This window comes from Prunus avium, chromosome 8 (assembly GCF_965620075.1).
Source record: "Prunus avium chromosome 8, drPruAviu1.hap1.1, whole genome shotgun sequence".
In the NCBI taxonomy this organism is placed as follows: Eukaryota; Viridiplantae; Streptophyta; class Magnoliopsida; order Rosales; family Rosaceae; genus Prunus; species Prunus avium.
The window spans coordinates 1901989-1973556 of record NC_142291.1 but is presented as its reverse complement, the minus strand read 5'-3'; the positions used below and the strand labels follow the sequence as shown (position 1 = coordinate 1973556).

Below are 71568 nucleotides of genomic sequence, written 5' to 3'. Positions count from 1 at the left end.
GCTTGGTCATGGTGACATGAAGATGAGCTAGGGCTGCTGGTGGGATCTATTGGTGAAGTGCATCAACCAATTCAAGATTTTCTAATACAAGTGCATCACCCAATTTAGATTTTCTAATACAAGTGCATCAACCATTTCAGATTTTATAAAACAAGTGTTGTATGCATTAGCCATATTGAATTCAGATTTTCACTTCCCCTAGGCCTATAAATAAGGAAGTTCTCTAAGCTTGTAAACACACCCCAAGAGGGGGAGCTCTCAAACACTTCTCTAGAGCTCCCTTCCCTTCTCTCCCTCAAATTCTCTTAGTTTCTCTTTCTAGTTTTCAATTGTTATAATGAGATCTTTGTGCTGAAATTCTCCTTAAGTTTTTCCAAGTTCTACTTTAATTTTCATTGTTATGTAAATTCGTTTCTTTAGTTTCAAGTTTGATTAGTTTCCAAGTTTCAATTATGATTTTTGTTCTTATTCATTATGCTTATAAGTTAATATGCTAGTTTGAATGATTGATCACCATTTAGGCTTGCATGTTAGCTATCTTGGTTTGAATTAAGAGTAGACACCATACTTTAATTCGAATTGAACTATGAATAGGAAGAGTATGTATGGACATTCGACAACAGGGATTAGATACATGCTTGGTTGTTTAAATTGTTCTTCTATGCTTAATGGGTTCCTAATGCTTAATTTTAGGTTAGACAACAAATGATCAAATTAGGGAATTAGGAACACAAGGTTATGACCACACACCATGGCTTAATCATACATTAGCTAGAATCAATCCGTTAATCTAATTGAACTTGGGAACTTATCTGCTTGAGTTAGTTATTTTCTTTCTTCCTTGTTTTATTTATTTCCCTTCTTTTTCATTTCTGTTTTGTGTAGGGAAAATGAATTGAATCATTCAATCACCAATCCTCGTGGGATCGACCTCGCACTTACATACGCTATACTACCGAACGGCTCGTGCACTTGCGAGTATCACAAGTTGAGGATGCAGCTGAATCCATTTTGGTGCAGCTGTATCTACGCAACAAGTTTTTGGCGCCGTTGCCGGGGATTCAGTTGCACCTCAACTTGTGATACTCGCAAGTGCACGAACCGTTGGTAGTTTAGCGTATGTAAGTGCGAGGTCGATTCCACAGGGATTGGTGATTGAATGATCCAATTTAGTTTCCCTACACAAAACAGAAATGAAAAAGAAAGGAAATAAATAAAACAAGGAAGAAAGAAATAACTAACTCAAGCAAATAAGTTCCCAAGTTCAATTAGATTAATGGATTGGTTCTAGCTAAAGTATGATTAAGCCATGGTGTGTGGTCATAACCTGTGTTAAGCTCATAATTTCATACATATACATGCCCAAATTTACTTACTTCTTTTGCTTAGTTTCCTAGATTTCTATGTTATTTGCCTCTCTTTGTGTGTTTTGTAGGCAAAAAGAGCAAGAGAGCATAATTCATGCAATTCAAGCATGTTAAGGCCTAATTTGGATGAATCGATGAAGAGCTTAAAGACAAACTCATTTTGGCTACAGCCCCCTGCCAGTCCAGTTTCGTAGGCCATATTGCAAGCTTTGTTTCAGCAACCTACATAGCTCGGATGAGGCAACATTCTTCATGAAAGTTGTTCCAATGGGTGTATACTATAACATATCCCAAATTCAGCCCCATTGGATAAATATGGAGTCTGTTACTTAGCAAACACAGAACCATGCTCAGGATGGATTTTGTCAGCGAGCAAAAACGAGTTAGCAATTTGTTTTGGCCTTAACTTCTTCATCCGAGCTTGGATTGGGCCAATACTTGTGTGGTTGGATCAGACACATTCTGAAATTCAATTTGGAGTGCTTAAAGTCGTCATTTGCTTAAGCGAAGCCCAATTTGTAAGCCCTTGAAGTTGCTGGTCATGCTGACCTCAGGATGAGCTATTGTTTCTGGTTGGAAGCTTAGTCATGGTGACATGAAGATGAGCTAGGGCTGCTGGTGGGATTTATTGGTGAAGTGCATCAACCAATTCTGATTTTCTAATACAAGTGCATCAACCAATTCAAATTTTCTAATACAAGTGCATCAACCAATTCAAGATTTTATAATACAAGTGTTGTATGCATTAGCCATATTGAATTCAGATTTTCACTTCCCCTAGGCCTATAAATAGGGATGTTCTCTAAGCTTGTAAACACACCCCAAGGGGGGGAGCTCTCAAACACTTCTCTAGAGCTCCCTTCCCTTCTCTCCCTCAAATTCTCTTAATTTTGCTTTCTAGTTCTCAATTCTAGCTTTCCTTTTTCTTCTTAGTTGTAATTTATTTTTCTTTGTAATGTAAATTCTTTCCTTAAGTTTTCAAGTTGAATTAGTTTCCAAGTTTCAATTATGGTTTTTGTTCTTATTCATTATGCTTATAAGTTAATATGCTAGTTTGAATGATTGATCACCATTTAGGCTTGCATGTTAGCTATCTTGGTTTGAATTAAGAGTATACACCATGCTTTAATTCGAATTGAACTATGAATAGGAAGAGTATGTATGGACATTCGACAACAGGGATTAGATACATACTTGGTTGTTTAAAATGTTCTTCTATGCTTAATGGGTTCCTAATGCTTAATTTTAGGTTAGACAACAAATGATCAAATTAGGGAATTAGGGACACAAGGTTATGACCAAACACCATGGCTTAATCATACATTAGCTAGAATCAATCCGTTAATCTAATTGAACTTGGAAACTTATCTGCTTGAGTTAGTTATTTCTTTCTTCCTTGTTTTATTTATTTCCTTTCTTTTTCATTTCTATTTTGTGTAGGGGAAACAAATTGGATCATTCAACCACCAATCCTCGTGGGATCGACCTCGCACTTACATACGCTATACTACTGAACGGCTCGTGCACTTGCGAGTATCACAAGTTGAGGATGCAACTGAATCCATTTTGGTGCAGCTGTATCTACGCAACAAGTTTTTGGCGCCGTTGCCGGGGATCGGTAACATTGTTTGATTCTATTTGGCTTTCCTACTTTATTATTATTTTTTTACAACAATTGACAACTTGAAAGGAAATTAAGAGAATGTGCGGGAGAGAAGGGAAGGGAGCTCTAGAGAAGTGTTTGAGAGCTCCCCCCCTTGGGGTTGTGTTTTGAAGCTTGAAGACTGTTGGCACCAAAACTGAACAGATAGAAATGAGTGCAACTTACAAGTGGTGAGGACGATCTAACAGATCGATTGAGTGATAGATGCAGATTCTTCTTGTCCTTGGATGCAGATCCTGAATAGAAGAGAGTTGAGGCTCATGAGGTCTATGGAACCGGTGTGGAACCAGCCTAAGACCCTCCGATTCTAAAGTAAGTTTGTTTTCTAAGAGCCTTCGCTGTTGACAATATATTAGTATAAAAGTCAAGCTGAAAAGTCTTATCACTGTATTGTAGTGAAGGGGCCTATTTATAGAGGGCATCTTGTATGCTCTTAGTACTTAATTTCGATGTGGGACTCGTGGGAGGGCCCTATGAGGTCGACACGAGTCTTTAGATATTTCGGGCGGGTGCTTCAAGGTTGATTCTGCAGAATCGGTAGGAGATACCGATTGTAGTCTATGTTGGGCCTGTAGCGACCTTTTGCCCACTTGAGACAATATCATCGGTAGCCGATGCTGATTGTTCGGAGCCTTGGGCATTTGGGTAAGCTTCTAAGATCCACGTGTTGCTGTATGAACGGAGGGTCAGATATGGTACAAACAAAGACTTCTCTATTTATAGGGCCAAGAGGGAGGAACATCATGATGAATTCCAATACCACCATTCCTCTTTTAATACAACCCATAACTCTCACTTCATCTTGTCTATGTTAGTGTGGTGGGAATCAATTCCATCCCGTACTTCTTTGCTGCTCTTGAAGCTTTCTTCACATGGGTTTTCAAAGGTGTTCAATTGTGGCTACCTTTTGCTGCCAACCCATGTGGTTTTCTTTTGGTTGCTGAAAAGAAATGAGTTTTCTGAACCAGGCTTGGTGTAGGAAGGCCAGAGGTTTCAAAACGTATCGAATGGGGCTAAAATTTGGATATGTTATAGTACACACCCATTGGAACAACTTTCATGAAGATCTTCACCTCATCCGAGCCCCAGTGCATGCTGATCCAAGGCCAAGAAGTTGACCTACAAAACTGGGCTGGCAAGGGTTTGTAGCCAAAATTAGTTTGTCTTTAAGCTCTTCTTCCATTCACCCAAATCAGGCCTTAACATGCATGGATTGCATCATTTCCTATCCAAAGTCATCATTGTTACCTAAAGCTCAATGAACTGAAAGATAAACACAAAAATGATTAAAAGCACAAGTTTAACTAAAAAACATAACCAAATCATAAGCTAGAAGGGTACAAAATGATATACAATTATGAACCGATCATTGACCATGTGTATCGAGCTGGTGACCTTGGTGCTTTCTCGAGCCTTTCCTTGGATAAGCAGGAAGAAGCTGCCATGTATCATCTTCAAAAGGGGATGACTTTTAGTGTTGGGGCCATGCGGAACTCACGTACTGTTGCCCCCTCTTATGTCCTGCTTGACGAGCTGGTGAAGAAGAATGCTGATCTGGTTGACAAGCTCTCGAACGAGCGGATTCGCCATGATGCGAGGATTTCCGAGATGAACGAGAGTATGTCCGCGCTTAAGAGTTCTGTTGGCCAGAACGATGGTGAGCTTGAGTCTCTTATGGCTACCCTGCTCGAACGCAAGGAAGCCTACTTTCATCTCGAACGTAAACATGCTGCTCTGGTCCAGGATCGCGACAAGCTGCTGGCCAAGTTTAACACCCATGTGGAAGCCACGGAGGCATCCAAGCATGAGATTGCTGCGAACGCGTACAAGTTGGGATATTTGGATTGCCAAAATGGTGCTTCTCCATGCTGTCCTCTTGAAGATGATGATGGTGAGCCACTCTGTTTTGACCTGCCCCCTGCTCAAGGTGAGCAGACTAATGCTGTGGACATAGAAGCGGTTGAAGAGCAGGTAGCAAATGAAGCCGGAATGGGGGAAGACAATGCCCACGGTGGTACATCTGACGAGTTTGGGGCAGATGTGAAGGAGCAAGCAGTTGAGGCTGCTGAGCAGATGGTGCCATTTGAGCAGAATGAGGCTCATTTCTTGTTGAACTTAGCTGGTTGGCCGCTTTGTAATGGAATTTTCAGTTGTCTTTCAAACTTCAATTCTCATCGTATCTTGTAAGTGTATGTCCGAAGACATAGTGCTTGAAAGAGACTCCATTGAGTTTGTACTCGAGAAGTAGCTTGCCTACAATGGAGGTAAGGCTCGTCGCCTGCGAGCGTATGTTGGGGACATAGCGCTAAAAAAAGACTCCATGAAGTTTGTACTCGAGAAGTAGCTTGCCTTCGGTGGAGGTAAGGCTTGTCGCCTGTGGGCGTATGTCGAGGGCATAGCACTTGAAAAAGGCTCCATTGAATTTGTGCTCGAGGAGCAGCTTGTCTGCAATGGAGGTGATGCTTGTCGCCTGCGGGTGTATGTCGGGGACATAACGCCCGAAAAATGCTCCATTGAGTTTGTGCTTGAGAAGCAGCCTGTCTGCAATGGAGGTGAGGCTTGTCGCTTGTGGGCGTATGTCGGGGACATAACGCTCGAAGAATGCTCCATTGAGTTTGTGCTTGAGAAGCAGTCTGTCTGCAATGGAGGTGAGGCTTGTCGCCTGTGGGCGTATGTCGGGGACATAACGCTCGAAAAATGGTCCATTGAGTTTGTGCTCGAGGAGCAGCTTGTCTGCAATGAAGGTGAGGCTTGTTGCTTGCGGGTGTATGTCGGGGACATAACACTCGAAAAATGCTCCATTGAGTTTGTACTCGAGGAGTAGCTTGTCTGCAATGGAGGTGAGGCTTGTCGCCTGCGGGCGTATGTTGGGGACATAACGCTCGAAGAATGCTCCATTGAAAAGCTTGCTCTTATATTGATGTTGGTGTGACTACATCGCTTTATTGAATAAAAGAAATGGTCAACATAGATAACATCGAAAGCAGTTCGTCTTCAATGGGAGTAGGGGAGGCTCATCGCCTGCTTGGAGTCAAGCTGGTAAGCTACAACTCAGACAATGGCCTTCTTGTTGTAGTAAGTTGTGAGCTACTGCTGGTAAGTTGCAACTCGAACAATGGCCTCCTTGTTGTGGTAAGATGTGAGCTGTTGCTCTGCCTCTTCTATGCTTGGCCGATCAAGATGCCAGGCATGTCAGATGGTGACCACGTGAACATGTCGTTGTTGTTATGGAGGAAGGTGGTCAGCTCCACCTTCTCATTTGGGCTTAGGCGCGAGCCGATCCGCGCTTTTCTATCTGGCTGGTCAGGATCGAGGGGTACTACCTCAACGTCTTCCTCAGGCTTCCAACTTTCTTCAAGGGAGCCTTTCGGGCGGATTCCCTCGTCTCGATCCTTCTCGTTTGGGTTCTGGCGCGAGCCGATCTGCGCTTCTTTGTCTGGCGGGCCAAGATCAAGGGGTACTAACTCAACGTCATCCTCAGGCTTCCAACCCTTTTCAGGGGAGTCTTCCGGGTGGATTCCCTCGCCTTGATTTTGGCTCCTTAATTGCTATTTTGAGGTAGCAACTCCCCTCCCGTTCGGGCTTGCTTGTCTGCTGGGAGTGTCTTGCCACGTCAGTAGCCTGCATTACTGGTGTGAAATGCAACTGTTTGCCCTTCTTGAGCCCTTGGGCTGTGCATCTCCTTGCCATGGCTTGGTCACTGTTGATCTGCCCGGTCCCGCCACCAGGGATGGGGTAGCGGATCTTCTGGTGTAGAGCAGATGTGACGGCTTCGATTTTTCTGATCCATGGTTGGCCTAAGATTCCGTTGTAGGGAGAAACCTCGTCGATGACCATGAAGGTTTGCGAGCAGGCCACCGGGGGTGAGTGGATGTCAAGGTCGATCGTTCCCACAGTGATCGATGTGGCCCCATTGAAGCCTGTGAGTGACCTAGCAAGTTTGTTGATCTTGGGCTCCAATCCCATCTGTTGGATAACAGATAGTTGCAGGATGTTGGCTGCGCTTCCCTCATCCACATGAACTCGCTCGATCACAGCTTGTTCAATTTGGATACAGATGACTAGGGCATCATTATGTGGTTGATCAAGCCCGATCAAGTCCTTCTTTTGAAAGCCGATGACGGGTGAATCTTCAATGACTGGATCGCTAGTTAGGACTTGGGAGATGTAAGTCGCCCGCACGATCTTTCTCTTGCGCTCCTTTGTGGTCAGCCCAGACTCCTGGGAATCAGCTAGAATGGTGTTGATCCGTATGACCTTTTGGGAAGGTTCCTTGGTAGCCGCATCACGATCCTTGATCTGCTGGATGGCCTTCTTTGTGACGAAATTTCGTGCAGTGGCCATCTCTGACCAGCTCCTCGAGGTGCCTTTTCCAAGCATTGCAGTTGTTGGTGTAATGACCATGCTCCTCATGGAATGCGCAGTATTTACTAGTGTCCCTCCTAGTGGGGTCTCCCCTCATGGGTGGCGGTCTTCTGACCCACGGCTTGTCCTTCACTTGTGCCAGGATCTGGTGGATCGAGATAGTGAACTCAGTGAAGGTTCCTGTTTCCGAGCCTCCCTCTTGGGGTTGCGATCTGCGCTTGTCTCAGGCTTTGTGCTCGAACTTGTTGCTTTTTTGGCTCGCCTGCCTTGTCGGGTGGTCAGCCTACTCGTTGGCTCTCTTCGCAGCGATACGGTCATCATCTCAGAGTGCGTACGGTTGGAAGACTTATGCCAAGGTTTGGCTCGGAGTTATGGCCAGCTCACGGTACAGCTCGTGTTCGGTTGGCAAGCCCTTCTTGAAAGCTGAGGATGCAACTTGGTCATTGCATCCTATGATGTTCGCCTTCTCAGCCTTAAACCGTCTGAGGTAGTCTCGAACAGACTCCTCTAGCTTCTTACGCAGGTTGAACAAGTCGTCTGCATGCTTTCGAACTGTCTTGTAGGAGGTGTACTCCTTTGCGAAGATGAGGGCGAACTCCTTGAAGTTGCCTATCGACGCGGACGGCAGAGTGTGGAACCAGTCTTGAGCTGCTCCTCGTAAAGTCATCGCAAACACTTTGGACATCAGGGCGTCGTCTGCCTTGTACAGGATCATGGCTCTCTTGAAGTGCCTCAAATGGCTCTCAAGGTCAGAGTCTCCCTTGAACTGAGTGATGGATGGCGTTGTGAACCGCTTTGGCGGCGGAGCTCGTTCCACTTCCTCGGTAAAGGGCGAGCAGTCGACTCGATCAATTTCCTTGCGCAGGGCCTCCTCCGTGCTTCCTTTAAGTTGGAGACCTTGGAGTTGGTCATTCACTAACTTCTCGACATCCTCTGCTCGCAGGGCTGGTGGCTCGGGTCGACGTCTTCGGTGCCTCGAGCGCCGCTAGTTAACTTCCTCCTGTGCCACCAAGGGTCGATCCCCTTGGTTGCTCTGCCCGTGGGGCAGATTAGGAGATTGAGCTTGTGAGGATTCCTCTGTGGCTTGTCGCCGTGTGTTGGTCCTCGAGTGGGCTGGTGAGCGTCGATCATTGCGCTCGTCACGCAGTTGTTCACAAACTCGAGCTCCTTGCGAACCTAGCCTAGATTGAATACTTCCTTGTGGGCCCAAGCGGGGGTGGACATTGGACCGTGGGCCTAGCCTCTCACGTACATTGGGCCTTGGATCTAACCTCGAACGGATCGTCGACCTGCTCAGGTTACGACTTGCAGATGTCCACGTCTCGTCAGCACGATCTCGATCTCTTCCCTACCAGCCTGGGATCTCTCGAACTGCTCGTTGGCATGCTCGTGCGTCTTCCTCTACTCTTTACAGGGTCCAAGGTTTGGGCCTTGGTTCAAGTTGATCTGCAGGTTGTTTTGATCGTCGACTCTTTGTGTGAGCTGATCAACCCATGAGTTAAGGTCCGCCTGACCGGAGGTGTGCATGGGGCCCAATGGCATATGGGCTAGGGCTCCATTAGACGCGTACACAGGTGCATACGTCAAGTGTGGTGGCAGAGGAGGGAAAGGATGGATCTGCTCCAAGATTGGGGAGGCGTCAAAGTAGTCACGGGGCTGTGTAGCAAATCCGGCAGCTGGGTGGTGTGGTAGGGCAACTCCGGCCGCTGGCACTTGCGGCTGCAAGGCTGTGGAGGTCACAGGACCATGCGGCGGCTGTTCTGCAATTCCAGCAGCTGTCTGCGGCGGTTGTTGTGCAATTCCGGCAGTTGTATCGACCATGGTTGATTGGAAAAAAGTGTGGAAAATGAATTTGGAGCACGCTTTGAGTATACTTTCGCGCTCTCAATGAAAGCACCAATTTGTGGGAGCAAATTTCCTCCCACGAGAATATTCGCCCAAGATTCCTTCGTCTTCTCCGCTTCTCTTTCTCCCTGCAAAATAAATCGGAGTAAAAGGACCACACTCGGGGGGTGTTGGCCATAGGCCCTCCGATGCCTAAGTTAGGTTGGGTGTTTCAAGGAAAACCGGGTGGCAGGAGCCGTGTGTGGTGGCCGGAGCCTTGTGTGAGAGAGAGAAAGAATAGGAAGGGAGAAGGGTTTATGAGAAATAATTTATGCAGAGTTTCAGTAGGAATTCAGACGTACTTCAATCCTCGTGTGTAGCCAATATTTATAGAGGGTCTCAAAGGCTTTAATTTGGCGAGGTTGGTGGGGTTGGTGTATTTAGGGGTTAGGGATTTAATCAAATCCCTAATTAAGACAAAAATCAAAGACATCTAATTTAAATCAAATAACCTCCTAATTAATTCAGATAACTCCCAATTAGATTTGGTAACCCCAAATTAGGTCAAATAATTCCCAAATTGATTGGCCTAATTATTTGACCTAGAATGAGATATTGTGCTTCCACAGGAGCATTGGAGTAGGGACTGTGGCACAAGCCTACATGTTCATCTTGGCAAGTAACTCTAAAGCATATTTAGCATGATTGACAAACAAGCCTGTGGAAGTATGTTGAATTTGTAATCCTAGAAAATAAGACTACTCTCCTAGATCCTTCATGTCAAATTCAGCACTGAGAGTAATAATCAATTTGTCAATTGCAGCTTGATTGTTTCCTATGAGAATAATATAATCTACCTAGAGCAATAAAATCATCAAGACGAAACCTTTATTGTAAATGAAGAGAGCTGGATCTAAAAAAGATCGAGTGAAACCAAGATGAATCAAATGAGTAGAAAATCTCTCATTCCATGCCCTAGGAGCCTGTTTGAGACCATATAATGACTTATGTAACCTGCAAACCATTCGAGGAGAACCTTGGTCAACAAATCCAGGTGGTTGATCCATATACACCTCCTCTGTGAGTATACCATGCAAAACTGCATTTTTGACATCTAATTGTTTCAGTTTCCACTTGAATTGAGTAGCTAATGCCAGAATTAATCTGATTGTGGTGTGCTTGACAACAGGACTAAAGGTCTCTGTGTAATCTATTCCTTCTTCTTGGTGGTATCCTTTTGCAACTAAACGAGCCTAAAACCTTGCAACTGTTCCGTCTGCATTCTTTTTTACTTTAAAAACCCAGTTGAATCATACCACTATTCTGTGAGAAGGCAAGCTTGTGCAAGGCATCAAACTCCTCTTTCATTGCAGCAAACCACTCAAGGCTTTGCAGAGCCTGTTTGTGAGTCTTAGGCTCTTGGATTGTATCATCCTTTGAGCTTGAGATCATAGAGAACACTTTCTTTGAGGCAGCAAAGGCTTTCTTCTTCTTGGACACCCTAACCTTAGACCTGGTAATCATAGGATGCACATTAGAAGTGGTTGCTTGAAAAGAATTACTACTTGTATCAGCATGTGGAATGGTCAATGGAAGTTCCACAGGGATGGAAATACCATTGTCAACAACATTGTGACCATTGTCATTACTTCCTTCGTTTGTATTCCCTTCATCAACACCAGTGCCACCAATGCCAACACCATGTTCATCATTACCATTATTTGAACTGTCACTTGCCCCATCAATACCATTAACTGCACTAGCACTTACACCACCATTTCCATTAATACCAATTTATGCATTATCACTTGTACCACCACTGTCACTAATATTTTCACCATGATCATGAAGAGAAGCAGTAATTGTTGGAGACAGGTTAGCTCCTATTGGATAAGTATATAAAGGAGTGATGGAAGGAGAAAATGGCATAGTGAGAGGATTAACAGTGTTAGCCTTGATTGTAGCAAAAGGAAAGACATTCTCATTCAAGATTACATGCTTGGAAATGTACAATCTAGAGGTGGAAATGTGAAAACACAAATAACCCTTGTTGTCCAAGGTGTAACCAACAAATACACATTGAGATGATCTGAAGTGTAGCTTATAAGGTTGATAGGGTCTGAGATAAGGAAACCAGGCACAACCAAATACTTTTAAAGCTTGCAACTGAGGAGAAACACCAAATAACTTGCTATACGGAGAATCCCAGTTCAACACTTTGGTACACATCCTATTTATAAGAAAATTAGCCGTGGAGACAGCATGAAACCAGAATCTCAGTGGCATAGAGGCTGTGGACATCATAGTCAAGGCAGTGTCTACAAGATGCCTATGCTTCCGCTCAGCTAATCCATCCTGCTGAGGGGTGTGAGGACATGATTTATAATGAAGAATCCCATGTTCAGCCAAAAAATCTCCCATAGTTGTGTTCACAAATTCACCGCCACCATCACTTTGAAAGATTTTGATATGCTTATTAAAGAAGGTTGAAATATAAGCATGAAACTTTACAAAGATACCAAACACATCAGATTTATTGATTAAAGGATAAATCCATGTACATCTTGTACAATCATCAATAAAGATGACATAATATCTATATCTAGAGATAGAAGTACATGGACTTGGACCCCATACATCTGAATGTATTTTATGAAAAGCTTCTGAACTCCTAGTTTTTGAGAAAACAAATGGCAACCTACTTATCTTTCCTTCTAAACAAGACTGACAAACAGAAGGCTCATGATCTACTTGACAAGATTCATGGATTTTAGTTATCATATGAACAAGCACGTCATTGGCTGGATGACCAAGCCTCTTATGCCATAATGAAGAGCACACTTTTTTTCTAAGATAAACAACTACCCTTCCTTGTGAAGTAAACAACTTTGACTTTAGTGGCACTGTATGGAGTCCATCACTGCTAAGACCCTTGTATAAGATCCTCGCTAATTTGTCCTGAATTAGGAAGTAAAATGCATCAAAAAGCATTTGACACTTGTTTTCAAGACAAAATTGATAGACAGAAAGTAAATTTTGTGCTATTTTGGGAACATGCAGAATATTGGCTAACTTATAGGATGTGCCACAATAATTAAGAAAGGCAGTACCAACATTATCAACATATAAGCTAGCTCCATTACCCACAGTAATACCTTCTTTGGAAGTACAAGGCTTGGTTGAGTTCAAATTTGCAAGGTCATTGGTAATATGGTGAGTAGCTCCACTGTCTGCCAACCTAACATTGGGATCAGCAAATTGAAAAGAGGATGTTGCAGTGTAGGCTTGTGCTTGATTCTTCACATGTTGGAATTGGGGACAAGAGGCTGCTGCGTGTGTAGGATCATTGCACAATTGACATACCTGTAGAGGTGAGGTGACAGATGTGATTGGAGAGCCAAGAATGCCTTGACTAGGATTTGGGGGAACAATGTATTGTGGAGATGGTGGTGCTGAAAGAGGGAATCCAGATGGATTAAAGGACTGAGCAGGACTGTTGTAGCCTCCATTATAGCTGCCTGGGTGATATCCTCCACCACCATTTGAGGGACCAAGACTGTGAAAACCAGAACCATTGTATCCTCCTTGAAAGCCACCATTGTTATATCCTCCTTGAGCATTGTATCCTGTTGGAAAACCACCACTATTATATCTTCCTTGATGATAAAATCCAGCACCATTGTAGTTGGAATTGTGGTCTGGATAAGGATTGTAACCACCATTAAAGTGCCAAATATAGTGTAATTGAGAGAGTTGAGAATGTATAATAAGAAGAACAAGATAGGTTTTGCAGAGAATTCAAATCTGCCAATTGAGTTTCTTACTTAGTGAAGGGTTAGATATACAAGTATACAAGGTGATTATTAGTTACAAACAATGCACAAGACATGGAGGGAAACATGGAGAGTTTCCATCCCTAAAACAAGGAATATGAAAACAAGGAAAAGTAACAAGGTGGTAGACAAGCCATTTAGGGATGTCTATGTTTTGTCTTTGACTTTACTAACACTCCCCCTCAAGTTGGTGCAAAGATATCACGCATGCCCAACTTGTCCAGTGAGTCATGGAAAACTTTACTTGATACGGCCTTCGTCAAGATGTCAGCAAGTTGGTTTTCCGAGTTTACAAATGGAAACTTGATTATACCCCTTTCTAGTTTCTCTTTGATGAAGTGTCGGTCGACTTCCACATGTTTGGTACGGTCGTGTTGTACTGGGTTATGTGCTATCTCGATAGCTGATTTATTGTCGCAGTACAAGTTTGTAGCTTTCAATGGTTTAATTCCCAGATCCTTCAGTAATTTCCGTAACCAGAGCAATTCACAAACTCCTTGAGCCATTCCCCTAAATTCTGCTTCAGCACTTGATCTAGCCACAACTTTTTGCTTCTTACTTCTCCAAGTGACTAAGTTGCCCCCCACAAATGTAAAGTATCCAGAAGTAGAACGTCTATCTGTGATGAATCCTGCCCAATCCGCATCTGTGTATCCTTCTGGGTTCATATGTGTATGTTTGGAGAATATCAACCCTTTGGCAGGGGCAGCCTTCAAGTACCTCATGATCCGAGTTACTGCATTCATGTGTGCCTCACTTGGTTGATGCATAAACTGACTCACCATACTCACAGCATAAGCTATGTCGGGGCGTGTGTGTGATAGATAAATCAGTCGCCCAACCAATCTTTGATACCTTTCTTTGTCAGTGGGTGCTTGGTCTGGATACATCCCTAACTTGTGGTTCTGCTCAATAGGTGTGTCAGCTGGCTTACAATCAAGCATTCCAGTTTCTGTTAACAAGTCTAACACATATTTTCGTTGGGATAGAAATATGCCATGTGTTGATCTAGCAACTTCTATGCCAAGAAAATATTGTAACTCACCTAATTCCTTCATCTCAAATTTACTAGCAGGGAGCTTCTGCAGATTCTTCATTTCTTCATTGTCATTACCGGTAACCACCATATCATCAACATAGATGATAAGGGCCGTAAGTTTGTCACCACGACGCTTTAAGAATAAAGTGTGATCCGAGTGGCTCTGAGTGTACCCAAAGCGCTTCATAGAATCTGTGAATTTTCCAAACCAGGCTCGTGGTGACTGCTTTAGCCCGTATAATGATTTTCTCAGCTTGCACACGGTGTTGGGACCAAGTGCCATGGAGATCCCTGGTGGTGGTTCCATATACACTTCTTCTTGCAATTCCCCGTGAAGAAATGCATTCTTTACATCATACTGCAATAGTGGCCAATCAAGGTTTGCAGCCAATGACATGAGAACACGTACGGTATTGATCTTGGCAACAGGTGCAAATGTCTCTTGGTAGTCAATTCCATATGTTTGTGTATACCCTTTGGCCACTAATCGAGCTTTGTATCGATCTATGGATCCATCAGCTTTGTATTTAATGGTGTATATCCACCGACATCCAACTGGTTTCTTCCCTTGTGGCAACTGGACCATTTCCCATGTAGAATTCTTTTCCAGAGCTTCCATTTCAATCGCCATTGCTTCAGCCCATCTGGAATCTGTTATAGCATCCTGCCACTTATTTGGAACACATACAGTAGATAATTGATTGACAAATGATGCATATGACTTTGACAATCTATGAGTTGAAACATGGTTATTAATGGGATATTTAGATTTGGCAGTAAGGTCAGGACAATATTGAGGCTTGGGTTTTCCTCTAGTGGTCCTAGGTGGGAGAGTGTATGGTATAGCATTAGGTGCTTCGGGAATTACCTCAAGTGTTTCCTCATCACGAGACGACTGGTCCGATGGTTGAGAAGAAGGGGTTGTATTTTGTTGTTGATCGCAGCAACCATTTGAATTGTCTCCTCCGGGATCTTCACCAAATAAGAACGACAATTTTCCAATACCTTCATCGCTGTCCAAATTTTGAAGTTCACTGGTGCTTGGCGACCGGTCGCTGGATTCTGTGCGACCGGTCGTTTTGTCACGACGACCGGTCGCTTCTGGATTACGACCGGTCGTTTTGTCACAGAGTCGATCTTCATCATCGCTGGAGCAAGGCGACCGGTCGCGGTCAGTGCGACCGGTCGTTTCAGGAAAGCGACCGGTCGCTTCTGGGTTGCGACCGGTCGTTTTGTCACAGAGTCGATCTTCATCATCGCTGGAGCAATGCGACCGGTCGCTGTGGTCAGTGCGACCGGTCGTTTCAGGAAAGCGACCGGTCGCTTCTGTGTTGCGACCGGTCGTTTTGTCACAGACTTGTTTATTCTCTTCCTTTTCTTCCTTCTCTTCATTCCTTCTCTCCCCCTGAAGAGAAGGGGGCATAGCAGCTTTAAATTAGGATAAATCTTCATGAAATGTGGCATCCATAGTGACAAAGAGCTTACGAGTAGGAGGATGGTAACACTTGTATCCCTTTTGAGTTGATCCATACCCAACGAACACACATCGAATGGCACAAGGGTCCAGCTTACTTCTTTGATGAGATGGAACATGAGCATATACAACACAACCAAATATGCGAGGAGGCAGCTTGAGGACTGTAGGAAGAGAGACATGACGAGCCAAGGTGTTCAGTGGAGTTTCAAACTTCAAAACACTACTCGGCACTCGATTAATTACATATACTGCAGAAAGAAGGGCATGTCCCCATAAGTAGTGAGGGACCGATTTATCCAGCATGTAAGCACGAGTAACCTCAAGTAATTGTCGATTCTTTCGCTCTGCGACACCATTTTGTTGCGGAGTGAAAGATGTGGAGGTTTGATGAATGATGCCTTGGTCTCGAAAGAAATGTGCCAAGACATTGTTCACATATTCCCCACCATTATCAAACCGGAATACTTTGATGGAAGCTTGGAACTGTGTGGTAATCATAGCATGAAATTCACGGATTGCAGCGGAAACGTCACTTTTATGAGCTAGTAAATATACCCAAGTCATGCGAGTACAATCATCAATAAATGTAATAAACCATCTTTTGCCATTGGAAGAAACTTTAGCAGGACCCCAAACATCAGAGTGAACCAAATCAAAAGGGAATTCCGTTTTATTATCACTTAAGGGGAAAACAGTTCGATGGCTTTTGGCCAATACACAGGTTTCACACTGAAACTGAGAATGATCTAGGCCACGAAACAAAGACGGAAACAAACGTTGAAGATAGCCAAAGGATAGATGTCCTAGACGACGTGCCAAAGCCAAATCTGATGTTGATTGCGAGCTTGTGAGCTGGAACCTTGAGTATGAGCTGCCCTTGGTGGTGAAGAGACCGTCAAGGAATACAACCCCCCTCTTCGTTTACCATGCCCAATCGTCGCGTGAGTCGTGAGGTCCTGAAAAAGACAATGGGAAGGATAGAATGTGGCATAACAGTTATGTGAGTCAAGTAATTTTCCAACAGACAGCAAATTGCAATTGATGGAGGGAACAAGTAGTGTATGAGATAAAGATAAGGAAGGGGAAAGTGATATAGTTCCTTCACCAGCAACATTAGAGGGGACTCCATTGGCACTAGTGATGTAAGGATGACGAGACTTAGAAGATATTGTGGAAAACATAGTAGAGTCAAAAGTCATATGATCAGTGGCACCTGTGTCAATTATCCATGTAGTGGGTTGTGTACCTGATTCGGAGTCGGAGAGTAGGGTGGAAGATGGAGAGGCATCGGTAGTTATAACACATGCTGCCTTGGGTGTTTTGTTGCGGGATTTGAAAGCATCCCACCACTCAGGATAACCATGAAGCTTGAAGCACTTCTCAACAAGATGATCACCACCACAATGAGTGCACTTCTCAGTTCCCTTTGCATTGTCAGTTTTGGGACCCCGGGGGGGAAGTCCGGAGGACGTACGGTGTGGTGGCCGATATGGCTTGACCGCCATTGCACTCCCACCGCCAAGCATGGAAGATTGGCGATTATCTTCTTCTACCACTAGTGCATAAGCTTCAATGACTGCTGGAAGCGGATTCATGGCAAGAATCCGACTACGAACGGAATCAAAGTTGGGATCGAGTCCTCCCAAAAAATCGTACACACGTTCCACCTCAAGTGCTTGTTGGTGAAGAGCCACATCATCGGGATTGGTATGTTTGCAGGGACGGAGGCTGTCAATTTCCTGCCATATTATGTGTAATTTTTCGTAGAATACATTCACAGGTTCACCACTTTGAGAGGTGGTGACTGACTGACGACGGAGTTGGTACAACTTGGAGCTATTCTGTGTGACAGTATATGTCTTCCGAGCTGCGTCCCACACCGCATAAGCCGTTGAGCAGTGATCAAATAAGGCACGTACATTTTTGGTCATGGAGTTGAGGAGCCATGACTGCACCAAACAGTTGTCTTCATCCCAAGCTTCATAGCTAGGATCATCAATGGCAGGGGCAATCTTTTTACCATTAATGAAACCAGCCATACGACGAGCAGTGATGGCCAAGCGAACACTACGAGACCATGCAGGATAGTTGGACCCATCCAACTTATCAGGAGTAATTGGAGAGTAGTCATGAGAGGACCGGGGTGGTGGTGGTGTTGTGGAGTCGATCTTGGTGGAGTCGATTTTAGAGGAGTCGTCCGTGGAGTCGTTGATGGAGTCGTTGGTGTCACCCATGAGGTAAGTATATAAAAGGATGTAGAGGAAGAAATAGCTTAAAACTTCAGCAAACAAGAGCACAAAAAGGGCTTGTGATCAAGACCAATTTTGAGGCAAGGCAAAGTATGAGGTAGGAATAATATAACAGCAAATTATGGGCAAGGATAGGTAGAGATTTAGGCAAGAACAAGGTTATGCAGAGGCAACCAAAATCGATTGCTCTGATACCATGCCAAATATAGTGTAATTGAGAGAGTTGAGAATGTATAATAAGAAGAACAAGATAGGTTTTGCAGAGAATTCAAATCTGCCAATTGAGTTTCTTACTTAGTGAAGGGTTAGATATACAAGTATACAAGGTGATTATTAGTTACAAACAATGCACAAGACATGGAGGGAAACATGGAGAGTTTCCATCCCTAAAACAAGGAATATGAAAACAAGGAAAAGTAACAAGGTGGTAGACAAGCCATTTAGGGATGTCTATGTTTTGTCTTTGACTTTACTAACATAAAGTTGCCTAGATTCTTAAACTGTCCTCCATGGAATCTATTATTATACCTTCCACCATTGTAGTTTCTGTTCTGACCACCTCTATAGTTTCTATTGCCACCATTGTAATGCCCCGTATTATTCCAATTGGAAGAACCATTATTCCAGTTGGAAGAGCCATTATAGCCGCCTGGATTGTTATGCTAGTGTCCTCCATCAGGAGAAGAGTTGAGAAACTATTGGTTCGACTGATGCATAGGAACTTCAGTGGATTTAGCCATCATAGTAGTAAGTAAAGGATGATGAGAGCTGTGATGTCTTGTTCTTCAGCCAACAATAGAGTCCTCAACTCAGCAAGAGTAACAGAAACAGGTCTAGCTCGAATGTGGGACTTAAAATGATTATACTCAACAGGTAAACCATTCAAAGTAATGAGTAATATTTCCTTGTCAGAAACTTGTATTTTAGCACTGCTGAGTCTTTGTCTTGCAGTTTTGATCTTAGAAAGATAGGTCTCAATATCATCCACACCCTTCTAAATTGTTTGAAGGTTTGTCTTTAGTTGCATTACATTTGCCTTTGAGATAGAATCATATTGGTCGTGTAAGATGTCCCAAGCATCCTTAGAATTAGTACAAGTCATTATCTCAATGTATGCATCCTCTGAGATTGTAGCAATAAGCATATTCAAAATGGCCATATCAATGTCAACCCAAGTCTGATATGAAGCTTCTGTTCGAGTAAGGCAAGGCATAGAACCATCAATATACCCTAGTAAATGATTTCCTTTCAACAAATGTTAGATTTTCGAGCTCCAAATGACATAATTGGTTTCATCCAATTTGAGCGACATGAAATCACAAAATCTACGAAGCAATTCCATCACATTAATTTCTGGAGCCATAGGTAAGGTTTCACCAACAATCACACTAGTCTTGACACAATGTCGATACAGAGAGAGAACAATCTCAAAGTAATGCAAAAATTAGGATTTCAAAGTGTGCCCCAGAAACTTCAAGAATCAAGCTGTCACATAAATTAATGAACCGAGCGATCGTAGAAAATAAGAGTCTCAAAGAAAAGAACTTAGCTGGCGAAGCGAAGAGAGAATCGGAGATAATGAATCAAAGATTCTTAATTCGGCCCATTTGACGAAGCAGCGGAGGAGGGAGCGAACGAGAGCTGAAAGAAGAAGAACATGTCAACCTCATGGCTCTAATGCCATGTTAGAATCCATGAGAGAGCATTGCAGAGCTAAGAAAGCTAGAATTTGAGAGTGAGAGAAATGAGAGAAGAAAGTGTTAATGTATGCATTTTGAGTATTTCTTTTGGCTTCCCTTGACAATTTTGCAATAGGACAATCATTGTATTTTCTCAAGCTCTAGTCTACATTAAGAATTACATCTCTAGGTGTGCTTAATTGGCTACATTATGATGGACAACAATGGGTTTGCCAAAAGGTAATTTTTGCATTTGCATTACATTGCATTTTCTAACTTCTAGAAATTATGACTAGTCATCCTTCCTTCGTATGACTAGTCAACCTCTGCCTTAGGAGGATTTCCAGCTCACTATTCCAGCTGGATCCTACCCATAGGTTTTTGTCCTATTCTGCAAAATTCTCAGCTGCCATTGTACGATTCTAACCTAGGAATTTTGGTGTAAAAGGAAACCAATTCTTCATTTGGCAGCTGTCACTTTTGTATGCAAGTTTTGGAAAGTTTCCTTGGAAACTATCGCTTCTTCCTCAAGAGCCACCTTCATATTTTTCATCTTTGAGTTTTCCAAATTGTTTCTTTTTGAAAACTGCATTTGAAAAATGAAAATCTGCATCTAGCTAATTAAAACACTCTCTCATTTATATCTAGGTCAGATTCAAGATTGATTTCTTCAAGAGTATGGTTTCTTGAAGAAATTGGTCATTCTCCTTTGAGTCCAAATTTTGGTTTCAGTCCGAGTTAGAGCTTGCAAGCTAGTGTCATGGGATGAAAGAGCTGGAGAAGGAGCTGTCATTGCCATGAAGAACTTAGCTTGAAGCTTTGCTAAGTTGGAGAAGAAGATTGCACAAAGGAGGTATAGCTCATCCTCCTAAATAGATCTAGGTTTTTCTTGAGCTTGCTTGTGTTCCTTTGTAAGAATCTTTTTCTACTTAGTGGATTGCCTGGTCGGTTGATGACCCCCAGTTTTTCCCAATGGTGGGTTTCTGGGTGAACAAATTTCTGGTTTGCATATCTGAATGTTCTAGGTTTGTGTTCTTGACAGTTGACTAGTCATCACATGTATTTCTGGGTTCGTGTTCTTGCAGTTGACTAGTCATCTTTTTCTGCTGTTTGATGCTTACTTGATTATGATGCTTTCACATACTTTCACCATAGTTGTTGCTAGCACAGGGGATGCCTAGATTGACGGGTCCTTCTGAGTGCCTAGGTTGTCACTAGTAATTCTCTAGGCTTGCAGGTACATATTGATATGCTCTGTGTATGTTCTTGGTTGTGATTATTCATGTCTGACAGTTGACTAGTCATAAGAGTATTGGTCAAGGTCTAAAGTGTGAAGTTTGTTGTGTTTTTGTTTGAGTGTCATTTAATTTACCCCTCGTCACCTAAGTGCCAATTTCAGAAAGATCAGAGAGAGATGAAGTAGAATTAGATTCTATTCGTAATGAATGTGATTACAAGAGGGAGTGCTATTTATAGCAACTCAATGACAGCTAACTAACAATAAAACAATAATTAACCCCAAACTATTGTTGACGAGGCAGGTCAGCTATTAAGAGAAAGTTATAAGGGAAAGCAGGTGTGGACTTTCATTTTCTGATTATGCAGAAATCAAATTGAGGAGACGCTAGGTGTTTAATGAAACTTTCCTAATTCTAATAATACCCTCATCTAATTTCACGCTCTTGACTTCTGCTAGCTCACGCTTCAGTTTTGCTCTTCAAGTATTCACGCCCTCTGCTCCCTTCCCATCGCTCTTCTCTTCCATTCATTCTTCTCTTCTTTTTTTTTTTGGATCAATCGAAGCAAAGCCACAAGATACTCAAGTAAGAGACACATTAGATTTATTTATTCTCAATTTCACTATTCTCATTCGCTTTAATTTATAAGGTTTTAATTGTTGCTTTGTGATGAATTTTGTGGTGAAGTTTTGTTTGTATTGTTAAGCCAAAAGAGAAATTCATCTTTGTTTTGTTATTCAACTTATATTTGGATTCTCTATTATTATTTCCCCATTTTCATTGGTTATCAAGAACAACAGTTTCTGCAACTCCAAGAAAAGGGTAGGTGTTTACTCGCATGGTTAACTCGCATGGTATGTGTTTGATAAATGCATTTGGTTTTGTTCTACGAATTCAAATGACATGGTGGCGTTTTTTGTTCTTCACTCTTTTGCAGAGAATACTTTGAAGAGAAAACAGAGAGATGTTGCAACAAGTCTCATATTTGTTTCTTTGGTCGTTCATTTTATGAAATGATGGGTTTTGTTATTCTTTCATCGCGAATTTTTAAAGTGTTATGTATTTTTTTATTACGTTATTTCTTTATTGAGTTTGTTGTTTGGTTCTCAGGTTATTTCTTTACTGAGTTTGTTGTCGGAAGTTAGTTGTTTTTATTTTTTTTCCAATTTGTTTATGTTTGCTGCAATGCATTTTTGTAAGAATAAAAAATAGTTTCATCCAAATACATTACTGCATTCAAGGAAATGCCCAGACATTTTGTACATGTGTATTGTTGGCTCTTCATATATAATTGAGATTTAAACTTGCCATAACTTATAGATTGTCTTAAACTGATGACAAAGACTACTATTGCTATATTTCTACTATTATTATAAACATATATGTATATGCTATATATTGTGGATATTGCAACCCCTGCTGACTTGGTTATGTGGAGCAGTTGGTAGGTGAGAACATCTCTTTTGGCCATGACTGTGTGAAAATACCTATAGGATGACTAAAAAATGCCTAGAGGGGGGTGAATAGGCCAATTTAATATTATAATCAATAAACAGAAAATAAACTTTGGTAGCATGATTGATATGGCTTATCACTCATGAAACGTGCTGAACATAAAATAGAGAAACACGTAGAGAATTATTTTACGTGGTAAAACCCCAACTCTGGGGAAAATCCACGGGACTCCTCAGTCCAACACAAATCCACTATAGAACGATGATTACAAGAAGTACTCACACACTTATCCTAAACACATTCTAGATAATGTTTACCGACTTCTTCGTAACTCAACTTCTGTCACGGGATGATCTTCGACACTCCTTATGTTGAACGCAATACTAGTCACGATTGCTTCAAGCTCACCGGAGGATAAACGCCACAACGATTTTGGTGCACTCAACCATATGAGTCACCGACATGCATATGTATGCAATTATGAATGATGAAAGGATTGAATAAGTCACCAAGCACAAAGGAGCACTTGATGATTTATTGGAGAAAATAAACACAGCAGCTGCTTCACAAACAGATTCAATATGCTCTAAAAATTAAAACATGAAAAGCCACTGATGAAAGAAAACAACAAAGGTTTTATACCATGCAGGTTTCTCTCACTGGAGAGAAACCCACGTGACCACACTCCCTTTGCAACAAAGATACCCAAAGCCAATTCAACTAGGACACTTAAACATCATGCAAAAAGGTCTCTTCTTTCAGACGTCTATTTAAACAACAACCAACTATTTATTCGATTATCAATATGAATTCTAATTCCATTTACATGCTATGTGATAACACCAACTAATGCAAGATGTGAGGAAACCTAATGACTTTCCACTACGGCCAATCTTCTAAAACAATATCTACCTAAATAATTTAATTAGACAAATCAAGTAGAAAATAATATCAAGAGATAAAAACTAATCCTATTAAAAATAGGATTAACATAAAAATGCTTGTGTGAAAATAATTCCAACTAGGAGTCCTATAATGAATGCATGATTATGTCATGATTTACCTATTGTCAAGTTTCTCATATGGTCAAGTCATACCTCGGAAGTATGTGGTTGAAAGAGTTGAGCCAAAACGTCCAGTAACAATTCTTCACAAACTAATTTTCAACCTATGCTAGAGTCTAGGAAATGACAATACACTTTTCATACTAACACTGTGATATGAAACCCAAGCCAGGAAGGTGAACGGGGTGAAAGGGTTCTAAGATAAGGCCTCTTTGGAGGAATTGAATTAAGGATGAATTAAATTGAGGAGAATTAGATTCCGGATTCCTATTCAAGTTGTTTACTAAACCATATGGAATTGGGGTAAGAGTGGTGCTAATTACTAAAATATCCTCATTGTTGGGTCAAAGTAAATGGCAATTTTGAAAATTTTAAAATTGTGTCAGGATATAATGGGCAAAAAAGATGAATACCTAATAGGTTAGTTCTCCAGGAATTAGAATACCACCTCCCATCCAATAATTGAATTCCTCCAAAATCATGAATTCAATTCCTAATTTTGCGTGGGCCCCACATACTTTTTAATTCCTTGATGTGAAGTAAACACATGAATCCTCCATAGGTGGAATTCAATTCCTTATGAGAATTCTAATTCCTGATTAGTAAACACACCATAAGAGAAGACGATGGTGACTTTGAACCTCTACTTTTCTCCAGTTTTACTTTTCTCCAGTTTTCATTGTTTTTATTTGGTTTTTTTGATGCTGATGAATTTAGGCCTCAGAGGAACGAAGGAAAATGGAGAAAGATGGAGAACAAGCACGATGGCTCCTTGCCAGTGAGGAGGTCCGCACGTATTCTAATTACGCTTCGATTTTTTTCCTTCCACAGCAAAGAGAGTTTTTGCTTCAACATGCTTTGGTTATGCCATATTGGTGTTGGTAAGCAATTTCAAATACTATTCTTCATATTGGTATTGGTTTAGTACAATTCGCCTTGGAATGGAGGCACCATTTATTTTATGTAATTGTATTGTTCTTGAGAATTAGAGGACGCTTATGCTCTATAGGTGGAGGATGCATTTATTAGATTTATATGTCAATTTAGTTTTGCTAGTTTAGATGGGATAAGTTTTCTTCATGAGTAATCCATCTTCTACAATTTAAATCTGAAGTGCCCAAGCACCCCAAGGCTCAAGGCCCATTCTTTTGATAATTAAATATTATATATATAACATATAATGCCCAAATCGAATTTGAAGCCCAATTGGCTTCTACTACGCCCAACTTCCAATTATCAAGTGTGGGATTACCACACTAATAAAGACTTCAATTTTTCTTCATTCTACCAATGTGGGACAAAAGTCCGTGAACTTCATTCAAACTTCCAATAGTTCCTTAAACATATGCTTTAAATATAAGGAGTTATCTAGTCCAATCCAATACTAGTCATCAAACGAGACCTAACTGCTTAGTTTAAGCCTCAACTAATTAAATATATAGTTCGGTTGGACATTTTTTTTTTCCACCATTCAAATTTTCTTGTCAACTTCTTGAATCAAATTGAAAGATTATTACGTTTTATAAATTATTCTTAGTATTACTTAATGAGTAAAGCCACAACAATCCTTTAAACTAGTCTATTATTTTTATGAAACAATCTTATTTTCCTTCATATAGAACCAACTTCATCTCAAGAAAGGCCAAATGATGCACGAATCAGATTATCTTTGAAGTAAGGAAAAAAACATGTAAAAAAAAACATATAGCCGCGCGGCTGTACTGTTTTTAACTTTTATTTTTAAGTAAAGCCGGCCGGCTAGAGTCCGGTTTACCTGTTACCAAAGTTCTTGTGCCCCCCTGTTTCCCTGCTAGTTCCGTGACATGTGGCAAGCCACTTAACACCACTTAACTATGTTAACTCTTTTTGCTTCTTTTTATTGTTTTGTTTTTTGCTTTTTCTCCCTGTTCTGCCCCTTTCTCTCTGGTTTCCCTCTCCCCCTCTCTCCTTCGTCTCCCCTCCTCTCCTTCCTTTTTTGTTCTCTTTTACAAGGTAAATTATGCATCTGGTGGCGTAGGTAGGAATTCTCAATGACACTGGACTCTATTTTGTAAGGACATTTCTTTCAAAATATTAATTTTCTTTTGTTTATCAGATTATGACCCTGGAGTTTTGCAAAATATTGAGTTTTTTTTTTTGGTTCTACCACTGATTCAGAGATTGTCCTTTGATGATCAAATACAAAATTTCAACAAGACAAAGGAAGCCATCAAGGCTAAGATTGGGGGAGAGGCTGCAGCCAAGGTTTGCAGTGAAGCCGTCTACTTGATTGGAATTGGTACTCTGTTAATGCACAAATGACCCAAATGAAATATCTTTTGCATGAAAACAACTCATTTTCTTCAGGGGATATTGTAACATTTCCTCAATTTCTTTACTGTTTTCTATTCATTTTTCAGGCAGCAATGATTATGTCAACAATTACTTGCAACCCTTTTTAGCTGATGGTCAGCAGTACACTTACGATGAATTTGTGGAACTATTAATCACCACATTAGAGGGGCAATTTACGGTTAGTAATATTTCTCTTCTTTCTGAGTTTCTGGTTTATGTTTACAACATTCCACATTTTGGAGAACCATAAAACTTATGTTTATTATCCTAATTGTTTGTGTTAAGAGGCTCTACCAACTCAATGCTCGAAAGATGGTCTTCCATGGCCTGGAAAAGAGATACAAAAAAGGAAGGAGAGGAGGGGAGACGAAGGAGAGAGGGGGAGAGGGAAACCAGAGAGAAAGGGGCAGAACAGGGAGAAAAAGCAACAACAAAAAATAGTAAAAAGAAGCAAAAAGAGTTAACATAGAGTTAACAGAGTTAAGTGGTGTTAAGTGGCTTGCCACATGTCACAAAACTAGCAGGTAAACAAGGGGGCACAGGAACTTTGGTAACAGGTAAACCGGACTCGGCCGGCTATGCGTTTCAAATATATTCGAATATTTAAATAGTGTAGCCGAGCGGCTATACTAATTTTTAATTTTTATTTTTACATACGGCCGCGCGGCTATACGATTGTTTTATTTTTATTTTAAAGTATAGTATAGCCGATCGGCGATACTATTTTCATTTTTATTTTTAAGTGTAGCGCCCTATGCGTTTTCAATATATTCGACATTTAATAGTATAGCCCGGCGACTATACTAATTTACTAATTTTATTTATTTATTTTTAATTTTAAGTATAGCCGGGCGGCTATACTATTGTTTTATTTTTAAAAATAGTATAGCCGCGAGACTAGAATATTTTTATTTTTTAGTTTTAAGAGTAGCGGCACGGCTATGCGTTTTAAATATATTCGAACATTTAAATAGTATAGCCGCGCGGCGATACAATTTTTTTATTTTTAAGTATAGTATAGTTGCGCGACATACTATATATATATATATATACACACACATATTCACATCACCATCACAAGATATCTTAACTCATATAAATCTTTTGCCCAATTACTTCATCATAGAGTGAATAACAATTCCTCAACACATATAATCCATATTCAAATTAATTATAAGCCTCATTAACTGTAATACCCATTTCCAAACCTAAGTAAACCATTTTGATTTTATTAATATTCAAAACACTACTAAAAAACTTAGGAATAAACACTCTCTGAAAATCCCCTAAGACAAGATAATAAAATCCAAAACACCGTATCTTACACAAGTCACATAATCCTTTATAAATAATATTAATGGCACTAATAATAATAGTAATAATAATAATAATAATAATAATGATAATAATATTAATAATAACAAAATATAAACGAGAAGTCTCGTGTCACAGGAAACAGGCCGAGACCGAACCAATAGCCCGTTTTTATAACCTCCTATATATATATATTATCAAGATAATATTCCCTTCCTTAATCCAATTTTTCCAAATATTTATTCCTAGTATAGAAAATAAACTCTCAAGTCTATATTCCATAAACCCCCAAAATAATTCAAATAGTAATCAAAACTTGTTTACACTTATCTTCCATAAAATACTATATTCCATAATTAAAACAATAGACTTTCGTAAATAACCCAATATCACCCAAACCGTATACTTTAATAATAATCATAATAATATTAATTAATGATAAATAATAACCTTTAGAGATCCCATATCCTCATTCACCATATTAAATAAATTTTCAATCCCAAAACTCATTATGCAAGAAATTCCATATTAGAAAAATGAAGTACACTTAAAAACATACATCCATTTATTTACTAATAGTCATAGCCGAGACCCAAGACTCGTTTTCATAACCCATCGATCAAATATCTCATACTCAACCATTCCACAACTTCAATTATCAAACTAATAATCCAAGAATTCATACGATATTATAAACCATCTCAAAATCCCAACATAGTCAACATAACTCAAATAACGGTCAAGATGCGTTGATAAGGTCGTTCTAGTACTCCTCGTGAAACTACCTCGGAAGACTCACGGTCAACCGAGAGGTCAAGTTGCCCAAACTTGGTCAACTAGGCCCGTTGGGTCCATGACCTCCGATTTCCGATTAGAAAGTTCCTACGGGTTCAATAAGGTCTACTATTCTAGTCCTGTAAGTTTGGTTCGAATCGAACGGTTGGATTGCTCGAGATCGGACGGTTAACATTTAACGCAACTTTAAGTCATTGAATCGGAGTATCCGGGACTCCAATTCACGATTCGTGAATTCCTACACGATCCTAGAGATGCCTAGATCAACATATTTTAAATTGGAGTCGATCCAACAATCTGAACATATCAAACCCCGATAACGCCTAATGTGCAATATCCGATCGACGATCAAACGATAACCAAATTCAAATATGAGCATATCGGGACAATATGGGGATCATTTTAGGACCCATAGGTCAGCCACTAAATGGCCCACGTGCCGGCAGGGCGTGGGTGTCCAAAGCGATTCCGGCAATTGGAAAATGACCGGAGGTGGCCGGAAATGCGAGCTGAAACTGGCCAAATCTTTAATCGCTAAAATTTGTTTCAAAACACATAAATTAATACTAAACAACCCAACCAACAACTAGAACACTTTGAGAGGATGAGAAAGCATACATAGATCGAAGAAATTGGTGGTCGGAATCACAGGAACGAACGTTGTAAACTTTACGTAAAAATCGGACCGTTTTCTGCTTTTTCCAACGACTAGAGACAGCGGTGGCGGCAGCAGAGGGGTGAGGCAGGAAGAGGAAGTCGAACTTGACGTTTTGGTACTGGTACCGGTCCCGCCGAATTTGGTGGCAGGACATGACCATGGTGGCCCAAAAACCAGGCGGGTGAATAGTAACAAAGGGGCTATTTCTTGCGAAGGGAGTGGGAGGAAGAAGGAGATAAAGAAAACAAAATTTAAAAATTTGAAAATTTCCTTTGCGTCCTTTTCGTTTTCAGACCTTTCCTCCTTCGTTACAACTCGGAATTGGGCGTGCCACATGTCTACAAACTCGTATCAACGAGCTCTATGCAATGGTGCCACTCATTTCCCCAAAATCATTCCGAATCCAAAAAGTGACCAAAGTGACCCTACATCCCGAGAGAAAAATTGTAATTTCACAATTACATAATTTGAACAAAACAATTAAATTAGGCCAGGGGTGTTACAAGGGACCCAATTGCAACTCGAGGTAAAGTTCAAGGACGTCTACAGTTAAAAACCCTTTATTTTTAGATAAATTTTAGTTTAGTATCATAAACCTTTACTCATATTTTCAATATTAAAAACTAAGTATTCAATTCTTTTGAAATTTTAGTAATGTGGTTCTTCTGGTAGACGGTTGAAAAATCCGTTAAATAATAATATGGCACAACACACTTGTATCCTTAATTACAATAAAATATTTATAAAGATTTTATAAAATAATAATAATAATAAATTAAGAAATATGAAAAATAAAAACCTCTACAATTTTAGGATACCTTGGCATAAAATATTGAGGTGTGCAATGCAATGCAATAGTTCTAGATCATGGCATTTTTTTCAGATGTTTTCTTTTTGGGTCCAAATTTTCTGATTTTGCTTGGGTACAACTATCACATGCAATAAGATTAAGCCCATTCTTAGGCTTAGTTTGGTATTGCTTAACTTAAAAAATAAGCAGCTTTAAAAAAAAGTTTTGGAGATTTGGGTGTTTGGTAAAACAAAAATAAGCTGCTTATTTAATAAGTTGCTGTCATTCAAAGCTGAAAAACAGAAGCAGGTGGGGAGCTGCTTCTGAAAACTGCTGCGAGGAGAAGCATGCGGAGGTTTAAATGAAAATTTCAAATTGCCCATATTGCCCTTATTTGTTTCACACAATTACATGTTATATCCTCATCATCCCGAGTTCGAACCTCCCAAGTGTCGTTCCTTTTTTATTTTCTGGATTGCTCGCCTCATCCTCTCCTCTCTCTGCAACTTGCTCCCCTTCCTCAATCCGTCAAAGCTACCATCTCAACCCAAAACCTCACCAACCCACCTCCCTATTTTACAGACCCAGAATATCATCCTCTCTCTGCAACTTTTTCCCTTCCTCAATCCCTCAAAGCTACCAACTCAACCCAATACCCCACCAACCCAGCTTCCTATTTTACAGACCCAGAATATCATCCTCTCTCTGCAACTTTTTCCCTTCCTCAATCCCTCAAAGCTACCAACTCAACCCAAAACCCCACCAACCCAGCTTCCTATTTTACAAACCTAGAAGATCTCCTTCAGCACCCAGATTACCAACCAATTATCTTTACGGCAACAAAAAATTCAACACCCAGATTACCAACCAATTATCTCAATCAGCAAAAGAAAATCAAATCCCCAAGAGGTGGGCATGTAGAAGAAAAGACGAAGAAATTTATAAAATTAAAAAAAAAGAGGGCGGGGGTTGCTGGGAAGGTAGAAGTAAAGAGGAAGAAATAAAAAAAAAACATGGGAAGGGAAGAAGTCTTGGAAGGAAGAAGAAAAGAGAAAGGAGGAGAAGAGGAAAGGTAAAAAGGTTGAGAGATGGGGGGCCTGGGAAGGAAGAGGAAAAGAGGAAGAAAAGAAAAAAACTGGGACGGGTGTCTTTATAACAAGAATTTGTATGAAATCACAACAAAAACAAGTTTTGTCTTGAAGATTTTGGATGAGGAAGATGACGAAAGAAAAAAACAGAGGAAGAAGAAAGGAGGAAGGAGAGAAGAGGGAGAGGAAAAAAAAAATTGGGGCCCCTGAAGGAAGAAGAAAAGAGAAAGCAGACGAGGGAGAAAGAAAAAAAAAGGGAATGGGGCCTGGAAAGGAAGAAGAAAGGAGGAAACAAAAGGGAGAAAAAAGTATACATTTTTTATTTCTTATGATAATTTTAGGTTTTTAAAAAAAATTCATCATGGTGCCCTTTATTGTCATTATACACTCTCACAGCACTTCTATAAAAAAGTTTACCAAACATTATAAGACTGCTTTTTATACTCACAGCACTTTTACAAATATAGATTACCAAACACTTTGCTGCTTCACTTCACAGCTGTTTATTTTCACAGCACAGCAGAAGCAGTTTTTTTAAAAAGCACAGCAATACCAAACTAAGCCTTAAACTCATACTTAGAAGCCCAAATTTAGTGTATTTTGTATCATGTCACATTGACATGCATGAAGTTACTTATGCTGCTAGTGTTTTTTTTTTCTTCTTAAATGTCTCAAATGTAAGGGTAAACTGTTTTTAACTACTTGAGCTACTACAGCTGTGGTTCAAAACCCCCAAGTGCATCCAATGAATATTTGTATAAACCCCTTCTCCCCCAAATCTTTTGTACTGAAAAACTTACTTCAGCTACAACTTCATTGTGCTTTTTCTTTTCCTTTTCTTTTGAATTACATTTGGTGATCAATTAGCTTAATTTTGGAGTTGGTCCCCATTGAGAGGTTAAGAATCACTGCAGTGCTGGTGCAGAGCTACAAGACAGGAGAAGTTTCCTTCAATGAATGGGTGGAGTGCAAGGAAGGTGTACTGTGTCTGTTTTCCCTGCTTCAGCGGAAAGAAGCAGCTCCATCTCCACACAACACAACAAGGTCATGGCGACTTCCGTGGTTTCCCTGAAACAGTGTCCAACAATATCAACGAAAAGCTAGCGTAGAAGTGTTTGAAAAATTCTGAAATACGATATATTACTGCAATGATTTGGTGCAACGATTCTGAAGAATGTTTTTAAAATCGTGTGTTGGCTGAAAATTATATATATGTAGATGCTGGTAAAATGACTCTGCTACATATATATATTATTCGTATCTTCTTCTTATCCGCATGGGGACTTGTTTTTGATACCTTTGTCTTTGTGTTTTGTGTTCGTGATGGGAAAGTTGATATATACAATAGGGGCCAATAGCCATAGACAATTCCAATCCAATACCTCAATGGGATAGGAGAGTACTCTTGAGTGTCTGTGCTTTTGCTTTTTCGTAGTGGTGTCGTTGAGTTGAGAAGCACTAGTGAGTCCATTATCATTGTGGTGGACCAATTAACACTCGACAATGTCGTAGAAAGTTAAAGTTAAAGTGACCAATTTTGTTTCCCGAAATTATTTATTTTAAATCATGGTGATCAAAAATTATTTTTGACCTAGTGACCAAAGTTTCTGGAAATAAAATGCCAAAGTTTCGAGGAATACTACGGTAAATAAGCCTTAAGTCAATTAATGTCCACGTAAGTCAAGCTTAAATTTTCTTTTTGGAAAACTAAATTTTTAGCTACATAAAGGATGAAAGTATTAGGGAGTTACAATAGTATTTTAGTTACAGTAGTTAATCCTACTAATGATAGAAAATGGTCAGTGGTCAGTGGTCAGTTGTTCTCTACATACTTATATATACATTGTATAATGATCATTTGAATGACTAAGGGAAAATTAGTTTCTACATTGTATCAGAGTAAGGCTTCACGTGTTGGGCCCTACAGCCACCACTGCTTTCACGTCACTCAATATGTGTTCTCCACATGTTAGGCTTCAAAGTTCGCCAAACATGCAGATGCGGGGGCATATTGATAGAATTTGTCTCATATTAAAAAGTTAAGAGACATAGCCTGGGTTTATAAGGAGTTGGGCTACTCCCCCATAGTCCATTGGTTTTGAGGTGAACCTCAACAACCTTTATGGTATCTATGCTCTTGTTATGATCTTTTCTTTATTACTTCTCTGTCCCATTGTCGTTTTCTTCCCCATATCTTATTTTATTGTTTCTATATATGGTGCTTTAAAATTCAAATTTGCCCGTGCTTTCTTTTTCTTTTCTCTGTGTCCCAAGTTGGATTCACCTCATATCCCTTTATGTCAAACTTCGTATCCCTTTATGTCAAACTTGCCGCACCCTCTCTTAATCCCTTTATTCCCTTCAAATACTCCTTCTACTCTCTTTGCACACATCCCTTTCTGCTTTTCATGTGATGAATTTTCTTTTGTTTCCATTCCTCATCTTTATTATATTTGTAAAATTTAAAAAAATGCACTTGTCTGAATTATTTTTCTTTCTCATTCCTCTTTACCACATTGCTATTTCTCTTTATCCTACCTAGAGGGTGATTCCTAGGTAGAGTTATGTTTCTCAATACCAAGAGTTGTGTTTCCTAGGTACATTTGACTTGTATGTCAACTCGTCATTTTATTCCTTCATTCCATGAGCCCATGCGCTCCTTCACCTGTTGACATTCGATGGGCGTTATGTTTACTTTGTTTCTCTCATGCCGCTGTTGCAACTCTGGAGATTGGAGTTCTTCTTTTGCGGTTATCCCTTACTAGACTACTACAACCGACAGCTGTCGCCATCTCCATCACCATGTAGTTTCTTTATTCAAATCTTGTTATGATGTGCGCGTTGGCATGGGAGTATTAGGGAGTTACAATAGTATTTCAGTTACAATAGTTAATCCTACTAATGATAGCAAATGTTCAGTTATCAGTTACGTTGTTATTAGGCCATAACTCCATATTTATGTTTATGATAATGGCTTGCTGTAACTGTAGATTGTTCTCTACAGACTTGTATATATATTCTATAATGATCATATGAATGACTAAGGGAAAATAAGTTTCTACTAAAAGTACTTTAACAAATAGTCAAATATCCCAAAAACATTTTAAATAAATGGTTGTTTTTTCTATACCAAGATCTGCTTAACTTTTATTCTCCACAAGCCAGCTCATTTAAATTTCATCCAAAGATTTGAGAGTTGACACATCACATTGAAAAAAATGAACAAAAATAATTGTCTCACACTTAATAATTAACAATAATTACTAACCCTAAAGAGTTCACCGTCAAGCCTGCAACTTCCCCTCTTCTTTTCAGGGCTCCACAAGAATCATCTCCCATTTCAGCAAAATATGGTTTTGTTTGTTTGTTAATAAGTGAAACTTCATTGAAAGACAAAGATAATACAACCACCGACAAGAACAAAGGCAGCAAGCAAGCCATAAGACGAGAGAAGAATAAACAGAGGGAACCAACCAAGTCTCTTAGTAACAAGAAGAAGAAAAATCCAATCTTACAACCAGAGGGAATCGTCTCCATGTAAACACCACCTCACAGTCTATTTTCATCCCATATCATAATAAATTCTTGCCAATAATCCTCAAAATCCAATCTTACAACTACTTTAGGGAATTAGTTTAATATAAAAAAAAAAGAAATATATATAATCGAAGGGGTATAATAAGTTATTGGGCAGAAAGAAGACATTGAAAAGCAAAAAATGAAAAGAAAAAAACATGAAGAAGAAAAAAGAAGAGAGAGGCTGCAAAAGATAGGTAACGTTACCCGGTTTAGGGTTTTAGTTTATTTATTTACTTTTTCATTTTAAGTTTTATGCATAATTTTTTTTTCTTCTAATAAAAAATTAGTGATGTGTCAACTCTCAAGCTCCTTGGATGAAATTTAAATGAGGTGGCACGTGAAGAGCAAAAATCAAGCAGATCATGGCAAAGAAAATCCAAGCAAGATCCGAATCCAAAGTTAACAGCCTCTAACACTTTTGAAGAAGTGCTTTTCAGACAGCCACTAAAACGTGTTATGGTCAAGGAAGATGATGGTGAGTGCATGGAAGAGCATGATCAAAAGCTTACTAAATTTAGAATGAAATACATAATTACAGATTCTGATTTCTTAACGTAAATTCTTAATATGTTTTCATCTATTTGTCTTTTAATCTTAATCGTGGATCACACATTCAAAACTGTGTGAACAAAAAAGTGAGTAGTTCATTTTTGAAAGAGCATGAGATCAAATGTTAGATTTGTAATACACGACTAGGATCGAAGCAAACATGTGAAATGCTTTTTCGCTTTATGCTGTGCCAAATGCAATCAATCTTTAGTATTTGAGTAAAGTCAGGAGCTTCAAATATGGAATCCAACATTAAAGAAGTGGTATAGTTAAGGTAAAGAAGATATGATGTGAGTGCATATGGAAGACTTTGATCACAAAATTTTGGATTCGGATTCGGATTCGGATCCTCTACCGGTTCTTAATGCGCGCTTGTCCTTTTGCTTTCCTTTTAATCTTAACTGTACAAGACAAATTCAAAAGGCGTGAACAAAAGTAGTGCACTTTTGGATAAGGGTGAGATCAAATGTACAGATTCATTAGATTTGTAATGCACTGCTAGGATCGAAGCAAACATGTGAAACACATGGCTACTTCCTAGTATAAATACATGATGTTCTTGAATGAGCTTGCCCCAGCATTTCCAAGTAGTACGTTTTCTAGGTTTTCTAGTGAGACCCCCGCAATGGATTTAGCTCCATGGTCGCGAAAAGAGTTTTTCCTTGTAGTGTGGTTTCTCGTTCTCAGCCTCACATGTACTCTTCTAGTAGATACCAGAAAGGCATGCAATTCTCCTCTATATATATACACACCATTTTAGTTTAAAACTGGCATCTATATACTTTTGGTCCATTTGATAACCATTTCAATTTTAGTTTTTATTTTTTATTTTTTATTTTTTATTTTTTGTGCCAAAGTATAGAGGAAAAAGAGGGAGAATGGAAGTGAGAATGAGAGTGGAGATGAGATTGAGAGGGAAGCTGAGATGAGAGGATGGGAGGGAAGAGTAATAAAAGTGAAGAAAAAAAAACCTATAAACTGAAATCTATTTCAAATTGTTTTCACTTTTGTTACTCCTCCCTCTCATCCTCCCCTCTCATCCTCTCTCTCAATCTCATCCTCACTCCCATTCTCAATCTCATTTTCCTCTATAATCTAGCACAAAAAATAAAAACTAAAAGCTAAAGTTGAAATAGTTATCAAACAGGCCCTTAATAACGTTAATTATGATTATATTAACTGCAGGTTTATATTGTGTACATGGGGGACAAGCCAAAGCTCGACTTTCCCACCACTACCACATTGCCTCTTCATGTAAACATGATTCAAAACGTAGTTGGCAGCAGGTTAATTATCACATATATAATATAAGTTTACTGCCTTTTTTTGTTAGGATTAACGAGTTTTCTAGATGAGTAATTGGTGACAATTATATAACTAATTAACATTACATGGATATGATTTGCAATTTAGTAAACTATGGCTAGTCCCTATATAATTCCTAACTTGAGTTAACGTTTATGTTTATGTTCAGCAATATTGAACAAGAACCTCTCCTACTGCACAGCTACAAGAGAAGCTTCAATGGCTTTGCTGCAAAGCTAACAGTGGAAGAAGCTCAGAAAATGGCTGGTTGTGGATCTAGCTTTCTTTCCAATTTGCATAAAAAGTACCGACCATTATAAGTTTATATCTTACTGGAAGCTTGTGTGTGTGTATATATATATATATAGGAATGGCTGGTGTGGTGTCTGTTTTCCCTAGTGGGAAGCAGAAGCTCCACACAACAAGGTCATGGAACTTCATCGGGTTTCATGAAAACGTGAAGAGAAGCACTGTTGAAAGCGATATCATCGTTGGGGTGATCGACACTGGAGTTTGGCCGGAATCTGCCAGCTTCAGTGATGCCGGGTTCGGTCCACCACCCAAAAAATGGAAAGGCACATGCCAAGGATCATCCAATTTTACTTGCAACAAGTAAGGCTAATATACTAGACCTATCATGTTGGTAGATAATAAACGTAAAAATTATCCGTTTTATGTGATAATTGATTGACGTATTGTTGCTATGGTTGAAACAGTAAAATCATTGGAGCACGATATTACCGCAATAGTGAACCCTTCCTTGAAGGTCACATCAAGTCTCCACGAGACTCGGATGGCCACGGAACCCACACTGCATCAACGGCGGCAGGAAACTTAGTTAGCAAAGCAAGCCTATTTGGTTTGGGGTCGGGGAAAGCAAGAGGAGGGGTCCCATCAGCACGTATTGCGGTGTACAAAGCATGTTGGTCGGATGGTTGTAGTGAAGATGATGTTCTAGCGGCATTTGATGATGCGATCGCGGATGGTGTCGACATACTATCTGTCTCCGTCGGACCGACGTCTCGGTACGATTATTTCAGGACAGCAGTTACCATTGGAGCCTTTCACGCTTTAAGAAAAGGAATTCTGACTTCCATTTCTGCTGGGAACGACGGTCCAGACCTCAAGACCATCACAGTCTTTGCGCCATGGTGTCTTTCTGTGGCTGCAACCACCATAGATCGGGAGTTTGTTACCAAGGTTCAATTGGGTAACCGAAAAATCTATGAGGTACAATTAATAGAACCTGCCCTCACTTAAGCAATTGAATTAATATATTAATTTGCTTCATTGGCGTATGTAGGGAATTGTACCAAACACATTTGACCTTAAGGGCAAGTTCTATCCTCTAATATTTGCGGGAGACGCACCCAATAGGACAGCAGGCTACGACGAGTCTACATCTATGTAAATACAATTATACACCTTGTGTAATATTTATGGGATATAGTTTCAGTCCGATAATAATATGTTGCAATAATTAATATGGTGGTACCGTACAGGAAATGCAAACCAGGCTCGTTAGACCACAATTTGGTGAAGGGCAAGATTGTTCTTTGCGGTGGGAAGTATGGGGATGGGGCCTATTCTGCAGGTGCAGTTGGAGTTATTTTGCAAGGCCGATCTGTTGCAGATGTGCTTGACCCTCTTCCCAGACCTGCCTCTTGCGTTGGTTTGGATGGTGGTAGCAGCATTTACTATTACATCAACTCAACAAGGTACACACAAATATTATTTGTAACTTTTAAGCTAGATCAGAATGAGGTTAATAAATTTTGAATATTGTAATGATTAATTTGTAGGAACCCAACTGCAACCATTTTTAAAAGTACTGAGGGTATTGACACACTGTCCCCATATGTGCCATCCTTCTCCTCAAGGGGTCCTAATCCAGTCACTCCTAACATTCTCAAGGTACGTACGGACGTAATTACTTGGAACTTGATGAACACTCAAGACTGTTTTATTTTATATATAATTTGCTAGCTAGGCTGCAGCACTTCATCTCTCCTTAATTTTTCTCCTCGTTATGTTGCAGCCAGATATAGCTGCTCCGGGAGCTTCTATTTTGGCAGCATGGCCTCCAATTGCCCCTCCTTCAGATGATCCCATAGATGACAGAGTAGCATCATACAATGTAATCTCAGGGACATCAATGGCTTGCCCACATGCCACGGGGGTAGCTGCATACGTCAAATCATTTCACCCCAATTGGTCTCCTACTGCTATCCAATCCGCTCTTATCACCACCGGTAGGGCTGTGTATAAACGTTATGAGTTATTTTAATTATGTACAATTTTAGTACGGCCTAACCACGTATATCTTGGATTATTTGTAACGATTTTGCAGCTAAACCCCTGAGTCCCGATCTTAATCCTGAAGCTGAATTTGCATACGGAGCTGGCCAAATAGACCCTATTAGGGCTCCATATCCTGGTTTGGTTTATGATGCTACTGAACTGGACTACATAGAATTTTTGTGTGCACAAGGCTATAGTACCAAATTATTGCAAACTATTACCGGGCACAAGAGTAGCTGCTCATCAAAAACTAATTACGGAGCACTCAGTGATAATTTGAATTATCCATCTTTTGCACTTTCCTCCTCGAATCCAAACTCCATCAGTGGGGTTTTCAATAGGACAGCCACAAATGTTGGATCACCAAGGTCCACATATAAAGCTAAAGTGATCGGTGCAACAAAAGGACTCGAAATCAAAGTTAATCCAAGCATTCTATCGTTCTCATCTCTCGGGCATAAGCTATCATTTCTAGTCACGATAAAAGGGTCAATTCGTCACAAATCCAGTGTCTCTGCTTCTCTAGTGTGGGATGATGGCATTTTCCAAGTCAGGAGCCCCATTGTTGTCTATGCTATATATTAAGTGGTGCATGGATCATGTGATCCTGTATTGATGTAAGAATAAGAAAAAGCAAATTGCACTACTAAGGATCGAATGCCACATTCTCTAATATTTAATATATATATATATATATATATATATATATATATATATATATCGATTATGAGTGATGAGATGTATCTTGAAATGTATCTTTTATTTTACTGTACTTGTTTGGAGTGATCCCATGCAAATTCCATCCCTTGTTGTTGTTGTTTTTGTTCTTTTAGGACATTTCCTATTGAGAGGGGTGATAACATATTAAACTCACACATACTACACGGATGCTGGGACTTGAACTTAGGACCTTTCTTAAAAGGAAGTATTTGCTCCAAACCACTACTAGTGGGTCATTTGTTGTTCTTGTTTACACTTAAATATTAGGGAGATTCACTATTATACCCAATATAGGAGCCCAAATTATATATAAAAAAAACTCTATATGAAATGGACTTTAGAAACACACCAAAAGCACATTTACAACATAACAAAAATGTTTTTAACTTCTTTTAAATTACAAAACTGCCATTGATTTCTTAAAACATACCTAACCCCAAAACCTCATAAATAAATAAAAACCCAAAACACTCAATAGGGCATCAAAGTAATTTAATAATCAAAATAAAATTCAACAGGGTTAGCTATCATTTTTTGGGTTTTTTTTTTGTTTGTTTATAGAAATTAAATGGTGTAAGGTTTATCTATATTATTAGTGCTAAAAATGGGTATCGGACTAAATATCTCTAAATATTAATCTATTTCAAAATTGAGATATTGAATAATAAATGAGTTAATTCAATAGTTTTTCTTTTTAAAAAGAATAGTCTAATTCAAAATTGATGAGATTCAAGATGGCAAAAGCAAACGAGTGTCGCTCTCCCCCAGCGGAAGAAGCATGAAAGATGGCTGGTGAACACAACAAGGTCATGGGACTTCATTGTTTATGTTTTCCCCAGCGGAAAGAAGCAGCTCCACACAACAAGGTCATGGGACTTCATTGGGGTTGTATGACAAATGATTCCAACAATTTTTTTTCCTTCAGCTAAACACATGAGTACCAAACTTAATTCTGAGGCCAAATTTGCATACGGAGCTATCCAGTTAAACCCTATGAAGGCTCCATATCCTGGTTTGGTATATGATGCCGCGGAAACAGATTACATCAATTTTTTGTGTGCACATGGCTACACCAAAAAATTTGTTCCCATTTGCTTATTTTAAAGGGAAGGAGAAGAAAAAAGGTGCTGATTAGAGAGCATTTTCCTTTACATACGTGTCATGCCTCGGACCCGGGGGTCAGTGAAAATCTCGTGCCTGATGAGTGAGTAAAATAAAAAATAAAACAAAATAAAAAGAAAGCCGAAACATAAAATAAACTTTTCTTATAAAAAAATAGATCCCAAAATCTTACAACTTTACAATTAATAAATAAAGCTCTATCACTCTCATCTAATTCAGCCTCAACTGGTTTAGTCCTTGTCTTGCCCACTAATTCATCTGAAAAAAATTAAACAGGATGAGGGATGAGCAACCACCGCTCAGTGAGTAGATTATGTAATATGCTAGTCAAGCAATGCCGTTTTACACACTCTAGAAAATATCATGAAAAGATACACCAATCCAGATCATATCACATCATCCCTTCATATCTCGATTACCCTTCATAGCATGTAACCAACCACGTGATCCCTATTGGCCTCACTGCCCTATGTCCCCGTGTGGTACATCTATCCCTCGAATACTCCAACATTGAAGTTCTCATGTTCCATGAATAATATATACTTCATATTCCAATCAATATATATATAGTGTGAAAGATTGCACTAAATTAGACATGCTTGACTTGAAATAGAGAGATATTTGCACTACTACAAAAATGGAAAATCACGGCGCCTCTTTAATGACAGTAAAATTAAAAAACGTCGTGTTTTTAAAAATCACGAAAAATCAGGACGGTTCCATTTAAAGCCGTCATGATTTAAAAGGAGCTAGCAAAAGTTACGATAGTTCCTTCTAAAAACTGTCGTGTTTTAAAACACGCTGAACAATAATTTCAGTTTAGTTTTCAATTTTCACGCGCAGCTCTCTCTCTCAAATGGTCTCTCTCATGACCTTTTCAGAAACCCTCTCTTTCTCAACTCCTTTTCTCGTCCCTGAAACACCATCTCCATCGTGCCGTCTTGGTCACCAAGCTCGCCATCCATGTCACAGATCTCGCCATCAAGTTCACTGAGGTCATCATATCCCTTGCGTCCAGGTAACTGAGGTCGCCATCTTCACGAGGGCACATCACGATCTTCGCGATCTCCTTCATGGGGCCTCTTTCGAGCCCACTGGTCTCTTCTCTTCCAAGCTTCCCCTTCTCTTCGTCGACCTGTTCTCTGTTAAATTTGAGGTTTCGTTTTGGTCTTTATCTGACTTTTGCTTGTGCGATTTCAGAGATCTACAGGCGACGCTTATCGGTGGTGGTTACAGGTTGGATCGTCGTGGCGTGATAACGATTCTGTTAGCCGTCGTGATTGGGTCCAAGTCTGGCGACATCCGGTTGTGAGTGTATATGTGCTTCTATTTTCGATTTATTTCTGTTTATTTTGCCTTTTTTTTATAATTCTTTTCTATTTCCTGCCATTTTTGTTTCATAGAGCACATATCTGCTTAGGTTTTACACAAAATCTGTTGATCTTTTCCTTTCCCCCTTTCTGCTGGTGTTGATTGAGATTTTTGTTTTGTTTTGTTTTGTTTTGATATCTGAAGCTGTAGCAATGTGACTTTCTTTGAGGCTGGCTGACACTAATTCATAATTGGGTTTGTCGAAGTCATGTCCTGAGTTGAATGGATTTCGTTCTTTCTTTTTTCTTAACTTTTTTGTTTGCTCGGAATAAGACTGTGCTGTAAAATTTTGAATTCATCTTACTCTATTATTATACATGATATTATATTTAGTCACAATACAAGCTTTCGCATTGCTGTATGTATGAGTTGGGGCAACATGTTTTCCATTCTTCATTAAGTTATGTTTCTGTAAATACCTTTCTGTCAGTGTCAGGTATTTTGATTTATGGGTAGAAGGAGAACATAATAAATCAATATTCAATCTAGGATCCTGCATGTGACTGAGATTATTTCGACAGTAAATCATGATGGTTGCACCAAGTTGTGAACCTTGTTAATCAGTTATGACCTTAAATTTGAAGATCATTCTGATTGGAGATTATAATGCTTAGATGGTTTCCTAATATCTGGTCATAATTGTGTGCGCTGTACAAAAGGCAAATCTCTACATGTTTTGTGCATACTGTTGTAAAATTGGCTCACATTTAGTATGCAAGTGAAGGAGGAAGCCAACGGTTGCGAGGGAAAAGCGACCGGTCGTTACGAAGCATATTCGAGGTCTGAAGAAGAAGTTGGAGATCGCGGTAGGTGACCGGTCGCCAGCAGTGCTGTGTCATTTTTCCATGCGTTTTTCAAGGTGCCTTTCACATGTGCTTGTTCCCTACCTAACTCCAAGTGCCTCCAAAGAGTTTTATGGGTTCTAGGAAGTTTGGCAACGTGCCTTAGAAGCTGGAACACCATTGAATGTTGCTTTGTTGACTTGTACCAAAGGGTTTTCTAGGTGGGAGACAAGGGGACAAAGGGTGCATGTTTTATGGCTTGTTTTCTGGCTTGTCTAACTTTGATGTAGATGGGTAGCTGAAAGCAAGAACATGAAGGAGTAATTGTAGCCCTCTACTAAGTCCAAAGGTCTGCTTACAAAAGAAAGTGAAGATGCAAGACAACATGTGGGTGGTTAATCTCAAGGAGTGGTCAAGTAGTTGGGAGCTATTGTGTCCAAGAGCTTGAACTTACCAAGGGAGGAAGAGAGAGAGGGCAATCAGTTCAAGAGGAGCTGAGTTGGGTCTTGAGAGTCTAGACACCAAAGGGGGGAAACACCAAGTGTGAGAGAGTGTTCACAAGTGCATCAAAGTGTTGAGCAAGGGGTGAGAGAGAAAAGAGAGCTTGGGAGAGAATAGAGTTGTAAGGGGGTTTCTTTGTAAACCAAAGTTGTAACTTATTCTTTCGTTAGTGAATTTCTCAAGGGGATCACCAAGAGGATGTAGGCAATTGTTGAACCTCTATAAATTCTTGTGTCACTTTGTGCTTGGTTGGTTTTTCAAGTGTGTGTGTGTGTGATTCATCCATCCTTGTGTGTGTCACAAAGTCCATCAACAACAAGATCATTAGGGGAGTGAGTGAAAGTGTTTGTCCATTTTCACAACACATACAATGACTTAGAACAGTTTTTTGTAGCTTGGTTTCAAATCATCTTTAGTGTGTGTGTGTGTGATCGAAGGTATTGGGTTTAGAGAGTTCTTAGGTAGTTCCCTAATTTCCTTACTGACTTGATAGGCTCACGAATTTGTCACTTCCTCACATGTTGTAGTGACTAAATTTGCACCTTTGGTTTCTGCAGTCATGTCATTTTCTGTTGTGAGATCAATGGCTTGTTACTTAAGTATCCTTCTTATGGCCTAATCTAAAATTTTACTCCTTATTTCTTTTGGACTAATTCTGAACTTTCTAAGCTTATACTATGTCATCAACCAGTTGCTTGAAAAGCTGCGTGAGAAGTGGAGCAAGGTTGAAAAACAACCATACCCAGCCATGTATTCCAGCACTTATGGTGGAATTACTCTTGATCCAGCCTTGATGGTAATTCCAATAGATGATCACATGGTTCATCGAGGCCATGGTGTGTTTGACACAGTGATTATCTTAAATGGGTAGGCATTATACTTTCCTCTTTCCTTCTTTGAAATTTACATTGGAACATCTCAAGCTTTATGGCTTCTTCTTTGCAATGTTTTTGTTTCATGCAATTATAGGATTCTAAGTTTTGTACACGTTTGTTTGCATATCCAATAAAGGAGCAGAATTGCAGTTATTGACTTGAATTGCTGATTTACTGATTGCTTATACCTTGTGTATTTGTTTTATACCACGAGTCCTTGTGTGTTTGAATTATTCTTCAGATTTTTTGAACGTCATTATGGTATTTTACTTGAGAGCAAAACTTGCTGGTCTTGACAACTTTCAAACATATGTATTGCTCTTCTTCTCTGATGACACGTGAAGGTAATAGCTTATCCAAGTATATTATTGTTGTGCTTCTTTTGAGAGATCATGCTCTAACTCTTCTTTTTGTATTTGCAGATTTATAACTTTTTCTTTTGCAGGTTTTCTATGGTTTTTTCTATGTGAGTCGTACGATTTTTTTTTGTTGAAAATTTGTTACCTTCTCTTTTCAGCATCATTTTATTTATATATTTTTCCTTTTGCAGGTTCTCGATGGTCTTTTTTATGCTCATTTTACAGGTTTTCTATGGCAATATGGTCCAATGGTAAAATTTCTCTTCCACTTAATTTTATTTGTTTATAATCTTAGCTTTTTTCTTATCTTTCTGCCATTTTGATTTATTTACAGGGATGATTGAAGAGACTTCAGTTGTGCATCATTTGGATGTTTGGATGAGGAAGGCTTGGATTAGGAGTACGTAGGTCTTGTTAGGAAAAGATTGTACTACTTAATTACCATATGTATCAATTGAATATTTATATTTAATTGGTAGGAAGTATGTTTGTTGTAGAATAAAGATTGGTTAACTATGTAATAACTATTGAATCTTCAAGTTTTATGAAAGAAACTATTTTTTAGTGTATATATTCATTAATAAAGCATTATGGTTGGTTTTCTAGTTAAAATCGTTTTATAGCATCATAGGAAATCAAAAAGAACTAAAATGTAGTAGTTTGGAAACTTATTAGACGACGGTTTTTATAATAAATAATGGTATTTACAAATAATTAACGACGGTTTTTATAAAACAACTGTCGCCTTTACAGACAATTAACGACGGTTTTTTATAAAAACCGTCATCTTTACGAACAATCCACGACAGTTTTTTAATAAAACCGTCGTCTTTCCTCCTATAATTAACGATCTTTACCTCTAAACAACGACAGTTTTGATAAAAACCGGCGTCTTTATTAAAAACAACGACGGTGAAATGCCGTCGTAATTTGACACCCAAAAAGATGACGGTCGATTTAACGACGGTTTTCAAAGTATTACAACGACGGTGGATCCCCGTCGTCTATTTCGTTTTTTGTAGTAGTGTTGTAAATAGAACAAATCCACGATAATTAATGGTTTTCATATTTTATCACAAAATAAGAACTTTTAGAGCACATAACATAAACCACTCACCTCGATAATGAGAGCCCTTAAAGAAATTGGCAAGACAACCATATCTATCTTCATGTACTACTACGCATGCCATGAAAATAATAATAGGATAGGGTTCCTATTTATACTACTACATAGGCGGCAACTACTTTCCTTCAATTGGTCCAATGAATGGCAATTGATAAGGTTTGGCTCCAAGTTTAGATAGCTGTTACTGGAGTGCCAACACCTCATGCTCAAATAGAGCTTACTCATCTAGGTACAATGATACTTGGAGTCTAAAGTATGTTTTGGATAACAACTAGGCTATTGAACTTGGTTAGCAAGAAACAAGAGATAAAGCTGTCAACAATACATATAAATATTACTATTTTTAATAACTAATAAGATAAATTTCTGAAAATATAACACGTACCAAGATAATTATATATATATATATATATAAGTTATAAACTAAATATTTAATATTTAATTTCCTGAAATATAATATATATATATATATATATATATATATATATATATATATATATTTTAAATACGAGGTTTCACAATACGTTTCCTTCCCAATATGATTTTCCTGAGAAACAAACGGTGAGTGAGTAACAAGAGAAGAGACTAACAAAAAAAAACAATGGCATGCAGAATGGCGAGAAAGAATGAATCTTTTTTAAATGGGATTTGAATATTGGTAGGTTTTCTTGGGGATGTTTTCGCATTGAAGTTTGTGGAAACAGAGACGAGAGAAAAGGAAGAAGAAGAGAAGAAAAGGAAAACGGATGAAAAAGCCGTTAAATAATAATATGGCACAACTCACTTGTGTCCTTAATTACAATAAAATATTTATAAAGTTTTTATCAAACAATAATAATAATAAATTAAGAAATATGGAAAATAAAAACCTCTACAATTTTAGGATACCTTGGCATAAAAATATTGAGGCATGCAATGCAATGCAATAGTTATAGATCATGGCATTTTTTCAGATGTTTTCTTTTTAGGTCCAAATTTTTTGATATTGCTTGGGTACTGATAAGTCATTTATAAATCACATAAATTTACTTTTTTCATCTAGATATTATATGCAAAAGTTGATTGTTCTATAGAGATCTTCACATATCCCAGCTTTTGTGTTTTCAGGAACTCTAAAATTCCAAAAATGGAGAAATTACTTTTTACTGGGAGATTTTGGTTGAGACCACTTGGAGATGAAAGCTAAGAGGTCAAGAGACGTTATGTCAAAGTTTGAGAGCTATTGGACCAGCCAACTGTTCAGAACGAATTATTAATTTCAGGGCATGTGCCATACGGGCAGATTGGAGCTGTTGGGCTTGAGGACGATGTTAGTCAAGTTTATGGGATTTTTCTTGAAAACTATTTGTCATACAAATTGTAGCTGACGTCAATACCTTTCCAATGAGATCTTACACGTTCAATTTGGTGAAGATTAAGCCCACCAAAAGCCCAGAATCGGAATAGCTGCTGTAAGCTGCAAAGAATTAGGAAAGCTGACTTGTACTTTCTTTTTTTTATATTTCCTATTGGTTACAATTTGTTTGGCTGTTCATGCCTTGCAAGTTAAGTTATTTGAAGCTTACTAGGACTAGGAAAAGGTAGAGAGATCATATAAAAAGAAAAGCCTAGGTCAGAAAAGAGGACTTCTGACGACCCATTCATCAAGAGGAGAATACGGCTCTAGGAGTTTGCGTGCGACGTTGTATTTCAGGGTTTCTTCTGTCACTCTTATGATTTTTATTTTTCTGTGTTTTTAATTATGTTCATGTATAACTAAACCTTAATCTAGGGCGGGGTTAAGCCCTAGCATGATGATATAGTACTGTATGTTTATTTATCCATTAATGTGATTTTGTGTTTGAACTTTTAATTGCCGAGTGTTATACTGGTTATGTGCTTTGATGCTTGATCACCAATATGGTATATGACTATGTTATATGATGCAAAATTTAGTGAATGCCACACTGATTTTGAGTATGCTTCTTGCAATTAAAAGGTGTGATTACTTACGGTAAATGCCATGCCATAAGAATTACATGATTGATTTGGTTACTCGTGCTCATCGTACTCTTCATGTTTATATCTAGCCTAAATGCCATAGGGAGATTGCATGTTGTAGGAATTATTCTAGCCTAAATGCCATAGGGAGAATAAACGTAAGGTAACCAATCTTCAACCTGGAATTACCTCTTAATGGATGAATGAACGTAAGTACTATATTGGATTGCTTGTGGTGGACACCTAGCCTTAGTGTCTTATCTTCCTGATTTTCTCAACCAATTAATAATCCTTCAAAACTTTCTTCCCAATTTGTGTTTTATTTTATTCGCATTGAATCCAAAAATAATAATTCATTGATTTACAAGTAAGTATTTAGTACATCTTTTTAATTGACTTCAGTCTTCGTGGGAATGACCTCGCATTTACCTTTGCTATACTAATAATAGCCTTGTTCTATTGCGAGTATATATAGCGTTTTAACCTCTGTTTTGCAGGTGGCTAAAATCCTATCAGGTACAACTATCACATGCAGTAATATTAAGCCCATTCTTAAACTCATACTGAGAAGCCCAAATTTAGTGTATTTTGTATCATGTCACATTGACATGCATGAAGTTACTTATGCTGTCAGCCTTTTTGACGACCCGACTCCTCTAGCAAGATATTGTCCGCTTTGGACCTCCCCCCTCACGGTTTTGTTCTTGGGCTCAAGCTAATGCTATCTTGCCCAAAAGGCCTCTTGCTAGGAAGAGAAGTTCCCACACATATAAAGCACTTCACCTTTCCCTCCACGGGTCTTACAATCCACCCCCTTTAGGGCCCAGCATCCTCGCTGGCACACTTCTTGTCGGGGTCCAGCTCTGATACCATTTGTCACGACTCGACTCCCCTAGCAAAATATTGTCCGCTTTAGGCCTCCCCCCTCACGGTTTTGTTTTTGGGTTCAAGGTAATGCTATCTTTCCCAAAAGGCCTCTTGCTAGGAAGAGAAGTGCCCACACATATAAAGCACTTCACATTTCCCTCCCTGAGTGATGTGAGATTGCTCACCGTTCTTGTTTTCCCAAGACACGGGTCTTACATTTTTTTCTTCTTAAATATCTCAAATGTAAAGGTAAACTGTTTTTAACTACTTAAGTTTCAACTGCTATGGTTCAAAACCCCCAAGTGGCATCCAATGAATATTTGTGTAAACCCCTTCTCCCCCAGTCGTTTGTACTGAAAAACTTACTTGAGCTACAACTTCATTGTTGTGCTTTTTCTTTTCCTTTTCTTTTGAATTACATTCGGTGATAATCAATTAGCCTCATTTTGGAGTTGGTCCCCATTGAGAGGTTAAGAATCACTGCAGTGCTGGTGCAGAGCTACAAGACAAGAGAAGTTTCCTTCAATGAATGGGTGTAGTGCAAGCAAGGCTGACGGCGGAAGAAGAAGCACAAAAGATGGCTGGTGTGGAAGGAAGGTGTACTGTGTCTGTTTTCCCTGCTTCAGCGGAAAGAAGCAGCTCCATCTCCACACAACACAACAAGGTCATGGAGACTTCCATGGTTTCCCTGAAACAGTGTCCAACAATATCAACGAAAAGCGATATCATCGTAGCGTTGAAGTGTTTGAAAAATTCTGAAATGCGAATATATTCCCGCAATGATTTGGTGCAACGATTCTGAAGAATGTTTTTAAAATCGTGTATTGGCTGAAAATTATATAATATATATATAGATGCTGGTAAAATGACTCTGCTACATATTATTCATATCTTCTTCTTATCCTCATGGGATTTGTTTTTGATACCTTTGTCTTTGTGTTTTGTGTTGTGTTTTGTGTTTGCGATGGGAAAGTTGATACATACAATAGGGGCCAATGGCCATAGACAGAAAATTCCAATCCAATATCTAGTGAGTCCATTATCATTGTGAAAGTGCTTTTGCTTTTTGGTAGTGTTGTGGTTGAGCTGAGAAGCACTAGTGAGTCCATTATCATTGTGAACGGAGTCAACGGTAGGGAAACACAAAATTATGATCAAGGGGTTACTTTAAATTTGAGAGTTAAGACTAAACCAAAATTTCGGGAGATACTACAATAAATAAACCTTAAATCAATCAATGCCGACCTAAGTCAAGCTGAGTTTTTTCTTTTTTGAAAACTAATTTTTAGCTACATGAAGGATTAAAGTACTTTAACAAATAGTCAAATACCCCAAAAATTAACAGCCTCTAACATTTTTAGATAGCCTCTCAAAAGTGTTATGGTCATGGAAGATGATGGTGTGAGTGCATAGAAGAGCATGATCAAAAGCCTACTTAATTTAGAATGAAATAAATAACTACGGATTCAGATTTTTTACCATAAATTCTTAATATGGTTCGTATTTACTTGTCTTTTAATCTTAATCGTGTATCACGTACAAATTCAAAACTGTGTGAATAAAAAAGCGAGTAGTGCATTTTTAGAAGAGTGTAAGATCAAATGTTAGATTTGTAATACACGGCTAGGATTGAAGCAAACATGTGAAATGTTCTTGGAATATCTGTAGGGAGTTTGAAAAGGGTTTAGGTTAGTTTTGGAAAGCTTAAACCCATCAATTTCTGGATAAGTCAAAACTAGCTTCTTTCTGTCTCTAGTTTTTCTCTTTTGAAAACTCAATATTTTGAGCTAAATAGTCAAATATACCAAAACACGTTCTATTAGAAAGTGCATGTTTTTTTGCTTTATGCTGAGCCAAATGCAATCAATCTTCAATATTCGAGTAAAGTCAGGTGCTTCAAATATGGAATCCAACATTAAAGAAGTGGTATAGCTAAGGTAAGGAAGATATGGTGTGAGTGCATATGGAAGACTTTGATCACAAAATTTCGGATTCGGATTCGGATCCTCTACCGGTTCTTAATGCACGCTGGTCCCTTTGCTTGCCTTTTAATCTTAACTGTACACCACAAATTCAAAAGGTGTGTGAACAAAAGAGTAGTGCACTTTTGGATATGGGTGGATTCATTAGATTTGTAATGCACGGCTAGGATCGAGGCAAACATGTGAAACACATGGCTACTTCTTAGTATAAATACATGACGTTCTTGGATGAGCTTGCCCCATCTTTTCCAAGTAGTACGTTTTCTAGGTTTTGTAGTGAGACCCCCCATAATGGATTTAGTTCCATGGTCGCGAAAAGGGTTTTTCCATGTACTGTGGTTTCTCCTTCTCAGCCTCACATGTACTCTTCTAGTAGATGTCACTCATTCTGCTGCTCATACGGATACCAGAAAGGCATGCAATTTTCCTCTCTCTCTCTATATATATTTACCATTTTAGTTTAAAACTGGCTTCTAAATACTTACGGTCTGTTTGATAACAATTTCAATTTTAGTTTTTATTAGTTTTTATTCTTTGTGCCTAAGTATATAGGAAAAAGAGGGAAAATGGAAGTGACAATGAGAGAGGAGAGGATGGGAGGGAGGAGTAAAGTGAAAATAAAAACTAAAAACTGAAATCTATTTCAAATTGTTTTCACTTTTGTTACTCCTCCCTCTCATCCTCCCCTTTCATCCTCTCTCTCAATCTCATCATCACTCCTATCCTCACTTTCATTTTCCTCTATACTCTAGCACAAAAAATGAAAACTAAAAACTAAAATTGAAATGGTTGTCAAACGGACCCTTAATAACATTAATTATGATTATATTAATCGCAGGTTTATATTGTGTACATGGGGGACAAGCCAAAGCTCGACATTCCCACCACTACCACATTGCCTCTTCATGTAAATATGCTTCAAAACGTAGTTGGCAGCAGGTTCGCATATATAATATAAGTTTACTGCCTTTTTTTGTTAGGATTAACAAGTTTTCTAGATGAGTAATTGGTGACAATTATATAACTAATTAACATTACAAGGATATGATTTGCAATTTAGTAAACTATAGCTAGACCCTATATAATTCCTAACTTGAGTTAGTTTATGTTCAGCAATATTGCACAAGAACCTCTCCTACTGCACAGCTACAAGAGAAGCTTCAATGGCTTTGCTGCAAAGCTAACAGTGGAAGAAGCTCAGAAAATGGCTGGTTGTGGATCTAGCTTTCTTTCCAATTTCCATAAAAGTACTGACCATTATAAGTTTATATCTAACTGGAAGCTTGTTTGTGTGTGTGTGCATATATACATATATAGGAATGGATGGTGTGGTGTCTGTTTTCCCTAGTGGGAAGCAGAAGCTCCACACAACAAGGTCATGGAACTTCATCGGGTTTCATGAAAACGTGAAGAGAAGCACTGTTGAAATCGATATCATTGTTGGGGTGATCGACACTGGAGTTTGGCCGGAATCTGCCAGCTTCAGTGATGCTGGGTTCGGTCCACCTCCCAAAAAATGGAAAGGCACATGCCAAGGATCATCCAATTTTACTTGCAACAAGTAAGGCTAATATACTAGACCAGTCATGTCATGATGCTAGATAATAAATGTAAAAATTATCCGTTTTATGTGATAATTGATTGACGTATTGTTACGATGGTTGAAACAGTAAACTCATTGGAGCACGGTATTACCGCAATAGTGAACCCTTCCTCGAAGGTCACATCAAGTCTCCACGAGACTCGGATGGCCATGGAACCCACACTGCATCAACGGCGGCAGGAAACTTAGTTAGCAAAGCAAGCCTATTTGGTTTGGGGTCGGGGACAGCAAGAGGAGGGGTCCCATCAGCACGTATTGCGGTGTACAAAGCATGTTGGTCGGATGGTTGTAGTGACGACGATGTTCTAGCGGCATTTGATGATGCGATCGCGGATGGTGTCGACATACTATCTGTCTCCCTCGGACCGACATCTCGGTACGATTATTTCAGGACATCAGTTACCATTGGAGCCTTTCACGCTTTAAGAAAAGGAATTCTGACTTCCGTTGCTGCTGGGAACGACGGTCCAGACCTCAAGACCATCACAGTCTTTGCGCCATGGTGTCTTTCTGTGGCTGCAACCACCATAGATCGGGAGTTTGTTACCAAGGTTCAATTGGGTGACCAAAAAATCTATGAGGTACAATTAATAGAACCTGCCCTCACTTAAGCAATTGAATTAATATATTAATTTGCTTCATTGGCGTATGTAGGGAATTGTAACAAACACATTTGACCTCAAGGGCAAGTTCTATCCTCTAATATTTGCCGGAGACGCACCCAATAGGACAGCAGGCTACGACGAGTCTACATCTATGTAAATACAATTATACACCTTGTGTAATATTTATGGGATATAGTTTCAGTCTGATAATAATATGTTGCACTAATTAATATGGTGGTACAGGACATGCGAACAAGGCTCGTTAGACCACAATTTGGTGAAGGGCAAGATTGTTCTTTGCGATGGGAAGAATGGGGATGGGGCCTATTCTGCAGGTGCAGTTGGAGTTATTTTGCAAGGCCGATCTGTTGCAGATGTGCTTGACCCTCTTCCCAGACCTGCCTCTTGCGTTGGTTTGGATGGTGGTAGCAGCATTTACTATTACATTAACTCAACAAGGTACAAACAAATATTATTTGTAACTTTTAAGCTAAACCAGATCAGAATGATGCTAAGCTAATTTATATATGATTTTGAATATTGTAATGATTAATTTGTAGGAACCCAACTGCAACCATTTTTAAAAGTACTGAGGGTATTGACACACTGTCCCCATATGTGCCATCCTTCTCCTCAAGGGGTCCTAATCCAGTCACTCCTAACATTCTCAAGGTACGTACGGACGTAATTACTTGGAACTTGATGAACACTCAAGACTGTTTTATTTTATATATAATTAGCTAGCTAGGCTGCAGCACTTCATCTCTCCTTAATTTTTCTCCTCATTATGTTGCAGCCAGATATAGCTGCTCCGGGAGCTTCTATTTTGGCAGCATGGCCTCCAATTGCCCCTCCTTCGGATGATCCCATAGATGACAGAGTAGCATCATACAATGTAATCTCAGGGACATCAATGGCTTGCCCACATGCCACGGGGGTAGCTGCATACGTCAAATCATTTCATCCCAATTGGTCTCCTGCTGCTATCCAATCCGCTCTTATCACCACCGGTGGGGCTATGTATAAACGTGATGAGTTATTTTAATTACGTACAATTTAAGTATGGCCTAACCACGTATATCTTGGATTATTTGTAACGATTTTGCAGCTAAACCCCTGAGTCCCGATCTTAACCCTGAAGCCGAATTTGCATACGGAGCTGGCCAAATAGACCCTGTTAGGGCTCCATATCCTGGTTTGGTATATGATGCTACTGAACTGGACTACATAGAATTCTTGTGTGCACAAGGCTATAGTACCAAATTATTGCAATCTATTACCGGGCACAAGAGTAGCTGCTCATCAAAAACTAATTATGGAGCACTCAGTGATAATTTGAACTATCCTTCTTTTGCACTTTCCTCCTCGAATCCAAACTCCATCAGTGGGGTTTTCAATAGGACAGCCACAAATGTTGGATCACCAAGGTCCACATATAAAGCTAAAGTGATCAGTGCAACGAAAGGACTCGAAATCAAAGTTAATCCAAGCATTCTATCGTTCTCATCTCTCGGGCAGAAGCTATCCTTTCTAGTCACAATAAAAGGGTCAATTCGTTACAAATCTAGTGTCTCTGCTTCTCTAGTGTGGGATGATGGCACGTTCCAAGTCAGGAGCCCCATTGTTGTCTATGCTATATATTAAGTGGTGCATGGATCATGTGATCCTATATTGATGTAAGAATAAGAAAAATCAAATTGCACTACTGAGGATCGAATGCCACCACTACTAAAAAAAGGCTCAAAAGAGACTGAGTGCTATCAGTGCTTATTGGCTTCTTTAGGAACTGAAAACAGCGTCTATTATAGTATTAGGGATTGATATATATATATATATATATATATATATATATATAAATCAGTCTATTAAAGGGGTCCTCTATTGATAAAATGTCACTGATTATAAAAATCAATGCCTAATTTTTGCAATGGGTCCCACATTCCTAGCACCCAATACGCGTGCATCAATCCCAAATACATCAATCCCAAATACATCCGTGCCTAATATAATCAAAAGGCACATAATGCCCATCAGTCCCTACTGAAATAGAAAAGCATTTCCATTATTTTGATATATTTATATTTATTTGGTGTTTTTTTTTATATTATTTGTAATTTTCAATTTATCCACCATCCGTGCCTGTAAAATATATTCTTTTAAAAGTTTTCATATATTTAAACATTAGCAACTCAACCTCAATCCGTGCTTTTCAAACATTCATTGGTTTTTTTTTCCGTATTCACATATTCATTGTTTTTCAAATAAATGAATGACATTCCTAATGGAAATACTTATATTCAACATTTCCGAAAATAATGAGAATACACCATACATAATAATTCCATCTTTTCATGATGAAAATACAGAAAGTGTTGCAAGTGGTGGACCTATCCTCAGGACTATTACATTAATATTTCAATACTGAAAATAGACCAAGTATTGCAAGGGGTCAACCTTTTTAACAAGAATATTACAGTTATGATATTAAAAACCAAAAACTTACTTGGAAAAGAGAAAAAATACATAATTTCATTAAGCTCCACCATGCTATTCACCATTAACTGCCATTCAGCTCCTCATTGCTTGACTTGATTCGCCATTGAGTTTCTCCTTGCTTGACTGGATTTGCCACAATCATTCAATTGAGTATTGGCTTTCCCCTGGCCAGAAGGTAATTGTAAGGTACTGTCTATGTGCTAAGGTATATATCAATATAAATGAAATACAAACAGCATGCCTATAAATTGGAAACCAAACTAATTTGCATATTATCATGCATTTTGATAAACCCATGTGAAAACACAGAGATATGCACCAACCTAGCTGTGGTTTTCAAACAGAACAGACTATAATAAAGCACCTGAATGTGCAATTCATGGCCAATTGTCAGAAAATAATTAGTCACAAAATTTATTAATTCATCCCTAATAGTATTTTATAGAGACTGTTTCTATTATCAGTCCCTAATAACATTCAATAGAGACTGTTTTTATTTGTGTCTCTAATAAAGGGGTCCCTATTGAGCGTTTTTCTGGTAGTGCATATCCTCTAATATTTTCAGATGTTTTCTTTTTAGATCCAAATTTTTTGATAATGCTTGGGTACAACTATCACATGCAATAATATTAAGCCCATTCTTAAACTCATACTGAGAAGCCCAAATTTAGTGTATTTTGTATCATGTCACATTGACATGCATGAAGTTACTTATGCTGCCAGCCTTTTTTTCTCTTCTTAAATGTCTCAAATGTAAAGGTAAACTGTTTTTAACTACTTAAGTTACAACTGCTATGGTTCAAAACCCTCAAGTGGCATCCAATGAGTATTTGTGTAAACCCCTTCTCCCCTAAATCGTTTGTACTGAAAAACTTACTTGAGCTACAACTTCATTGTTGTGCTTTTTCTTTTCCTTTTCTTTTGAATTACATTTGGTGATGATCAATTAGCCTAATTTTGGAGTTGGTCCCCATTGAGAGGTTAAGAATCACTGCAGTGCTGGTGCAGAGCTACAAGACAAGAGAAGTTTCCTTCAATGAATGGGTGTAGTGCAAGCAAGGCTGACGGCGGAAGAAGAAGCATAAAAGATGGCTGGTGTGGAAGGAAGGTGTACTGTGTCTGTTTTCCCTGCTTCAGCGGAAAGAAGCAGCTCCATCTCCACACAACACAAGAAGGTCATGGCGACTTCCATGGTTTCCCTGAAACAGTGTCCAACAATATCAACGAAAAGCGATATCATCGTAGCGTTGAAGTGTTTGAAAATTTCTGAAATGCGAATATATTGCCGCAACGATTCTGAAGAAAGTTTTTAAAATCGTGTATTGGCTGAAAATTATACATATAGATGCTGGTAAAACGACTGCTACATATTATTCATATCTTCTTCTTATCCGCTTGGGGATTTGTTTTTTATACCTTTGTCTTTGTGTTTTGTGTTTTGTGTTTGCGATGGGAAAGTTGATACATACAATAGGGGCCAATGGCCATAGACAGAAAATTCCAATCCAATATCTAAATGGGATAGGAGAGTAGTCTTCAGTGTCTGCGAAAGTACTTTTGCTTTTTGGTAGTGGTGTGGTTGAGCTGAGAAGCACTAGTGAGTCCATTGTCATTGTGGCCGACCAATTTAACACTCGACAATGTCGTGGAAAGTTAAAGTTAAAGTGACCAAAATTATTTTGTTTCCCGAAATTATTTATGTTAAATCATGGCAATCAAAATCATTTTCGACCATGTGACCAAAGTTTTGGAAACAAAATAAGACTTGACCAAAGTTTCAAGAGATACATAAATAAGCCTTAAAATACTAGTGATTTGCTCCCTAAACTTGTACCTAATTTTCAATTAGGTCCCTATCCTTTTTTTTTAGAAAATTAAGGAACCAAACTATTTTTTTTCGCCAATGTGCCCCCTACCGTCTAAATCCTCAAGATTTCATCCAATTTTCAGTTAAATTATTTTTAAAAATTGAAAAAAAAATTTGACCCAAAAAAAAAAAAAAAGAAGAAGAAAAAGACTGAACCAGCAACCCTATCGCTCTCCTCCAGCACATCAGAGACATCGGGCGGGGACGGCGGGTTCAGGTTGGCGGAGGAAGAGAGTGAAGACAGAGAGGGCTTGGATGGGGTGGGCCGAGACAACGTCGCGGAAGAAGAAAGGTGGCTGGCAGCCAAAGCACCCTAAAACCCCATCAACACATCGCCCCATCCCCTAGCTCTATCTCCTCCAACACATCAACCCATCAACACAGCCAAAGCACCCTAAAATCCAGCAACAACAAAAAAAAAAAAAAAAAAAAAACAAGAGAAATCCCCAAATTGAAACCAACAATGATATTTCCAAAAATTGAAACAAAAGAAAACCTAGCCTGTAGGTTCCAAAAAATCCGGCGGCTGACGGTGGTTTTCGGGGTGGGGATGGCTCGGAGCGCGAAGGCAGGTCCAGGCCGGTTCGATTGGTGCCAGCGGCGCTGGCTAAGGTGGACGGTGGCGGTGGCTGGGTGTTTTGCAGAGGGAGGGGGTCGGGTCTGTCGCTGGGAGAGAGAGAGAGAGAGAGAGAGAGAAGAGAGAGTATTTCTGTTTTTATTTTTATTTTTCATTTGTTATTTATTTTTAATGTATAAAATGACCATTTTACCTAGACCTGGCATTCGTGTCGTGTTATCAGTATTCGGGTCGTGTTCGTGTCAACCCGCTTTTCTTAACGGGTTGACACGACACGACACGATAAGAAAACGGGTTGGAAATGCTCAACACGAACACGACCCGTTACAATTCGCGAATCACACGACACGACACGATTTACACGATAAGAAAAATAAACAGTTTTTTTAAAATATATTTTAAAATCTTCAAAAAAAAATATCAATTACTGACAATACAATATAGATGCAGAAAAAAAATTCCCAAAAAAGCTTAAAATGTATTAAACATTTACAGCAAAATAATCTGCGAGGTTGTAGTTGGAGGTCTGACAGCCATTGGTTTCTTCCTGCCAATGTTGTGGAAATGTTTTCTTTGCCATCCATTGAAGATGGGACAACAGAAGTTGTATAGCTGGGCTTTTTGGGTGGTAAAGCTGGGGGCATGAAGTTGGTAATTCTTCGCAGAGGTAGCCTCGATTTCGAAGGAGCCAACGGTGGCTTCTTCTCTACAGTAGTCTTCTGGGCTGCTTGTTTCCGAAATGATGATGCTGAAGACTGATGAGAAGCAGCTGCAAAAGCTGTAGTCTCTTGTTTCAGTCTTGTCTTCCTTTCCTCTCCCAATTGGTTTTCAAGGTCTTGACTTGAGAGAGTATTTCAGTCTCAGAAGAGAAATGATGATTGACAGAGAGGAAGTTTGAGAGAGATCGCAGGAAGAAGAAGATGAGGTTTTGAGAGAGAGAGAGAAAGTGAACTACTGTGAGTGTGCGGCGGAATGATAGATGATTATGAATGCAGCAGAATGCTATTGCTAGGGTTGGTAAGGATTTTAGAATAGACAATTACAAAACTACCCCTGTTAACGGGTTGGTTCGTGTTTTTCGCGAATGGACACTGAAACGACCCGTTAGCTTATCGTGTGGCTAACGGGTTGACACGATAGCAACACGACACGATAACACGGACACGAATACTGAATTTTTTTTGCGAATTCGTGTCGTGTTATCGTGTTTCGTATGATATTGCCAGGTCTAATTTTACCCTCATTTTTAACGGCAAATTGGATGAAATGTTGTGGATTTAGACGGAGGGGGGAAATTGACGAAAAAAAGAAGTTCATATCTTTAATTTTCTAAAAAAAAAGGATAGGGGGCTAATTGAAAGCGAGGTACAAGTTCAGGGGGTATTTCACCAGTATACCCATCAATAAATGTCCACGTAAGTCAAGCTTAGATTTTCTTTTCTGAAAATTAAATTTTTACCTTCATGAAGGATGAAAGTATTTCAGTTACAATAGTTAATCCTAGTCCTGATCTCTTGAACCACATGGGTCCAAGAGATTTGTGGTCACTCACCGTTGAATGTAAATTCAACGGTTCACTCACTCTTGCACTCCTTTTAAGAAACGTTTTTGAACCATTGGATTAATATACAACGGTAGGTGTTGCTTCGGATTCACTGCACCAAAATGGATTCAGCTGCATCCTCAACTTGTGATACTCGCAAGTGCACGAGCCGTTTGGTAGTATAGCATATGTAAGTGCGAGGTCGATCCCACGAGGATTGGTGATTGAATGATCCAATTTGTTTCCCCTACACAAAATAGAAATGAAAAAAGAAAATAAATAAAACAAGAAAAAAAGGAAATAACTCAAGCAAATAAGTTCCCAAGTTCAATTAGATTAATGGATTGATTCTAGCTAAAGTATGATTAAGCCATGGTGTTTGGTCAAAACCTTGTGTTCCTAATTCCCTAATTTGATCATTTGTTGTCTAACCTAAAACTAAGCATTAGGAACCCATTAAGCATAGAAGAACATTTTAAACAACCAAGTATGTATCTAATCCCTGTTGTCGAATGTCCATACATACTCTTCCTATCCATAGTTCAATTCGAATTAAAGCATGGTGTCTACTCTTAATTCAAACCAAGATAGCTAACATGCAAGCCTAAATGGTGATCAATCATTCAAACTAGCATATTAACTTATAAGCATAATGAATAAGAACAAAAACCATAATTGAAACTTGGAAACTAATTAAACTTGAATACTTAAGAACGAATGTACATTACAAATAAAAGTAAAGTAGAACTTGAAAAACTTAAGGAGAATTTCAGCACAAATATTTCATTACAACAATTGAAAACTAGAAAGGAAACTAAGAGAATTTGAGGGAGAGAAGGGAAGGGAGCTCTAGAGAAGTGTTTGAGAGCTCCCCCCCTTGGGGTGTGTTTTGAAGCTTGAAGGCTTCTCTATTTATAGGGCTAAGAGGGAGGAACATCATGATGAACTCCCACACCATCCTTCATCATTTGCTGCACCTCAAGCTTTCATCACATGGGTTCAAAGGTGGTCAGATGTGGCTGCCCTTTGCTGCCAACCCATGTGATTGCCTTTTGCTGCCAACCCATGTGGTTGCCTTTTGGTTGCTGAAAAACGAGTTTTCTGAACCAGACTTGGTGTAGGAAGGCCACAGGTTTCAAAACGTATCCAATGGGGTTGAAATTTGGATATGTTATACTAGACACCCATTGGAACAACTTCTATGAAGAAAGTATTCCCATCGGAGCAGTAGAAGTATGCGTTTTGGGCCTTTCAATTTGGCTGCCGAACAGAGACTGGAATTGACTTCATTTCATTTATGCTTTACATGCATGCACATGCTTTCTCTATAATAACTCCAGCATGTACCAACTTGATCCTTTAGACTTTCATAGCTGGAATGCCTCCCCACTTCACTCATTATGTTGGATCCAAAGTCAGTTGCAGCATGGGTGAGGCACATGGCTTAAAGGAGGAGACAAGGCTCAAAGCTGGCAGCTGCAAATCCTGCTGAGCAAGGTTGAGTGTTGGGCGGGCTGAGCACTCCACAAATGTCCAATTGGGCTGAAATTTGGATATGTTGTACTAGACACCCATTGGAACAAGTTTCATGAAGATCTTCACCTCATCCAAGCCCCATAGCATGCTGATCCAAGGCCAAGAAGCTGACCTACGAAATTGGGCTGGAAAGGAGTTGTAGCCAAAATGTGTTTGTCTTTAAGCCCTTCTTCCATTCACCCAAATCAAGCCTTAACATGCATGGATTGCATCATTTCCTATCCAAAGTCATCATTGTTACCTAAATGTCAATTAACTGAAAGATAAACACAAAAAGGATTAAAAGCACAAGTTTAACTCAAAACCATAACCAAATCATAAGCTAGAAGGGTACAAAATGATATACAATTATGAACCGATCAGTAGGTGACCACAATTTCTTGGACTCCTGTGGTCCAAGAGATCAGGACTGTAGTTAATCCTACTAATGATAGGAAATGGTCATTTGTCTGTTATTAGGCCATAACACCATATTTATGTTTATGATAATAGCTTGCTGTAACTATAGATTGTTCTCTACAAACTTATATATATAGGGTAAATGGCCGAAAACCGTCCGGGACTATTTCGACTGTCGAAATGTCCACCTTGGAATATTTTTTCAGCCAATTTAGCCATTAGATTATTTTAAATGTTCAATTTAGCCCCTACCATTAGTTTTCATGTAATTTCATCCAATTTTCTATCTAAATGTCACATGTTAGGCACGTGACTCACTGTTCAATTAAAAATTAATTACTTTTTAGTTTAAAATAATTAAATTGTTAAAACTACAAAACTGAAGGAAAAAAAAAAAAAAAAGGGGGAAGGCAATCATCGTCTTCCCCACCCCCTTCCTCCCAAGACTATCTGCAATCCCACATCCACAAGGGTTTTCGAGTGAATGCCAATGGTTGGTCCGTGTAAATAAACATATAATTAGAATCAAGATATGTTTTCATCTTCATCGACACCTACTTGTTCTTGATTGGATCAATGGGATTTAGGGATTGCATTTCACAGTGTTTGGGTATTCTGGATGATTTTTATGGGTGATTGGCAAAGAATCCTTTGGTTTATTTGAATCTGCAATGAACTTTATTTGGTGTTTGATTTGTCTCAGCCACTGTGGGTCTTGTTTTATTTGAGACCGTGGGTGTTGGGTGTTGGCTAAGTGTCCATTGATTTGGTTTTGCTATCAATTTCTTTTGCTGATTTTTGTTTCCAACGGACGAGCAAGGGGATGGAGGCGGTGTTAGAATGGATTTCATATCTGTGCATCTGTGTTGTAGAGAAGGCGTTGTGCACTTAGGGAAGAAGACAACGCCTACTTTGAATCGGATTCTTGAAAGAAAGTGAGAGGGAGAGAAGAATGAGAAAGAAAAATATGAGAGAGAGAGAGAGAGAGAGAGAGAGAGAGAGAGAGAGAGAGACGAAGATGTGTAGTAGACAGGGAGAGAAGAAAGAAAAAAGAAAGAGAGGAAGAAGACGGAAAAGAAAAAAAAAAGGAAAAAAGAAAGAGAAAGAAGAAATCATGATTTTACTTACTTTTTTTTTTTTGAAGTATTGTCCTTGTAAAATGACAAATTTACCCTTATAGTTAACAGAAAATTGGATGGAAGTCTAAAAACTTGACGGTATGGGCTAAATTGACCATTTATAATAATTTGAGGGTTAAATTAGCTGAAAAAAATAATTCATGGTGGACATTTCGACAGTCAAAATAGTCCAAGGGGGTTTTCGGCCATTTACATATATATATATATATATATATATATACAGAAATTCTCTTATGCGGACATCCGGACGTTATTATCGTGCGGACGCCGTGTATTTTGTACTACCCCTCTCTGTTTTCCTGCATGTTTACAATAGGATCCGCAGGATAATAACGTGCGGACATCCGGATAAGAGAATAACTGTATATATATATATATATATATATATATATGAATGACTAAGGGAAAATCAGTTTCTACATGGTATCAGAACAAGGCTTCAAGTGTTGGGCCTAATGGCCGCACGTGCTCCCACGTCACTCAATATGTGTTGTCCACGTGTTAGGCTTCAAAGTTCGCCAAACATGCGAGGGCATATTGGGAGTATTTGTCCCACATTGAAAAATTAAGGGACATAGCCTAGGTTTATAAGGAGTTGGGCTACTCCCCCCCATAGCCAATTGGTTTTGAGATGGAACCTCTACTTCCTTCATGGTATCTATGCTCTTGTGATGATCTTTTCTTTATTACTGCTCTGTCCCATGTGGTTTTCTTCCCCATATCTTATTCTTTTGTCTATATGGTGCTTTAAAATTCAAATTTTCCCATGCTCTCTTTTTCTTTTCTCTGTGTCCCAAGTTGGTTTCACCTCGTATCCTTTTATGTCAAACCTCGTATCCCTTTATGTCAAACTTGCCGCACCCCCTCTTGATCCCTTTATTCCCTTCAAATATTCCTTCTACTCTCTCTGCACGCATCCCTTTCTGCTTTTCTTGTGATGAATTTTGTTTTGTTTCCATTCCTCATCTTTATTATATTTGTCAAATTTTTAAAAATGTACGTGTCTGAATTATTTTTCTTTCTCATTCCTCTTTACAACATTGCTATTTCTCTTTATCCTACCTAGTGGGTGATTCCTAGATAAAGTTATGTTTCTTAGGTACCTAGAGTTGTGTTTCCTAGGTACATTTGACTTGTATGTCAACCCGTCATTTTATTCCTTCGTTCCATGAGCCCATGCGCTCCTTCACCTGCTAACTTTCAATGGGCGTTATGTTTACTTTGTTTCTCTCATGCCGTTGTTGCAACTCTGGAGATTGGAGTTCTATAATTGGTACTTAGGTGACGAGGGGTAAATTTAACGACACAAACAAGACACAACAACACAACAATCTACACACAATTTAGATCTTGACCATATACACATATGACTAGTCAATTGCTAGTCATGAACAACCACAATCAAGATTACACACAAAGCATGCCACAAAGTACCTGCAACCCTAGAAGATTACTAGTGACAACCTAGGCACTCAGAAGGACCCATCAATCTAGGCATCCCCTGTGCTAGCAACAACTATGGTGAAAGTGTGTGAAATCATCATTATCAAGTAAACAGCAAACATCAGATAAAGATGATTAGCCAACCACCAAGAACACAAACCCAGAAAAATTTACAGATATGCAAAACAAAATTTGTTTACCCAGAAACCCACCATTAGGAAAAACTGGGAGTCATCAACCGACCAGGCAATCCACTAAGTAGAAAAAGATTCTTACAAAGGAAACACAACCAAGCTCAAGAAACACCTAGATCTATTTAGGAAGATGAGCTATACCTCCTTCGTGCAATCTTCTTCTCCAACTTAGCAAAACTTGAAGCTCAGTTCTTCATGGCAATGGCAGCTCCTTCTCCAGCTCGTTCATCCCATGGCACTAGCTTGCAAGTTCCAACTTAGACTGAAACCAAAATTTGGATTCAAAGGAGAATGACCAATTTCTTCAAGAAACCATACTCTTGAAGAAATCAATCTTGAATCTAACCTAGATATAAATGAGAGAATGATTTAAGTAGCTAGATGCAAATTCGTGTTTCAAATGCAGTTTTTCAAAATGAAATCAATTGGAAAAACTCATAGATGAAGTATACGTACGGTTCTCTCTTGAGGAAGAAGAAGAGAAAGATGGCAAACCAATCTTTCCAAAACTTCCACCCAAAAGAGACGGCTGCCAAAAGAGGAATTCACTAGCCTTTACAGACAAAAGAATCCCTTAGGTCAGAATGACACATGGCAGCAGAGAGAGAAAAGAGAATAGGACAAAACAGTTGGTTAACCAGCTGGAAATCCTATAGAGCAAGGATGACTAGTCATCATTTATGAAAACAGTTTAATGCATGATATGCAATGCATGATTTACCTTTGTCAATTTGCTTGAACCTCCATAGGATAGATGATAGTTAAGAACACCTTGAGATGCTATTCTTAATCTAAACTTTGAGCTTGACAAATACAATAAAAATCCTATTACAAAATTGTCAAGGGAAGCCAAAAGAATTAATCAAAATTCATACATTAACAAGTTCTTCTTTTTTGGTTCCCCTTACTGGACTACTACATCCGACTTATGCTGCCATCTCCATCACCATGTAGTTTCTTCATTCAAACTTGCTATGTTGTGCACGCTCGATTGGCGGGGGAGTATATTAGGGAGTTACAATAGTATTTCAGTTACAATAGTTAATCCTCCTAATGATGGGAAATGGTTAGTTGTCAGTTATGTTGTTATTAGGCCATAACTTGATATTTATGCTTATGATAATGGCTTGATGTAACTGTAGAATGTTCTCTACAGACTTGTGTATATATATGTATGTATGTATACTAAGCCTCTTTTCCTCTCCCGCCCCTTATTCTCTTCTGTCTTCGCTCTCTCCTAAACGACATGTTTACCTCACCACAACAACGACAACAACCACAATTCCTCCCTCTACCAACTCCACCAATTCCAGCTTAAGATGAATAATCCATCTTCTACAATTTAAATTTGAAGTGCCCAAGCGCCCCAAGGCTCAAGGCCCATCTTTTTTATAATTAAATATTATATATTATCTATATATTATTTAATGCCCAAATCAAATTTGAAGCCCAATTGGCTTTTACTTGGCCCAATTTCCAATTATCCCCGTATGAAAGGTGATGTCTAAGAGCAACTCCACCCATTTGCCCCTTGCCATGGCAAGGGGGGGGGGCTAGGGCAGCCACTATTCACGTGAATAGTGGTTGCCCTTGCAAATAGTATATTTTGTGTTTCCACCCGTTGCCATGGCTAAGGGCAACTACTATTCATTTTTTTGTGTTTTTCACAAATTTGTTTACCTCAATAATTAATTTGGATAATATTTTCGGATAAGATTTTTGGTGTGGGAAGCGAAAAATATGACTAAGTATTTTTTTAAAAAAAATTTCGATTTTTTTCGATTTTTTTAATAAAAAAATTGTTGCTGACGTCATCGCTGATGTCAGCAGCCCTCGTTTTGGACCTCAGGCTGGAATGGCCTTCGGGCCAGCCCGAGTTGGTGGGACCCGCACCTTGCCCAGGCTTGGGCTCACTGCTGGAAACTCCTTTTTCTGGTTTTCTCCCCCCAGCCTTGGGCTAGGCTCATGACTGAAACTGCTCTAATAAAAAAGTGGTGGACTCCATCAGACACATAAAGAACGCTCAAGAAGCAGCAAAACACCTTTCTCTCAAAAAATAAAAATAAAAACAGCAGCAAAACACCTTACTCAAATGACACTCAAGATGCCGGGCTATGACCACACAGATGATATTTCCTCTCTAATTGTAAAATTTAGGTGATTATTGTATGATTCTTTATGCGTGTCACTTGTAAACAATATTAATAAAGAAAAGAACTGTCCTTGCAAGATATAATGTGTGTTCTCTGCACTTGCAAGAATGAGAGGAAATATGTACTGCTGCAATACCAGATTGTTTTCAATGAAAACCTGTGAGTTTATATTACTTTCTTGAACTACATCAATGATATTGTAATCTCATTCTCTTCTTAGCAAAGACTCACTCACCTTTTTAAAAACACAATATTTTGAAGTAACATTAGATTACTTAATCTTCAAACCCTACAAAGAAAAAATAATGTTACACACTGAGGACCAAAAAAAAAACAGAAAAAAGAAAAAAAAAAAAAAAGAAATAGAAAAAGAGTGATATTTACCAAACCAAATAAAATGCCTTACTATACTTTCCCGTTCGTGTAACGAGAATAACTGTCTTTCGAATGAAGAACAATCGCAATGCATCACAAATTGCTTAAAATCTTGCAAGAGTGCAGGTCTCTCAAAGAACTGAAGAAGACCCACCTTCAGATTTTCGTCCACGGGCTGCAAGATAGCAGCTTTTTGCTTCCCAAGCTCCTCACTCTCTCCTCAGAACTGGGTTTTCTTCATTATGCTTATTCTGTTTTTCGAAATTCTTGTTGCCCCAATGTTGTCGCTTACAACACATTGATAAAATTCTCTGTAGGAAAGGCTCGTATAGATGCATTGCGCGTGTACGATCGAATGAAGGCGCTTAGGATTGGGCCCAACAGTTTCACTTTCACTTTTCTTCTTAGGTGCTGTGAATCTTTCGAGGCCCTTGAAGATGGGACAATGGTTCACGGTGACATTGTCAAAATGGGTTTTGGTTCTAGTGTCTTTGTTCAGAATACCCTTTTGGATTTCTATGCTAAATGCGGAGGTGGTTTGGATTTGGCTTTCCAGGTGTTTGGTGAAATGCCCGAAAGAGATGTGGTTTCATGGAATTCGATGATTGCTGCTTACATGGCCCACGGTGAGATAGAACCTGCGATGAGATTGTTTTATTCAATGCCAGATAGGAGCACTGTGACATGGAATTGTGTTGTTTCTGGTCTTTCCAAGGCTGGAAATATGGAATTAGCTCGTTCAGTTTTTGAGAGGATCCCAGAAAGAAATGAAGTTTCGTGGAATTCATTAATAACTGCATATATACGGTTGGGTGATGTCAAGTCTGCGCAGTGTTTATTTGTGCAGATGCCCAAGAAAACAGTAGTTTCTTGGACGGCCATGGTCTCAGGATACAGCATGATTGGAGATCTTGAATCTGCATGGAACATATTCAATCAGATGCCTTTCAAAAATGTTGTATCATGGAATGCCATGATTTCCGGTTATGTTCATAACCACATGTTTGATCAAGCTCTTTGTGTGTTTCGCAAGATGTTAATAGACGGCAAGTGCAGGCCTGATCAGAGTACTTTGATTAGCTTACTATCCGCATGCACTCACTTGGGGTCTCTAGAACATGGAAAATGGATTGAGTCCTATATTGAGAGAAACAAGTTTGACTTGTGTGTTCCCCTAGGGAATGCGCTAATAGACATGTTTGCAAAGTGTGGACATGTAGAAAATGCAAAAGCAGTTTTTAAAAAGATGACTGAAAGGTGTATAATTACATGGACAACGATAGTGTCAGGTCTAGCTGTTAATGGGTTGTGCAGAGAAGCCATAGCTCTCTTTGATACAATGTGTTCAGAAGGAACTAAACCAGATGATGTCATTTTTATTGCTGTTCTGTCAGCCTGCACTCATGGAGGGTTCGTGGAAGAGGGTAAAAGAGTTTTTTATCAGATGGAACAAGAGTTTGGCATCAAACCCCGAATAGAGCACTATGGTTGCATGGTTGACCTTCTAGGTCGGGCCGGGAAGTTGGAAGAAGCAGTCATGTTCTTAGAAAACATGCATTTGGAGCCAAATGCTGTCATCTGGGCCAGTCTACTAGGTTCCTGTAAGATTCATGGAAATGGAGATCTGTTGGAATCTCTAACCAGACGGATTATGGAGCAGGAGCCTGCAAATCCCAGCTATTTAACTCTTATTTCAAATTTGAGTGCATCAATGGGACAATGGAAAGATGTGTTGACCTATAGGCAAGTCATGAGACAGCAGGGAATAGAAAAGGTTCCTGGTTGTAGCTCAATCCAAATGGGGAACAAGATCCATGAGTTCCTAGCCCATGACACAAGGCATGAGCAAAGGAAAGAACTTTACGTTGTTTTGAATAGTTTAAATGACCACTTAGCAGCGGTATGCAATGGACTATGAATATATGAGTGGTCTTTTGCACTATGGTCACCATTATTATGGTGTTTGGGAAGAAAAAAGAAATGATAAATGAGTAGTCCTTTTTATGATGTCCCAAGCATTTATGTCCAACCTGCTGAGGGTGATGAGGTACTTTGGGTCTTGGGTACTTCAAATTCCAAGATAAAATCAGAAAAGCACATTTTGGAAGACATCTGCTTCATGAGAAGTAGCAAGAGAAAGCACTAGGCAAACATGGGTTCAGTGAAGAAAGGTTGAAAGGTAAAGTTTTTCTTTTACAAAAAACTGTGGGTACTGACTACAGAAAGAATGCTGGGCTCTTTTCTTTAATTGATAACGAAGTTGAGAGGAAGTTTGTTCTCTTATCAACAGGACATATACCATGGTCCAGACTCCCTAGTTTGGGAGAATAGTGGAACCACAATAGTTTTAAAATGGACAAATGACAATGAAAAACTCTTTGCAACTGAGAACATTTAAGTTACAATGTTGTCATACAAGACTGATATGGGGAATCGCTTTTGTTCCTGATGGTGAAACTCTGTTTTCCGTCTAGATTGATGGCCTTCTTGTTCTATTATTTCAATTATTATTTTAGTACAGAATTTGGTGTTTTATTTAGACGATGCAAATAAACGTTACACAGTGTTTTCTTGAAAAGGTTGATAATAGAGAACCTTGGCTTGACAACGTATAAGTTTCTAGATCCTTTGTGTCTAAAATTCTTTCATCTAGCTTGATGATAGTAATGTGGAAATTACGTTTCCAATTTTGGGTTGCCTCTATGTTTAACAGTTTTTGAAGTGAAGTTCTGTAAAACCTTCTACAGTTCGAATAATGCTTGCTCTTTCTGCTACCTTTGGTTGGAAACTGCAACAACTAGAGGTGAAGAATGCTTTTCTTCACAGTATTCTTCACGAGGAGGTTTACATGTCCCAACCTCCTGGCTTTATTGATTCTTCCCATCCCCATCATGTCTGCAAGTTGGTTAAATCGCTCTATGGCCTCAAACAGGCCCCTCGAGCCTGGAATGACCGATTCACTAAGTTTCTTCTTACTTTAGGCTTCACAGCTTCATATGCTGATCCCTCTTTATTTGTCTGCAAAAAGTCTGACTCTCTAGTCTTTCTTTTGTTATATGTCAATGATATTATCATCACCGGATCTGATTTCGCTGTTGTTCAATTGATTATTAATCAACTTTCACAGGACTTTGATATGAAAAATCTTGGGGATCTCCATTATTTTCTTGGCCTTCAGATTCAATATCCAGCAGATGGCATCTTTGTTCATCAGTCCAAATATATTCTTGATGTGCTTGCTAAGGCCAATCTCTTGGACTGCAAACCTTGTGTTACCCCATGTCATCCCAATCATAAACTGCTCAAGGACGGTAGTCTTCCTTACTCAGATCCTGCTCACTATTGCAGTATTGTTGGTGCACTTCAATACCTCACCTTTTCTCGGCCTGACATTACCTATGCCGTGCATCAAGTTTGTCAGTTTATGCATGCTTCTTTTGACACTCATTACTATGCTGTTAAACGTATTCTTCGTTATCTAAAGGGTACTATGTCTCATGGTTTGCTGTAGAAAAAAGGTTCTTTAGACATGACTGCTTTCACTGATGCTGACTGGGCTGGGGATCCAAATGATCATCGGTCTACCACTGGTTTTGTTATTTTTCTTGGCACAAACCCCATCTCCTGGTCTTCCAAGAAGCAACAATCTGTTTCACATTCTTCTACTGAAGCTGAATATCGCACAATGGCTGTGACTGCAGCTGAAATTGTATGGCTTCAGCAGCTTCTTACTGATCTGCATTGTCCTCTTGTTAAGAAACCAGTTTTATGCTGTGATAATATATCTGCCATGGCTCTGTCTTCCAATCCTGTGCTTCATTCTCGTGCCAAGCACATTGAAATCGACTGTCACTTTGTTCGTGAGAGAGTCACTCGCGGTGACTTCCTTCTTCAGTATGTTTCTTCTGCCCAGCAAGTTGCTGATGTGCTTACTAAAGGCCTCTGCTCTACTCAATTTGATTATCACTGTTCCAACCTCATGCTTGGTCCTCCTGTGCATGAAGTTGAGGGGGGATGATAGGATATAAAGGCACTTGTACCTATTATAAGATGACAAGTGTCATGTCGTGATTTGTTGAGTTAGTTAGATTGCTTAGTCGAGAAGATTACAATGTAACAATACATAAGAATCGTGTAGGCCATAATTCATTGATTTAGCAAGAAACAGAAATAGAAAACAAAATCTTTTTCTTCAATTCTCTCAGATTCTTCTCATTCTCTTTAATGTTTTCAGATTGGTGTTTTCTGTTAGCAGATCTGTTTCATCATGTCCAACAAAAAGAATATTCTTCTGGTTTACATTGTATAGTTCCTATTCAATTATGCAATTGCCTGGTGATTAGTCAGGAAATACTTTAGATAGCATAGCAACTAATAGTTCCTAAGGAGGAATAATAAATTATCAGAAAATTATTGGCAACTGCTTATTGTATATGTTTGCAAGAACTGGACATTTTCAAGCTCTCTTGGTTTAGTTATCCTTGCATTTTTGGTTTAGTTGATTTTTTTTTCTTCTGACTATTTAGAGATCAAAGCAGCATGTGAGCTGATTTGTGGTATGAGTTGAAGACTTCAGTGAAGCTATTTGAGTCTCCAGTTGATGCCGTTGGTTTTAAGGCAATGCTGGAATAGAATTGCAAGCACGCAGGATTGGATCTAATAGACTTGAAGCACATACGAAGATCTGGCATTTTGAATCCAACTCTTCATTGTAATGTAGTTCAAGCTGCTACTGCATCGTTGATCAGCTTCCACTGTTTGAGAAGGATGCGTTTCAAAATGTGAACTGTAGTACCATTACGTAGTCCTCTTTTTGAATTCATTTCTTGTTACACTAACTAGTCTCCCCGATCCAGAAGTTGTTATGGTGGTATAGCAGAACACGGAACGCCTTTAGAAAGTTTCCGCGTCTGGGCTTTAGCTTCAACGAAAAAGCTCGAGAACAAGGAATTGATAATATTTTGATACCATGCCATGTTCATAGTGAAGTAAATTTTGAAGTGACTGATGCTGTAAGTACTTTGAGATAGCATTACTGGGTCTGATATCAATGCTAGCTTTCCATTTTGATGGTTGAAATCAAAAGGGCGATCTATCGCACCTTGTTCATGTCCATGAAGAATTACTCATGTAATTTTCGGATCCCCGAGATATTGAAACATGGTGCCAGCAGGTTCTATACATTAATTTTTAGAACAGTTTAAGATCCCCTTAAAATCTATAGTTTCTAAGAATTATATAGATATTTATTATATTTAAATGCATGTATGTTATGTGTTTTGAATTTGGGTCAATAGTAAAAGAGAGTGGAGTGAGAATAAATATTTTATATTAGATTGCACCCTTACTATAGAATTTCGCAATTACACTCCGTTCCATACAATCTTCTTTAAGATGAAACTCAATATGGCTCATGTGAACATTTTATAACAACCTCGAGGTAGCAATCGACATGAACGTTTTCTTGAAAAGACCCATAAATGAGCATCGTCAAGGTCCACATATCTCATCATTTTCCTGCCATTTGAACCGAAAAACAAAAAAAATTACAATCATGAGAAATTGACGGACGTTGGCTGCTCGTTGAAAAAAAAACACATCATTTTTGCAAATGAACAAAAAATTAAAAAAATATTATTATGACTACCATCTTTATACTTTCATGTAGTTAACCTAGTTTGTAAGCCTCAACTGAATGCTTAGATGAACTTAGAAAGAAAGAAAGAAAGAAATATATAGATTCTTTTTCACTTACCAAAATCACACTAACGCTCGAGTCTTTTGGAGTTTTCTATACAATCTTTTTTCATATGAAACTTGATGCTAAAACATGAATACGGGTTTTCAATATGTTCAGATACTTTATTCTTCTCCATAAGAAGGTGTATATATGGGTTTACAAAGTGCTTTACAAGGAATAAGATACTATCAGGGATTAGGAAAGTATCTCCTAATTATACACATTTGTCAACTAAATGGAATGGGAA

General features: G+C 39.0%; 4 protein-coding genes and 2 long non-coding RNA genes across 6 annotated transcripts; 5 read left to right on the top strand and 1 right to left on the bottom strand.

The window, feature by feature from the left end:
* Positions 1-16370: 16370 nt before the first annotated feature.
* On the bottom strand, positions 16371-18290 carry LOC148291111 (uncharacterized). Its single transcript, XM_088245117.1, has 2 exons — positions 16815-18290; positions 16371-16524 (listed from the first exon to the last, which is right to left on the bottom strand). The coding sequence occupies exons 1-2, from the start codon at positions 17800-17802 to the stop codon at positions 16490-16492; spliced, it is 1023 nt and encodes a 340-aa protein (XP_088101243.1). The 5' UTR covers positions 17803-18290; the 3' UTR covers positions 16371-16489.
* A 6982-nt stretch (positions 18291-25272) lies between these two features.
* LOC110749784 (uncharacterized) lies at positions 25273-25916 on the top strand. The gene is made up of 4 exons (XR_015826160.1): positions 25273-25303; positions 25411-25531; positions 25653-25765; positions 25873-25916. It is a non-coding gene; the product is annotated as an uncharacterized LOC110749784 (long non-coding RNA).
* Positions 25917-34940: 9024 nt separating this feature from the next.
* LOC110749787 (cucumisin-like) lies at positions 34941-38616 on the top strand. The gene is made up of 10 exons (XM_021949972.2): positions 34941-35081; positions 35546-35646; positions 35835-35932; positions 36034-36277; positions 36382-36895; positions 36969-37072; positions 37168-37383; positions 37468-37579; positions 37704-37917; positions 38016-38616. Exons 1-10 carry the CDS (start codon positions 34986-34988, stop codon positions 38549-38551), a joined length of 2235 nt encoding a protein of 744 aa, XP_021805664.2. The 5' UTR covers positions 34941-34985; the 3' UTR covers positions 38552-38616.
* Positions 38617-42334: 3718 nt separating this feature from the next.
* On the top strand, positions 42335-44265 carry LOC148291110 (uncharacterized). Its single transcript, XR_015826224.1, has 5 exons — positions 42335-42662; positions 43154-43329; positions 43760-43803; positions 43888-43947; positions 44031-44265. It is a non-coding gene; the product is annotated as an uncharacterized LOC148291110 (long non-coding RNA).
* A 5631-nt stretch (positions 44266-49896) lies between these two features.
* Positions 49897-53652, top strand: LOC110749792 (cucumisin-like). The gene is made up of 10 exons (XM_021949977.2): positions 49897-50065; positions 50490-50590; positions 50765-50862; positions 50969-51212; positions 51322-51835; positions 51909-52012; positions 52103-52318; positions 52420-52531; positions 52656-52869; positions 52968-53652. The coding sequence occupies exons 1-10, from the start codon at positions 49943-49945 to the stop codon at positions 53501-53503; spliced, it is 2262 nt and encodes a 753-aa protein (XP_021805669.2). The 5' UTR covers positions 49897-49942; the 3' UTR covers positions 53504-53652.
* An 11757-nt stretch (positions 53653-65409) lies between these two features.
* On the top strand, positions 65410-68892 carry LOC148291109 (pentatricopeptide repeat-containing protein At3g29230-like). The gene is made up of 2 exons (XM_088246370.1): positions 65410-67760; positions 68709-68892. The coding sequence occupies exon 1, from the start codon at positions 65670-65672 to the stop codon at positions 67497-67499; it is 1830 nt and encodes a 609-aa protein (XP_088102496.1). The 5' UTR covers positions 65410-65669; the 3' UTR covers positions 67500-67760; positions 68709-68892.
* The last annotated feature ends 2676 nt before the right edge of the window (positions 68893-71568 follow it).

Excerpts from the sequence above, each read along its gene's own strand:
- LOC148291111 (XM_088245117.1), bottom strand. The coding sequence starts at position 17,802 with ATGGGTGACACCAACGACTCCATCAACGACTCCACGGACGACTCCTCT. Across the intron at positions 16,525-16,814 it reads ACTCTCCGACTCCGAATCAG|GACCTCACGACTCACGCGAC; the intron begins GTACACAACCCA and ends TGTCTTTTTCAG.
- LOC110749787 (XM_021949972.2), top strand. The coding sequence starts at position 34,986 with ATGGATTTAGCTCCATGGTCGCGAAAAGAGTTTTTCCTTGTAGTGTGG. Across the intron at positions 36,278-36,381 it reads TCCAATTTTACTTGCAACAA|TAAAATCATTGGAGCACGAT; the intron begins GTAAGGCTAATA and ends TGGTTGAAACAG. Across the intron at positions 36,896-36,968 it reads GTAACCGAAAAATCTATGAG|GGAATTGTACCAAACACATT; the intron begins GTACAATTAATA and ends TGGCGTATGTAG.
- LOC110749792 (XM_021949977.2), top strand. The coding sequence starts at position 49,943 with ATGGATTTAGTTCCATGGTCGCGAAAAGGGTTTTTCCATGTACTGTGG. Across the intron at positions 51,213-51,321 it reads TCCAATTTTACTTGCAACAA|TAAACTCATTGGAGCACGGT; the intron begins GTAAGGCTAATA and ends TGGTTGAAACAG. Across the intron at positions 52,870-52,967 it reads ATCCGCTCTTATCACCACCG|CTAAACCCCTGAGTCCCGAT; the intron begins GTGGGGCTATGT and ends ACGATTTTGCAG.
- LOC148291109 (XM_088246370.1), top strand. The coding sequence starts at position 65,670 with ATGCATCACAAATTGCTTAAAATCTTGCAAGAGTGCAGGTCTCTCAAA.